Source organism: Gymnogyps californianus, chromosome 6, assembly GCF_018139145.2.
Source record: "Gymnogyps californianus isolate 813 chromosome 6, ASM1813914v2, whole genome shotgun sequence".
Lineage (NCBI taxonomy): Eukaryota > Metazoa > Chordata > Aves > Accipitriformes > Cathartidae > Gymnogyps > Gymnogyps californianus.
In genome coordinates this window covers 22,137,838-22,208,864 of record NC_059476.1, presented here as the reverse complement: position 1 = coordinate 22,208,864, position 71,027 = coordinate 22,137,838, and the positions used below count along the sequence as shown (strand labels likewise).

The following is a 71,027-nucleotide window of genomic DNA, read 5'->3' as shown; positions in this document are numbered from 1 at the left end:
TTTAATAACTAAAGTAAAAATAAAATACACTACTAACTAAGAATAATCATAATTGTAATGAAAAGGAATGCAACAACAAAAGAAATAACACCCAAGAAAAGACAAGTGATGCACAATGCAATTGCTCACCACCTGCTGACCAATGCCAGAGCCACAATCCGCCCCTCCTGGCCAACTCCCCCCAGTTTATATACTGGGCATGACGTTCCATGGTATGGAGCCCCCCTTTGGCTAGTTCAGGTCAGCTATCCTGGCTGTGCTCCCTCCCAGCTTCTTGCACATCTGCTTGCTGGCAGAGCATGGGAAACTGAAAAATCCTTGGCTTAAGATAAGCGCTACTTAGCAATAACTAAAACATCAGTGTGTTATCAACATCATTCTCACACTAAATCCAAAACCCAGCACTGTACCAGCTACTAAGAAGAGAGTTAACTCTGTCCTAGCTGAAACCAGGACAGCATGTTTCATGAATCAGGTGAAAAAAAACATTTTTATCCTCATGAGACTGACAGAGGGAAAGGGGACTTGGGAATTTCTACCCCATTGGTGGAGGAGCTGGTATGTTCACCTTGTTGCATATAGGCCCAGACTGGAGACACTTCTCTGAGGGGAGGGAGTGGATGTCAGTGGGGTTTCACTTGAGTAGGTGTATTGCTTAATTACTTCATACAGGTTCCCTCACCCACTCCATCTGCACTGTAATTAATGTAACTCCTAAAGTGATGGGATTTAATCTTAAGGTTCTTGCTGGCTCCTCTCTGGCAAGTCTGGTGATACAGCCTTGGAGAACTCTCACTTGATACCCTATGGCTTTCTAAATGCCACTCTGCCAGACAGAGGGGGCATCTGCTTGGGTTGCTGGCAGCAGCGGTTTGGAAGCTTTAGAGGGCACTGGAGCTATGCCATCAGCTACCCTGCTTGCTGCTGCACAGGGAGAGGTAGAGGGAAAGGCATGTTGCTTTCTGAAGTAGGAAGGCTTCTGCTTGAAGCATGGGGATTTGACAATGTTTTGGGACTGGTAGAGAGGATTGGAAAGGATTCCCTTTAGCTTTACAGCTGCTGACATCCCACAGGTTTTCCTTGAAGTCTGAGGTAGAGGTGGAAGTGTCAAAGCTAAGCAAGGTTTTCAGGACTCTCAGCAGGATTGACATCACCTGTGTTTCACACAGATGAAAGAGATAAGAAGGAAGAAAGGAAAGCAAGCTCTGAGAACTTTGAGTGAGTAAAAATTCATGACTAATATCATTAAAGCAGAGCTGAGCCAGCTCACTTTTCCCCTGTTCTTCAATCACACCTGATTTGGTTTCTTTTACTTGGGCATTAAACAAATCCAATGGGTGTAGGCAACGCGTGGGTTCAGGAGGTCCCACAGGCTGGGGGACCTTCTTTTGCCCTCGGAGCGAGGTGCTGGGCACAAAAGCAAAGCGCTTCATTGTCTGCATGATTGGGCAGGTGACAGCGGGAAGTCAGCTGCTGATTGCAAATGTTTGCTGACCACAGCTCACTGGGGGTGCCAGCTCCAGCTGTCTGGACCCAGAAAGCTCTCAAAGCCAGGACCTCATCAGTGATGACAATGGCGAGGCGGGAAAAAAACACTGGAAAAACTCTGCTCCGTGTCTTAATAAATCATGATGTTGCTGATATCAGTGTACTGGGATTGAAGGAGTTACTGGAGACAACAGGAGATATGCTCACCAAGCAGAAAGTTTTGCTTGAATGGCGTTTCAGCTAGGCGTGTGTTAGCACCGTGCTCGTGCGCTCGCAGAGGTCAGGTGTGCATGTGAAATTTCAGTGATCAAGGCTGGAACACCGCCAGAAAATCTGGAAGGAAGTTTCACCTGTCAAAGCCTTTGTTTCTTTAGTTTAATCATTTCCATCATGTTTCAGACAGATGATTTTGAAAACATAACCCAGTGTCAAGAGACTGCATTTGATTCTCAGCTTTGCCATGAATGCTTTGGGCTGCCTCCTGCAAGGCAGCTCTGTGCCTACATCTGTGTATGGGGGTTTTGCCTCTTGGGTTATAAACTCTCTCTAGGGTAGGAGCTGCAAAACGGTGTGATCTGGCTCAAGCCTTTCAGCACTTACATGGAAGGAGTGCTTCACAGAGGATGAGGCTGTCGGTAGTTATTAAAAATAAAGGTCCAGATATAATCTGACTGTTCTTCTATAGGCCTCTAAGCATCTGCTGCTGGCTGTGGTTAGTCAGACGATACTTTTGGTCTGACTCAATAAAGCTAGTTTTGTTGCAATAGTTATTCAAACAACCTCACGTTCTTTTTATAGGTGGAGAAATCTGTCTGTTCCTTAAGTGGAGGTACAGACTTGACAGCCCTGGAGAGATGGGAATGCAGGCTGCCTGGAGGCAGGTGACAGGGGAGGCTTACAAGGTAAAATGTTGTGGGTCTCATTTTTCTGCGGCAGTGTGACTTGCAACACTTGTTGTTTTTCTGCATTAGAAGTGCTGCATCTGCATAGTTTCTCTGGACATCAGTGGCAGCCACAAGGCATCACCTATGGAGATGCTTTAGAAAAGTAGCAGGCTCAAGCGAGAACCCATGTCTGTAGAGTGACTAAGTGGCAGAGTTGGGTCTGCCAGTTCATGGTCCCCAGCCATGCATTGAAGCATGCAGAGAAGACAATGTGAGGGTGACGGAGCAGACAGCGGTTAGCTGGTTCTTACGTGGGACCTTCTCCCTCTGAACAGGTCTTGCCCTTACAAACGTGCACGTGGTTCCTGTCAAGTCCCTCCACAGGGCTGGATTTGACTGAATTTCCTATAGCACATTTCAGGAGGAGGAACATATTCCCCACAGCCACCAATTCCCTCTGGCAAGCAGTGGCAAGGATTTCACTGGGATTTCAACAAACCATTTCATGGCTAGTGGCTTGTTTGGTCAAAGAAGCTGTCCTGTGCTAACACTGTCTGTCCTAGCTGGGTCTGCAGGTCCCACCATGAAGAGGTATGAGTGCCACACTGTCTTTATCATGTTTCTCCCAAACAGGTGGTGTAAATTCCTTTTTCCTTGATACGGGACAGTGTTAGGGGAAACACAGATTACAATCACTATTTCTTAAAATATCTTTCATTCATTAGCTGCTGTTGTTAATAGAATCAAGGTGTTATTAGTAATAGCAGGTAACTGTTCACATAACACACCACTCATTCACATTCACTTATTAGCTGGAGCAACCGTTGGGAGGCCAGCCCCACGCTCAGAAGCAGAAGGTCATCCTGACGCACCACTGGCTTCCAGGTAGGTCTTTAGAAATTCCTTCAGAGGGCACTTTGTTTCACCAGCTGTATACATAACTCTGTATTCTTCATCTGCATATAGCAGCCAGTGCCCTCCTGGGTGTGACCCAAGTTACACAACCTGTTGTAGATGCTAATGCGTTCTGGCAGCCTTGTACAACATTAGACTCTGGTGATCTAAGTTTATCAGTTCTTGCAAATTCATCAGGATTACTTGTCTCCAAAGCTTATCAGTCCTTGGGGAACTTCACGTAATATCTTCTTAGCATATATCTTTCTCATCTTTGGCCTGTGATGTTTTCTGGTAACTATTTCTCCATCCGAGTCTATAGAAACATATAGAACTTAAACACACAAACCTGTACAAAGAAGGCTTTTATGACACCAGGAGGTAGCGCTTTACTGGGGTGGTGGAAGATATATGTCCTTGGCAGGGTAGGTGATATGGTGGCATGAGGTGGGCTCGAATTCATAGGGAATAAACTGGATGGATCAGTACTTGGGCACACTGACACCATCATCTTTACATGGATGGAGTCAACATTTATCTACTCCAACTGGTCTAAGAGCCTATATGTGACACAAAGAAAGGCTCCCTGCCACAGCTGTCCTTTGTGTTTTGCAGACTGTTTAGGGTCTCCCCTCCCGCCTCTTGCTGTTCCCTGGATCTCCATCCATGGAGATGTAATTCCCTTCCCATTTTAAAGCGTGTGCTTGGGCATGTGATCAACTGTGTGACCAACTCTATGACCAATCTTCCTGTCTCCCCTTTTGACCAGAACTATTCAGTTATACCCTTTAGAGATATATAAACATGGAACAAGTTCAGGTAGACCAATTCTGGTTCCTGATTTTTAATAGTATGCACAGACTTTTGTCCTGTCTCAGCATTTGTGTCTTCAGGACACTCCTTCTAACACTTTATGGAATTGAATCTGGACATGCATAGGTTTTTCCTGGTGGTCCAGCTGTCTCAGATGTGGAGCAATGACCTCCTCCGATAGCTGTGTTGTAATGCCCAGCCTGACTGCTGGTGAAGAACAGAGTTCCTTGCAGACTCTAGAAGGGTTAAGAGGAGCACTGTAACTGCGTGGCACCCAGCAGCTAGCACATTACGTCTCTGCTGTATATGGGAATATAGCAGAGCGGGATGGCCCAAGCTTTCAAACCAGGAGAGAGCTCTCTGGGATCTTAGCCATACGGCATGCTGCGCTGGTTACTCGTGAATAGGTTTGCTTGGGGCTTTCCTATACATGTGCTTAATGAGATAGTCTACTCCTTCAGCAGGTCTCAGTTAGTCTGGCTCCTTTGTGAGCAGCACTGGCTCAGTCTGGCAGCTTCGCCAATGGCCTTGGTTGGCTTTCCTTGGTTTCGCCCAGACGAGTCGTGGTCTCCTGCTGCTGAAAGAGGAAACACCTTTGCTGGCTGCACAGCAAGGGCCTCCAAAGAAGTCTGGGCTGTAGTTGGTGTGTAGCTGGCAAGCCTGAACTTAACGCCAGCCAGCAAGCCTGGAGAAAGGAGTGTTTATCATCTTGGGTGTCCACAGAGGAGGAAAGGGGTGAGTGCTCTGAAACTTTTCCTAATTCCAGCCCTGCCTTTTCCCCTCCATGGAGTCTAACCCTCCAAAGTGGCTCCTGCCCTGAGCAGCCAAAGTGGCTGCATATAAGGGTTGGGTAAAGGGACACTGTAATAGAGAAGTCTGTGGGCTTCTGATCACCATTACATGGGCCCTTCCCTACTGCAGGATCTCTCAGGTCTTGTTCCTCGTCTTACCAGGAGGGCTGGCTTTCAGTGCAACTGGAGCAGCCAGCAGGGAGAGAGCACCCAGTCGGTCTGATCTGCCAGCAGCCCAATGCTCTGACCCATGTCACGGTCAGCTGCAGGGGAACCAGGAGGCACAGGGGTAATCAGACTAGTTAACCAATAAAACAGGAGGAGTTGGCTTTTTAGAAGGAACGAGAATGGAGGAACACTCTGAATGAATAACTTCATTTTTGGTGGGGAAAATTGAGAGACTTGTGCTGCTGTGCTTGACAGCTAGCTGTGTAGCTATCACCTGTGATGGTGGAGGTGAGGTCAGCAGGTGTGTAGGTTAGCATATGTTGCATGTCTTTACATTGCTGGCATTTTCTGTTAGGTTTCAAAAGCATTCAGAAGTCCCACACAGAACTATAAATTTAAAACAGGTGGTGGTTTGTGGTTCATATGATAAAAAGTATAAACCAGCAGGAAAGCGCGAAAAGGCCATGCTGACATGTCAGTAACAAAGAGTCACTAGCTGTGGACTTAAGTGCTAAGTGAAGTGCTACAGGTTGTTTCACAAAGCCAAGTTTCTTACCCAGCTTATTACAGAGCTGTCATTTGGGAAATCAGAGGCATGTGCAGCCCTTATTGACAGACCGTGCTCTGCATGGACTTTGCTGGGAGTCTGCAGTGCCAAGTGCCTTCTCTTTTTTTTTATTTGTTTATGTCACTGTGACAGACACCCTGCCAGCCATGGCAACTGTGCCATTTGTTATCTGTCATGCCCTTAACTGGAATTAGCTCCCAGCCCCATTTCTCTGCTGGCTCAGTCAAACAGCTCTTCAGTAGCCAGGTTATTTCTCAGCCTCTGCTGCCTGTTTCTTGGAGATGGCACTCTCGTAATCGCTATCTTGCAGTAAGAACATTTTTGTATTGGTGTCCCCATCTCCCCCAACAGGAAGAGCTGCCTAACCCTGTCCTCAGCCATGGAAAAGCTATTTCCAAATACAGGAGGAAGGAGGCACTTTTTCAGTAGTTACAAATCTGAGCTTTTACTGGGAGGCGCTTTATCAATGCCAGCTAATCTAGAGTGTCTCAGTATTTTTCACTGAGGATGGGGGGAATTATCTTTAAGGGGATGGATTATCTTTAAGCTAACTCACTTTCTAAGTGAGCACTGCTCTCTTTTACCACTGCACTGGGGCCCCCTCATGACCAGGAACGGATCCTCTTCTCCCCAGTAGCCTTTTACAGAAGGGAAGTGAGTGCATTCAATAGGCTAATGTGCTTTGAAGTGGGGTTTGCATGAAAGATGCAATGCCTGATCCCAGCCTGACCTTATAAACATTTACTATTTGACATGTCTTGAGCAGTCCTATGCATTTAAGCATGGCAGTGAACAGTAAGCACGTTTATAAGTATGTGTATGGTACTACCCTTTGTGCTAGAGCTGATGCCGTGAGGCCAGGAAAACTATCTGCCCTACCTCTTGGAGACCAGAGAAGGTTGGAGGCCATTGGCACTGACACCATATACTATGCCTAGGCAAACATTTGGGTTAGAAATATCTGTAGGTGCTGGCCATACGGAAGGGAGGTATATCTTTATTGTGCAACTAAAGGGCAAAGAGACTGTCCTTAGCATGCGCTGAGCTTAGAGTTTGCCTGTCCCCCAGCTCAGCGACTGTGCTACTGGGCGGCAGAGCAGGGCTGGGCAGGAGATAGAGAAGAGTTTCTCCAGCCGAACGGAAATCTGTTACAGCACAACATAATACTGGGGCTGAATGAAAGTAACTCAGCGGGGCAATGAAAATTCAGCTGAGCTGGTTACTGACAAAGACGTGTCAGGGAATTAGTGATCCTTGCAGTATGTCCTGTACCTGCTCAGGTAGAAGAAGGAGCTGACAGTAAACATGCTGCTCAGGAATGAAATGTGTCGAGTTCCCATGGCAGAAGCATTTATTATCCGTCTGTGCTGTTCTGTTAGCTCGAGACATCCAGACAAGGATGCAGGCATAGAACAAACCAGATATTAGGAGAGCTGTACCTCAACCCATCAATCATTCAAAAGCATTAAGTATTTAAATATGCAGTTAGAACTGATTTGAGTCTCTTGAGAGAAAAAACTGTGCATGCACCTCCTGGGAGAGGGTGCTTTAGTTTCAGTGCTTCAGTGTCTCTCATTGCACAGGAGTTTGGTTCTGGCAAGGGTTTCTGCAGCAGCAAAGGACGGGATACTATTCTGCTCTGGTTTTCCTCAAAGGCTGAGGGATGGCCCGAGGACCTGCCTTGTGAACCTCACAGAAACAGGAACGGCTGAACTCTAAACAGAGCAGGTAAGACAGAAGGTTTCTACCACGGCCATTTGGGTTATAACATCCCTAACCACACTCTGGCTTCCCTGTGCTAGGTGTGGAACGTGAAGTCTCTCCTCCATAGAGCACAGCAGAAAATCTGGGAAGGAGCAGCATCTGCGCCAATTCCTGGAGGATTAGGAGACCTGCCTAGTATCATGTAAGAAGCCAATAGCAGAGTGGGAACCAAACAAATGCATTAGTAGTAACTCAGACTCCAGGCTGGCCCAGCCCAAGGGGTATAAAACTGCATCATCCTTCTGACCAGCTAAATTCCACTGAGGGGACCTCTTACCAGCAGAAAATGTGGTCATCATAATTGAAACACTGCCTGAAACCAGAAATATCATCTTAGAGGAGAAAAAATGTTCTGGCCATTTTGAAATATTCTGGTTTGGGTATTTTCAAAACGAAATGCTTCTAGTTTTTGCTTCGAAAAGCCTTTTCAGCTGTATTTGTGTGCAAAGGTGCTGATTATGTATATTATGATGGAATGAGTCGAATCAAAAAGAAAGGAAGGAAAACACTGTTGAGGCTGAAAGAGAGAACTGCCTCACGATCAACCAGACAAGATAGCTGGGAGATCACAGCTTTTTGTCTGTCTTCAGATAAATCCGAAAAGACTGGGAAGTTTTTCCTTCGATTTTTCACCTTTCTGAATCCAAATGAAAGCTAGTAGCGATATAGATAATTTCTGGGAAACAAAAATTTCCATTTTTGATGCTCCTCTAATACAACCCCTTATGCTCTGCCTGCACATGACTCAGCTTAATTGGAATTGGAGAGACTAGAGACAAAGACAAATCTCATAAGCACAGAAAATAAATCCCACACGGATATTAAAACAAAGCTAGTGCACTGTTAGTAGTGATTCTAAAGAGCCTTGATATTTCCTGAAAACTCCCATGTGTCTGCAATATCTTCCACAACATCAATCCCAGCATGTTATGTGGTCATTAGTCCAAAGAACATACTCATTCATTTATGAGTTTGAGATGGGCTCGTTAGTCAGGAGTGGCAAACTGAGTTATGAGCTTCATTCCCAAAGATTGAATATTTATTATGTGCCATCAGACATCTTGATAATTTGATGGCTGGACTTCTCAGAAGCTTGGAGTACTAAAAACAAAGCCTGGGGGAGGTGAACTGGAAGATCTGGAAGGAATGACATGGAGGAATAGGAGGGCTGCCTCCAAAGCCGGGTGGGATCCTGGGGCTGTGGTTCCAGCCCTCTGTGTCCCCATGCTGTGACAGGGGCCATCATGAGAGCAGAATTTAGAGCACGGCAACTACTGGCAACTATTCCTCATCCCACTGTACCTGCCTGACAATGGTGTGAAGCCTTCCAGAGGAAGGCTTCATACCGATGGTCCATCCTGCCCCATGTCACGTTCTCCATCAGTGGCAACCAGAGAGGCTGTTCAGGGAGAGCCTGCAAGCCTGGGGGCTGTTTGAGGTCTGCTCCGCTCAGACCTGTGTCCACAAACCTTTTGTGTTTGTGTGTGTTAGAGGGCACATCTCTGCTTTTACCACCTCGTTATGGACCTTGTTTCCTGCGAGTCTCTCTAAACCCTTTGTGAACCTGTTGATGCTGTCTGCCACCATGACATCCTATGGCAACAATTTCCAGAAGTTTATCACCTCCTGTGTAAAAAACCAAGAGTATTCTTATCTGTCAAGTGCATCTAAAATTTTCCAGTTTCAAGTTTCCAGTAATTCTTGGGGCATTTTGAACCTCCCTAGCTCCGAACAAGGAAGCTGAGTCACAGACCAGAGCCACCAAGATGCCTCAGATGACATGTTTCTCGCTCTGAGCACTCAGAGCCTGCGCTTTCGTGGGTCACTGCTGGAGAGCTGAGGGCTCTCCTCATTAAAATCCAGGTGTGGAACTCATTGCACCAAACTCATCATCTAAAAGACAGGCATCTGACAACTAATCCAGGTATCTGTATATGGAAGTTACAGATGCACCACCAGCAGATGATTCACCCTTTTCCAAAACAGGTATCTCAGATTGCTGCTGTGAGTCACTGCGGGAACCGCCTCCCTGTCTCTCTTGACTCTAGAGGATGCTTATTTAACCAGAGTGGATTTCATACGTAAGTTTAAAATTGCTGTAGTTAGTTGAAACCTGCCCCCACCATCTGTACCCTGTGGAAAGAGACACCTGAACTCTAAGTGGTCTTGGAAGGATTTTGGCTGAAGGGGGATAGTGGGCGGGGGAGTGCAGGGTAGCCTGATGCTCCGTCACCTGCTTGAGGTGGGAAAACCTCCTGACCTCAGTCACAGCCGTAGTCTTTCAGGGCTTTAAAATTAATTAGCTTGGTTTTCTAATGATGCATTTCCCAGTGGTCACCCAAGAACAATGTATCTAAGCATAGTTTCTTTGGGATTCAGGGTCAGGCCAAATCTATTTTAGGTGATAAAATGGCAGTTAAATGCATGCTATTTGGATCACCAGTATTTAATTAGGCAGCTCAAAAAGGCAAGGAAGAAGAGCAATATTATGATTGTGTAAATCTCCTCCTGTTTCTGACTGTTAAAAATCACATGGCAGGTGTCACCAGAATTGGGTGATTAGCTTAGAAACCATTAATTTTATATATTTGTGTAAATGTGACAGAATGTGAAACCTCTCTGTAGATGAAGGGACAAGTATTTACGATCATTTTATCAAAATGACAATTTCACTTAGTCAGCTTATGAAGTGACTGAAGGTCACAGGCATTTTCAAAAGGGATAGGCATTTCTTCTGTTTGAGTGCTAAAGACCAGGGTTTTGTAAAAAGCTATTTTAGGAGAACTGAAAAAAATGTAAAACAAGCAGATGTGTTTGTTAAAGCCAAATTGGCATGTAACAGCTGTCGTCACTACGGTCTCCATTATGAAATACTATCTGTTCTGCAAAGTTCTGTATCTTTCCATGCAGTTTAAAAAGAAATAAAAGACATAGTTTTACAGGTTGCTTTTTTAGTTAAGAATTCCAAGTAAGCGAGGATTTGATTGTTTTCATGTAATGCCAACTTTCAATATGCAGTCACAAAATGACCAGATTATAGCACAACCAACATTTATGTGTATGAAAATCGTTTTTTTTAGGCCTCTCTCCCAAATCTAAGTATCCTGCTTTATGATTGATACTTGTGTGTTTATGCAAGTATACATATACATATTTGAGTGTGACTACGTGTGTCCGCATGCATACTGGATTATAATTTTTTGTCTCCTGGATTTTTTTCATACTGTCTTTTCAAAGCTAAAACCGGGGATCATTTTTAAGCGAAAGCTGAGGTGCTCCTATTTCCCGCGACTTCAGGATCCGATGCTTTATGAGACAGTCCTGACACGGGCAGCAGCTGGGGGCGATTGTGCCGAATTAGAGGGGGCGCTGCTCACGCGGGCAGGCAAAGGGCTGCTCCCTCGGCAAGGACGCTTGCCGCTTTCCTGGCATCCTGCGCCGCCTTTCCCTCTCGCAGCCCGTGCCAGGCAGGCGAAGCGGCCGCTGGCAGCGCTGCCCGCAGACACCGGTGGGTGCGTGGGTAAAACCCCTCCGGCCGCCGCGGGGCTCAGCGGGGCGGCACGGGGACGACTTCAGGCCGGATTTTCCCGGGTGGGGGAGGGGGGGAGCTGGCGTCACGCCGAGCCCCGGCGTGGCGTGGCGTGGGCCGGCGCCCTGCCGAGCGAGGCGGGGCGGGGCGGGCGCCCCGTGCCGGGGCCCAGCCGGCGGTGCGGCGCAGGCGCCGGGGCGCGGATTGGGCCGGGCGGGATCAGCCAAGCGCGGGGCGGCGGCGATTGGCCCCGCGCGGGTCAGGAGCTGTAGGCTGCTGTCAACACGCGGCCGGGGCGGCCCCGGCGGCCGCGGGGTGACCGGCAGTAACCCGCAGTAACATGCAGGGAAGCGCGGCCTGCTGCGGTTTTTTTCCCCCCCCCTGCTTTCCTTTTTGTGCACCGTCAGCCGGTTGCGGCTCTGCCGTGGCGGGCGGCCCAGCCAATGGCCGGGGGGGGGTGTGCGCGTGGCAGGTCGCCGCTCGCTCGCCCTAGGCAGCCGAGCAAGGGGCATCGCCAAACGCGGCCTCTCAGGGCCAAAGCCTCTTTCGAGCCCGAGCCGATGGGGCTCAGCTCCCTTATGTCAGGCAGCACTGCGGGAGGTGGGAGTTTGCGGCGGGCCGGGCATCGCTGGCGTGGGGTCCGGCTTGTGGGCACCTTGCTCTCTTGGGGTACGTGCGGGCACCCGCAGTGCTGCTGCTGGCCGCGGCAGCCATGCGCCGGAGCGCTGCCCACTGGGGCAGGGTGGCTGCCGGGCGCCCCGGGAGAAGAGGTCCCTCTGGGGCAGGGCTGAGGTTACTTGGCTGGTTATTAAGCAAATGCCACCCACTCCATCCATCTGGCGCACAGGGCTGCTGTGGTGCCGTCTCCTCCACGTGCTCTCCTGGGACTTTGTTCACTTCCCTGCCTCCCCCTGTTCCCCCAGAGGTCCCCGCAGCCTTCCTGGGGTCCTAGTCCCTCTCTTGGAGGGTCAGCAGCAGCTGCTGCTTTCTTGCTGTGGTGGGAGCCCACGGCTTGGTGGAGAGCTGGCACCCAGCCCTGCTGCTGGGCAGCTCCCGGTGTGACCGCTCCCCTCCCTGGGGCACCCTCCCTGGTCCTGCTCCCAGGGTCCCGGGCTGGGTACACGGGGCTCCTCGCTGCTGCGGTCACAGCATCCCAGCTCTGGGGAGGGGATTGCAGCTGGAACCTGGTCCCCCCTCCAAAGACCACACTGGCATCTCCTGCGTGTTGTGTCGAGAGCGAGAAGATGCAGCAAACCCTCCACCTGGCTGCCAGCAGCCCAGCCCGCAGCCCTCCCAGCACTCCCTCGGCTGGGTCTGAACAAGCAGGCACTTGTTTGCCTGTCCTCTCCTACCCAACAGAGCTGGCTGGCGTGTTAACCCTTCCCTTCCCGCCCCTCCCCTGGTGGGTGGGAGATCTTCAGAGAAGCGAAGTCGGGGTGCATTGGAATTGTAACCCAAATTCACGGGTTACGTAGGAAACCAGGAATAATAATCAAGCATGAAACACTTCAGGCAACGAGGTCAAAATGCTGAGCTGGCGCTGCTGAAGGGCTTGATAGTATAGGAAAACATATTTTGGGCAGGGGATTTAATAACAGCCTTTAACGAAGAGGGAGAGGCCAAGATGTGAGTTCCACTCTCATGAAATCCAGACAGAGGGATCATTAACTTTATTTTTAGGCTTGGCTGAATAATCAGGAGGTTTGAAGATTTGCCTTCTCTGTTTCACTTGTCTTAGGAGGGGCTGTGCTGGCATAGCTGGGATCAAAAGCGCACTGGATTATCAGAAGCAGCACCTCTCTGTCACTTCCAGGGACATACTTCTGTGACCAGCTGATGAGCCAGAGTGTTTCGTTTGTTTTTTTCCCCAGCTCAGGGCAGCCACACATCGCGTTGCCTGGGCTGGTCACACACCTCCAGGTGGGAGAATGCGGCTGCTGGAAGAGCCTAGACCTTCCTTCCAAATAACCCTCTTCTCCTTCCCTCGCTCCTACACTCTCCCCCATGCTCCAGTTTGCAGCGCGCTGGCTCTGGCCTTCCCACCCAAAGGGCTTTCCGGCAGCAGCAGCTGCAGCCGGAAACCAAAGCGTGGGCCAGTTTTGCCGAGGAATTCAGCCTGCCGGCTGCAAGGGGCCGGCGGCGCCAGCAAACACGGGCTGGATCGGGGGTCCCCGGGGGCTGCAGGTGGTAAAGTTGCTGCAAACAAGGCCATCCCCTCTGCCTCCTCCCGCGTGGAGCAAGCTGGTGCCATGCAGAGATGGCCTTATTCACCGCTACGATTGGATGTTCAAAAGGTCGTTGGGTGGGGGAGCAGGGAAGCTAACATCAATTAAAAGTGAGATTTGGTCCGGGGATTTCCCCCTTCTCCTTTCACTTCCCTCCAGCTGCGAGAAGGGTGGGGAGAGCAGGGACGCTCGCTCATGCAGGAGGAAAATTCCCCCTCGCTGAGGTTAATGAACCCGCCTGACGCGGTGGCGGCCGTGCCTGGCCGGGGAGACGGGCTGCCGGTATTACGTGTTATGCTGCATGTATATCCGTCAGCCGCAAGGCTCTGGCAAGAGGCCCCGGCTGGAATTAACCTGCAGTAACCCTGTGGCGCAGGGGCAGCCTTGGCGGGGCGTGCCTGCCCGGGCTGCGCTGGAGTATGAAAGCTATTATAATCCGCTCATTCACGGCGCTTAAAGAGCCAGAGGTTTTTTCCCTGGTTCTCCTGGAAGGGAGGAGGGTTGGGGAACGGTAACGCATAGCGTTCTCCATCCCGATGGGGCGTCGTGTGCTTTACCGAGCCCAGCCCGCCATGTCATCAGTCCAACAAGTTTTAAAGTAACATTTTTATTATGAACAAATAAAATTTCAGATCAGCACAACCAGATGTCTGTTTCCAGATTAGTAGAAATTATTTCAAAAAGGCTTTTTTTTTTTTTTATTTTCCAGTACACAAAACAGAGATACTACTATGCAGAAATCCCTAAGCTGTGAAAAATCGTATCCTACTCACATTTCAACAGTGACAGAGCTTAGACAATGTGCAGATTCAACTTTCCAATCCTTCCCTGAACACCCAACACTTGGACATCTGCTCTTCACAAGACCAGCAGGGCTGGGAACGATTTTGGAAAACAAACCAGTCCATGCTTCTGCCAGCAGCGGTGTGCATGTGGTACGTATGCCTCCCTCCTCCACGCTCGGCAGCGAGCCCCACCACACCCCTGGGAGGCAGGGCGTAAGCCCCTGTTACAGATAGGGAAACTGAGGCACGGAGAGTTTTTAAGTGACGCTTTGTCCCAAATCACACAGTGAGCGAGTAGCTAAGCCAGGAACAGGTCCCAGGAGATCGGCTGCTCTAGCCACGAGGTCCCACTGCTGCCTTCTCTGCTTCCACCTCTCACAGACTCATTTAAGCTAAACATACAGACGACGCATCCAGGATACAAACATGCCACCAAATATATATTTATAGGTGTGTATATATATCTCAAACAAAGTTCTACTTGAAGTGTTGTATCTGTTTCTTAATCTAACAAAAATTCTAACTCAAATACATTCAAAATCACCTGCACCCACAGTTCAATGTAGACAATTAAATAAGAAACCCCTCAACTGTTCATAATTCAGCAAAAACAAAAAAAAAAAAGAAAAAATTATGGCAAATAGCTGTCTAATACTTCTATGTATATTAAAGAAAGATTTAAGGCACCCAGAGATATTTGCCAATCTACATTTAAAGTGACTGGGCAAACACCAGGACTGTTTGGTTACTGCTCCTCAGCTTCCACCCTAATTCCAGATTCTGGACCCAAATCAGCACTTGAAATTTGAAAGGAACCCTTGATGTCAAACCCTGCTTCTCTGCTGAGAGGATGTGAAATATTGCGGCATGTCACGGCACGCTTCTCTACCATAGGGCATGTCACACAACACCTTAAGGGCACCAGGAGCAAGGAAATCATTCTCCTCACCTTCTCCCCTCACCACACCCCTTTCAAATTACTGGCTGGAGCAAATTCATCCTCTCTGGAGACTTCTATGAGTTCAGAGGGCTTTAGACTAGAGCGAAGTCAGCTCGCTCTAGTTTCTCTTTTTTTGGAGGTTTTTTTTTTTTTTTTTAAATGGTAGGATACAATTCTAGCCCCAACCCTCTTTGCCCCAGCCAGCCCCCAGGCAGTCATGAGCCTCAGAGCAGTAAGGATGCCGTCTCCTGACACCAGGAGCTGAAGGGCTCCCTGCTCCGTTCCTCCCTGTTGTACCTCTCGGCTGGAGACCACATTGCTCCTGATGGCTCAAAACCTTGAAGGGTCCAATTGCTGAGCAGTAACAAGGCCATGGTGGTGGCAGGCAGGGGAAAGGACAGGAGAAGGACTTCTTTTCTGAGTAACAAGCATGCTCTTGTTAAGGAGAACATCACAGAGCTGTCCTGGCTCCTGGCGAGTTTCACAGCAGCAGGAGAAAGCAAAGCTGCAGAGACTCGCTCCCGTGAAGCTTGCCTGGCTGCTACGTGGCAGAGCTGAGGCGAGGAAGTTGGCATCCACTCCATCTCTGCGCTCCCTGGCCTGCCTAAGGGAGACGCTGCAAACCCCACTCCAACATCACCTCATTCCGGCCACCTGTTGTGCTTTCCTCCAGCTCCATTTGATGCATTTAAGCAACAAAACCAATACTATTTCTACAACTAATAATAATAATAAAAATTAATAATAACGAGGAGAGTTAAGGGGGAAAAAAGCACATTCAGCCCAGTGAGGGGCTCGAGGCCATGACACCCAGAACCTAACCCACCACCTGAACTCAAGCTGCGGTCTCTGCGACTTGCAGGAACGACACCCACGAGGACTTTTTTCCCCAGCACATCCTCCAGCTGCATGCCCACATCGGCTCGGTGATATAACTGACCTTTCCGCAGGCTCAGCTGCCCTCGCTGCGTGCCTCGCTGGCGAAGGAGCGAGGTGGTGAGATGGCTCATCAAGGGGGCTGGGAGGCAAGCTAAGGGACTAACAAGGAGCTGCTTTTGCCTCCCCTTCCCACTCCTTCAGAGGAGCGGGGAATGGCAAACCACCCCAGTGGACCCTGGGCAGGAAAGCCTGGAGGTGGCCCACACTGGCAGCAGTGTCTCGCCTTGGAGGTCTCGACTCCTTCGAGCCCCCCATGCCACCTGGCCCTGCGTTGGTGTTTCTCAGGCACTTGTTAATCGACTGAGTGGAGCCCCCAAGGATGGAGAGACCTGCTCCCGTGGACACCCTCACCCCTCCCTACGCCTTGCCCCGTCCCTGCACTCAGCACAGGATGCGGATCTGCAGGGCAGGCATGGACACCAGGACATCTGCCTGCCACCCAGTGGGGACCCTGTTCCTCCAGCGCGTAAAGCAGCTTAACTCAGCGGTAGAGCTTTGGTTTACATCCTTCTCCCCCTCTCCATTTTGGCAAAGTCCCGTTTGCCAGCAAAAATCTCAGTGGCGGTGGCGAACAAAACCACCCTGGGCTGGTGCCACCCCACGGCAGCCAGTGGCACACCCCTCCATCTGTCCCCCTCCTCGCTGTGGCTCTCTAAAGGGGCTCGGAGCCCGGAGCCAGGCTCTGCCTTTGGTCCCTGGTGGCATGGGGCACAGTGGGCAGGGAGGGAGGCTGTGACACCAGAGGGAGGAGGTAATAAGGCCACCAAGGCTCCCCCTCCAGTGCCCGCTGCCGCCACCAGACTCCCCTGGCCACCGGTGGACCTGGCTGGAGCTCTGAGAGAGTCTGGGGGCTCTCCTCGCCCCAGCCAGAGAGGCTGTGTGGTGGGGAGTGGGGGGGAGTACACTTCCCAAGAGACATCTTGGAAAGAGACAACTCTCTTTCTGACGGCAAGGGAAGGGGACAGGGCTGCTTTTCCCGCGGAGAGCAGTTTAGCATGCCACATCTGTCAGCAGCCCTTGAGAAAGGAGGAGGGACAGTGGAAAGACTTTTGGGGGGAAGGTGGTGGGGAGAGGGTCACTGACTTTGGCTCAACTCTTCAGCTGGCTGGTACAGGCTTCCCTTAACTCCATGGTATGTAGCCGGCTGTGATGGGCCTCCCCGGGCTGCTTCCTACCAGCTCCTCTGCCAGGGAGAAACCGAGACGACGTAAAGCGGGAGATGGGGTAGAGGGGCTGGAGAGAAAGAACGGAAAGGAAAAGGAGAGGAGGGAAAGGGGTGGCCTTGCGTTATAAAGGCAGAGTCCTAGATCTTAAATACATCACGTAAAATACAGCGTGGGAGGGGGGTTAAAACTCATTATCATTATCTTAAGCAAACTGGTAGCATTATTCAGTAGTTAGTAAACAGAACATTAAACCTTTGTCCAGCGTGTTCGGAGGGGTCAGGAAGGGAGAAAGGGAGAAAAAAGGAGGAAGGGGAGGTGCGGATGTGTGTGAAGGGGAGCAGGAACTCAGCCACTCTTGTGACTCCCATCTCCAGTCCGCATTTTCCGAGCCAGGATGACCTCCTTGGAGACCTTCTTGCGATCGCTGGCCAGCCCCAGGAGGCACATGAGGTCGATGAAGGCTGTGGTTAAGTTGAAGCGCCAGCCAAACTCACTGGTGGAGTAGTCGTAGGGGAAGGTGTGGTGGTAGTTGTGGAAGCCTTCTCCTGCAAAACACAACCAGGGAGAGGATATTGCAGAGCTCTAGGTGATGGCCCCTTTATCTTGGCCCAAAGCACCACATTCCTGAAACAGGCTCTGGATTGAGTCCAGGCTCCTCTCTCCTCTCAGCCCAATTTCACCTCTCTACAATCTACCCCATCTCATTCGGGCATGGTCCAGCATGCCTGGGCTGGCCCAAACGAGGCAATGACAGTCGTAGAGGACCTATGGTGCTTTAGAGGAAAACGAGCGTATGGCGAGGAACTGAGAAAGGCCCTGGGTCACCGACTGCACCAAAACACCAGGGGAATTCTAACGGCTTTTCCTCTGCCACCACAAGAAACCTTCTAGTATTGGTTGAGCCACCAGCTAGACCTGCAGCAAGTCGCCAACAAGCCAGACCAATCAATACTGCTGCAACACTGGCAGTCCTAATGCCAAATCCAAAGGGCATTTCCAGATGGGAGTAATGCAGAGAGACTTCTACTAAGCGATCTACCCCAATCAGCCACCCTCTGCTCTGGACGCTGTCAACGCTGGCTTCAGTGCTCACCCCTTCAATGACATCTCCTGGACTCCTTCTCCTACCCCTCTGAGTCTCTGCAGTTCAAATCCCTCCCTACTAAAAATCCAGGAGCAGATCCTTTGGTGGCAGAAATCAGTGCAGCCCCAGTGACATACAGGGATGCAAACCAGCTGAGAATTTGGGCTTGGGAGAACAGATCAGGGCAAATGCTGACCCTGGGATGTACTTTCCTAGGTCCCCAAAATTTCAGGAAAACACATGAGATTATCTGGCTTGTCTCATCCTCAAGTACTCCCAAAATCACCAGCTGCCCTGAGAACATGTCCAAATGTGCATCTGCTGGTTTTCAAGTTGACAGATCTAAGAGATAAGCAGAGACTGCAGCACACATTTTTCAGTCCGGTGAATGGGGCAGAGACCTTTGAGCAGGGTAAATAAAATATTGCCATTGAGATAAGGAGGTGCTAAGTGTAGCAGAGTCCTTTCCAGCCTGGAGAGAGGCTAGTGGGAGCTGATAACCCCACTGCCCTTATGTACTCACTGGCCAGCCTGGGAAACACCCCCAGATGCAAAGGCTGGAGGGGAAGGGTGCAGGGGGAAATGGGGACACCTGGATTCATGGAAATTGCTAGAAGCAGCTGCAGCCCCAAAGGGCAGTCCCCGCTCTACAGTCTACCCGCAGCAAAAGACACAGATGCTGAACATACCTAGGGCCCCCAGGCTGACCAGGGGGTTCTCCCGTGGGTTGATGTGCTGATCATACGGCCGGTTGCCAAACATGTGAGCAGCACTGTTCACTAGCCAAGTGGCATTGAGCCCTATGGTGTAGCGCAGGATGACTGGAATGAAGAAGCTGATGATGATGGATTCATCCCAGAAGTACCAGGGCACTACAGTGGGCAGCGTGAAGCACAGCAACACCACCGAGGGCTTGTAGTATCTGGAAAGGAAGGGACCAGGAAGAAAGCGCTCAGTGGCAGAGGCAGGACAGGAAGGGCTGGTTCAGTCCTCCCTTTGGAGGATTCACACTCAGCTATACAGGGAAAACCAAGTGCAGAAATACCTCACCCCTGAGCCCTGCATCTTTTGCCCTGGATGCACAGAAGCCATGCCTGGAGACTCCCAATTCTTATCACCGGGCAGGAGACTCAAACTTAAGTCCTGCTCTCCCTGTCTCAATCTCACATGTGCATAAAGCGATGTCCCCATCGCCATGAGTCCAGACACCAGCTGCTGCTTTTGGCCTCATCTGCCATTTGCTTCTCAGCTATGTTGGTCCCCATAACGGCAACCCCATGGTCCCTTCTTTGGCTCTGGCCCAGTGCTGCAACTCCTCCTTGCAGACTTGGCCCTGCCTACCAACACACCCCACCAACAAGTGCAAGCAAGGGACACTTGTGCCATCAAACAGATGAGCATGTGGGGTCTCTCACACTGGAGGGGTGGGAGTAGAGGAAGCTGAACCACTTTGATGACCCCCAAGAAAGATCCCAGGCACAGAAAGGAGGGAAGCCATAAACCTTGCTTGGTTCATCTGGGACTGAACTAGGGACATCCCGAGTGAGGGTGGTTACTATATGGGTTCGGTCCCCCATCCCTGCAGCCCTGGTGACAGGCTCGCCTCCTCTGGGGATCAGTCCCAGTATAGCCCCAGACAGCTGAGAGATACCCAGTCCAAGAGGCACCAGTGAATCAAGACTGTCCTTCCCAGTTACTGCCTCTCTCATGTCCCCATTTTCAACTCCTCTTTCACCACACTGTTTCCGGGAGGCTGATGGGAGAGGGGCAGAGGCATGGCCTGGAAGGTGTACCACAACATCTCCAAGGATGGCCTGGAGGCACCCGTGGGTTGGCTCTGGGCCAGCCAAAGCAGCAGCTGGGCTGTGGGCAGGCAGGCCTGGAGGTGCTTAGCAGTGGGAAGCTCAGCCTGCTGCTGGCAAGATGCTACAGGGCAGGTGGGCAAGAAAGGGGTGTGGGAGGGCTGGAGGTAGCATGAGCTCCTAAATACTTCCTATAGGAGAGGCACAGCTCATTTCTCACAGTGCATCCCACAGCAAAACCTCGGGCAGACCGAAGACTCACATTTCTCACATGATGCCCTCAATCCCTTCATGCTCCATCAAAGGTGCTTGGGGTCCCCAGCCCATTTGCGGAGTCCCTGCTCCATCTCACATGGCTCTGCGCTGGGGCTGAGCCCACCACTCACCTCCGCTGGAACATCACCACTTTGTCAGCCTTCATGTCACTCAGGTCCAGCTTCTGGCCCTTCTCTATGACGTCCGGGTGCTTGCGCACCAGCAGCCAGCCGATGTGGGAGAAGAAGAAGCCCCGCCTGGCATTGTGTGGGTCCGCGTCCGTCTCGGAGAACTTGTGATGGACGCGGTGGTCCCGGACCCATTCATAGATGTCATTCTGCAAGGCAACAGGAGTGGAGACTTAGGGCCAGGGCTGGAGATGTTCCCTTCAAATTAACAAAAGGGCCTAAAACCTTTAGACACCTGAATCCCATTGACCTGAACTCATATCAGTCACTTTATCTTTCATTAGGGTTTGGGGTTTTTGGCTCTTAAAACAAAGGTTGGGTCTTCTTTGCTCAACCACTTCAATTTTCTTTGAAATCTGTTTCTTTGGTGGGCTGCCTTTTCTCTTTTTTTTTTAATTGGCTAACTTTAGGCTTTGGTTTGCACATCCTCTACAGCATCGCAGGCTCTGATTGCTCAGCCTGTTCCCTCACCCCTGCAATAGCCAGCCCTCATCGGCCAGTCAGTGCCTCCTCCCTCACACGCTCAGTTCTTGTTGGTCACTTGTCCCCATCCCTACACAGTGCCAGCTGGGATTGATCAGCCTGCCCTTTCCCTTCGCCCTGACATTTTCCATGGGTCAACCTGCCTTGCTTTTCCTGGGATTGCCAAACCAGATCTGTTTAACTTGGGGACGAGGTTTTTTTAACTTTTTTTTTTTAATTGGAAATCAAAGTCTTAAAATTAAGGCCCCTCTTTAGAAATAGAATAAACACACCATTTCAATGACAGTTATCAAAAATACCCCCCTTCAGCCCCATAACTGCTCTGTTTAAGCTGCAAAATCAATAGAGTTTGGAAAATGTCAAAGCTTTCATCATTTGTATTAAGAAATTATTGTTTTGGCCAGTTTTAAGAATAGATTTTAATGAGCCTGTGCTCATTCCTTTATACCAAGATTTTGATGTGCTTAAAGCCATGTATTACACCATCCTAGAAAACATGAAACAGAGATCCAAGCATGCCTCTATTGCCCGTATTATACAAGGGGCTCCTTCATCTCTTAAGTACATAGGACTTTTCCTCAAAACACTTTGAAGGTAGGGAAGCAGCATAGTCATCCCTATTTCTTCCCTGGAAAGACCAAGTGACTTATCCACACAGGGAGCCTGTAGCAGAGACACAAGTCCTCAAGTCCCTCTCAAGTGCTGTAACCACTCCTCCTTCAACTGAGATAAAATGATTTACCTGCCGGCCATGCAATAATGCAATGATAGACATGGGCCAGGATTCAACTCTCACTTGTTTCCAAATACTGGGAACTGCTGCCTTCCTTCCAGCCAAATCCTGAGCAGCTCCAAGTATCACCAGCCCTCGCTGGTGTTAGCCAGAGCTTGGTCACTCAGCATTCCCCCAGAAGAGGGTGGCCCAGCAGCCTTCCCTATCTAGTAAGGAGAGAAACACAACCAGTACCCATGCTGGAAATGTTTCACCTGTGACCCAAAGTCTCTTTCACATTCCAGACCCTACACAGCATCATGTAACATGAGAAAGCCCAGCCTGAAAGCTGACAGACAGCTTGGGTTTGCACATCTGGGGAGGCTTTCCCTGTCTCCTGGAAATCCTTCTGCTGGAGGCGGGAGGCACAAATTTGGAAAGAGACCATGTACTGCAGCTGGAGTGTGGTACCACCTCATCCACCACACCCTGTGCACAAACACAAATCAAGGGTCTCAAAGCCAAAAAGTCAATATCTTGACCCAAACTTTAGCACATTGTCTTTTCTACAGATCTTATTTTGGGACCACCTCTAACTGCAACCCTGTCTGAAAATCATGGCTTTCTGAGACCAGCAAGCAAAGCCTTCTTCCTTGGGAGTTTCCAGCTACAGGCTATAACCAGGAGAGCTTCTGCTGTGCTGCAGCTGCCTGGTCTTGCAGGTGGGGGAGCCAACTAGGGGCAGAATTCCCAGATTCTCTGAAATCACAAGCCACAGGTCTCTGAGCAGCCAACAGGCATTTTCTGGAGGACCTCAGATAAGATAATCTATGGCCTTAGAAGTTACCGGTCTCGTCTTAGAGCTGCTGCCACTAACAGGAATGAGATAAATTGAAAATAAACCTTCTCTTGATCTCATTGAAAGTAACTATTAAAAAAAATAAATCCATGGGGAATGGTACTGAATTTTCAGTAAAACTTCGGATTAGTTCCTATTGAAGCTGAAATATCTGTCTGTCTCTCATCTTTGTCTATTCCTATCCCCTACAGCAATAGCTCAGCAAATTCTTTCCCCCTCTGCCCTATAACCCTGTGAAAGATGGTCTTTGTATGGGACTAGCCAATACACAGCAACCCATCCCATTCCCTTGTGGAGTGCTGGACCAGTAGCTGGAATCAGCAGCTTGGTCCTTCCTCTTCCTCATGAAAGACTCTGGTTTGGTACTAACAGAGAATAGGAAAGTCAATAGTGTTTTATAAAGTTTTTCAAGGCTAAAAAAACCCCATCCCCACCCTGTTCTGATTACATGTCAATGAATTGACATCCTCTACAGCCACACAGCAGGGAAAGGAAGATAATGTCTCTAAAATACCTGGTCCACTTGGGCTTTACCCTTCCCCCATACCTCAGCTGGAGAATTACTTAGGGGCACAGCACTGATACTTTTCCATTCACTTTCTTCTAGCAGAAAGCGCTGCACCCTGCCACCCTCCTGAGTACTTCCCACACACGAGCAAGCCTGTATGAAGTCCCTTCAAGTACAGTTGGAGGACGGAGTGCCATTAGAGCTGCCTCGCAGCAGCAAATGTGAGAGACCACTAGGATTTTTCTGTGCCATGCCAATCTGGGTTATCACTCTGACTTCTCCTAAAGGGCCATCTCCGCTACTTTCTACAGTCCCTAAGGACTTCCCGGTTTGTTTGCTTTGTGGACTGTGAAGTGCTCTCGTGGGTGGTTAGGCAATATCCTGAGGTGCTTATCGGCTGCCTGCAGTTACTTGTGCCACTCTGAATGGGCCCAACCCTTCTCTCCTTGAAACATCACTGACCTGGGACAACTCTCTGGAAGCCAGTGGTGTGACTTATAACAGGGTTATTCCTAAATATCACTCTTCTGAACCAGAGAAGCATCTGCCTAACTGCATAATCTCAACAAGTTCTTGGTCTTTCTGCAGCCGCAAATTCCACAGCCTGGCTCCCTGGGCTGTGCAGATGTCTCCCCCCTTATCAGCCACGCAGCAAGAGGAGGGTGAGGCAACACCAGGAGAGCACTTAGCACTCCCTCACCTCTTTCACAGGACCTGGAGGAAGCACAGGGAGACCACACCTCGAGGGAAGGGTACATTCCTGCTTTGGAGAGCTTTCCTACCCCTGTTCTCAGCCAACAGTCCTCTCCCCACCCAGTTCATCTCAGAGTCACCCTCTGATGGGACAAGGTGAAGACAATGAGACGGACTCTAGCACCGCAGCGTTAGATGGAAAGGGCAGGTTGTTCCCTAACGAGGTAGTAGGAGAGAGGAACCCCTCCATCAGCTTGTGCCCCTTATCTGAGACAGGGACTCAGGGGAGCACTTCCTTCTGAGGACCAGTGGCACATTGAGGAGGTGCTTACCTGGAAGGCCACGGAGTTTGCAATAGTCAAGAAGATCCGCAGGGGCAGCGTAGCTTTGTAGGACCGATGGCTCCAGAGGCGGTGAGATCCAGCTGTTATCCCCAGAGCACTCACCAGGAAACACAGAATGGCTGGAGAGGAAAAGAAAGTGTTGGAGCAGTTAGAGCAAGTCAGCCTGCAGCAAAGTTTCAGGCAGAGCAACAGAAAGGCAGGCCTTCCCCCAAAGCTGTATAAGCAAGAGAGGAACCCATGGAGAGCACAGATTGGGGCAATAAAAATCAATGTGAGAGTGCCCAAGCTACCACAGGCTTCCTAAGCAACATGGGGCAAATCACTTCAGCTCTTCACCTCTGACAAGGGAGGAGGCTCCCCCTTACAAGACTTGTCACAACGGATGGTTCTTCAGCATAGTGCCATCTGTCATGGTGCAGGATCATCAAAATTGTATAAAGCAACTGCTTCCATATAGCCCTGTGGTAACAGCTCTGCAGTCCACCAGGGAACAGCTTCCCCCTTTCCTCCCACCCCGAATAATTAAGAGTCTTGCTTTCGTATCTCACCACTCCTCACTAAATTTCTTTTGCATTCTTTTCACCTAGAGGTGGTAGATGATCTTACAGTTCTTCAGGAGGACAGCTCAAGCCCAGAGTTAGGCTTTTCTTATACTCCCTTTCTGAGCAGAAGCTGGCTAGAAAAAGATCTAACCTAGCATCCCACTGAAGCCTGGGCTTCACCTTCAGCTCCACCATCGACTTAAAATCTGCCCAGAGGCTCCCGTTCCCAGGGTCTTTTTGATCCCCCCCCGCCCCCTGCTCAGCTCCTGCACCATTTATGGAAGGAAACTCCAAGGCCAACAACTCATTGCAAGTCGTGCCCATGGCAGAGGCAGATGTTGCTGGGCCCAGTTGAGCTTCGAGGCTGCTTCACGCGTTTCCTCTCCACACAGGTCAGAAGGAATTCCTTGCCCCTCTGGCAGCTAGTAAAAAACCACATCCCTCTCCCTCTGGATCATATGTTTATGTCTGCCCTGGTCTGTGTGTTCCCGCATGTCCTCCTGGGACCTCTGGAATTTAACCTGGGTTCCAGCATCTGGTCCTAGAACTATAATGGAGAAAAGACCCCAATAGGGTCATAGCAGCATTACACTAGGAAGCTGGGGATAAGAAGAAAATTGGATCTGAAAATTAACTCTTTCTCTAGGAAGGAAGAGTCAGGAAGTTTGGCAGAAAGACGGAGGGCATTCAACAGTTGGTTTGCCCTGCAAGCTCAGACACTGAGAGGGAAGGGTGCACATCTGTGCGCAGGTCAACTGATCCACCTTCAGTCCCCTGGGGGAACGGATGCCTTCTTACCAGTCCCCCAGGGGAAACTCTTTCCTCGGTATAAATTTGCAGATTTCAGCCAATTGGATCAATCATGAAAACAGCTCCTTATTCTTACATGTAAACCCATGGATAGGAATTGCTGGTATGCTTGACAATACCATTCAGTCCAGTCAAATGGCTCTAATCAAGCTTATCTTGAACCCAGAAAATATATACTCTGCCAGAAACTTGTCTGGAACCAGAGATCTGAGACATGTGCAAGGCACTGTTGCCCTGTTCTTTCATTCAAAATAATCCACGCTTTATTTCCTATCATCTCCTGCTCCCTCTTCCTTCTGTCACCTCCTTTTTGTTTTTCTACATTCAAAACCTAATCTCTTATCCACTAAGACCCAGTCTCGGCTGATTTAACATCCTCTTCTGGCCCCTTAAACTTGCATGAACCCTCCTCACTCCCATCTCACTGTATAACAGTGACCTTCCCTGTCTGCTGATGTGACCATGACTTCCCATCTTCATCTTCTCTGTTGGCTTCCCTGCCTGCTGCTGAATGCAGTGCAAGCCTTGGAACAGTACACCTCTGCCTTGTGTCTCCCAGCGCCTCTGCGGTCTCTTGGAGGAGCCAAGCAGTCACTGGTCATAGCTGATTTATAGGGCATGAAGAGGGATGAAAATGCATGCAAATGCAGCAGGATCTGGCCTTTGCAAGAGACAATGGAGCTGAGCAAGGCTCACAAAGCTGGCCAAGCCTGGAAGGGGAGAAGGGAGGGATGCTGGAGCAGGGTGTTTGGTTCAGGTCTCCCTTTAGCCTTACTGACAGGAAAGTACTTATGCTGGACACCCTGAAGGTCTCACCCACGCTCATGATGCTGACTTGAAAGTTATGAACCAGCTCATGACCAAACCCATTGGTTTTAGATTTTAAGACTCATTTTAAATCAGTCACTGTCCCCACAGATTCATACAGAAGAGCAAACCTTGAAAAAGCACCTAACATATGACTCTGATTTGCAGAACCTCTCTGGCCTCAGACACTGCAATAACAACGAAACCCGCTCCTCGATGTTTCAGACACTTCCTACTAGCGGCAGAAGTGTGACTCACCACCATTCTCTCTTGAACATAAGCAGCTATACCCTGCAAACTGTATTTCATAAAACCTCCAGGCAACTTTATACCTACGGTGCATACCTCAGTAGCTGAGGTAGATTTCCAAGAGTGACAAGCAGTATATGGCAGAGCTGAGAGCAGCATCCAGGAGTCTGGATTTAACCTCCAACCTATACAGACTCTATGAAAAACACCAGACAGGGAGTCCATGATAAACAACAACAGCTTGCAATGGATGTGTGGGGCAACTTGCTAGGGAAAGAGCCCAGCTCTCCACTGTGGGGCAAGTAGGCATGAGTTAATGGTGCACTGGGGACAGAAATGAACTATGCAATCTTTCATGATCTTCAATAGCACTAGAAAGTAAATGCCAGGTTAGGTGAGTATGGGCCCTATTTATAGCCCTGAGTTCAGGCTTCTCTCTCTGGTGAATCCTCACATGCTGACTGGGAATTTTTTGGTAAAAGAGGCCTCCAGGAAGATGACTCTGGCTGAGGACTGTGGTATTTAAGCTTTGCAAGTAGGAAGCTCATCTGTATCTCTTTTATACAGGCAATTCTCAGAATTTGCCTGTGGATATCCGCCTCGGGAAAAGATGACACCAGCAACAAGGAATCACAAAAGAGACGTGGTGGGGACACCAACAGACCCAGAAACCAGACAACCCACTACTTGCTTTTGGGTAGCCTTGCCTGAAAGCTTTTGTTAAAAATTTGGAAGAGTACCCACTGCTTTTGGGTGCCCTGGCATAGAACAGTCACGGTCTTCATCCAAAGCCCATGAACCTCAGCAGCTCATGTTGACTTCTCTTGAAGCTGCGTCCCAGGTCACTACAACAGCCACAACTCTCTAATTATACTCCTGTGCTGCCTTGCCTCTTGCCCATATACAGCAGCTGTAGTTTATCTAAGGAGCAGACACTTTCTGTAGGAAAGGAGCTGATTCTCAGTCTATGCATACATGGCATCCAGCCCCACAGAAACCCAAACCCTACTTGGGGACTATTAGCTCCATCAGCCATACCTAAGAGTTGTCATGACAGTGACAGGATGTAGACAATAAGATTGAAAAGCCTGGTGGAAAACAGAAGAATCCAGCACCCTAATGATTCAGAGGGTTCATCCCCGCAAACAGGTACAATGATGATCATTGCATAGCCAGGGAATCAGCATCTCACAGGGAAGAAAAGCTCCTCCAAGATCATCCACTAGGAATGAAATTGGAAAGAGAGTAGAGAAGGTGAAATAAAGTAGCGCAGATTTTCACAGCTGCCCTGTGATGCTGCCCCAAACTGAAGGACTTAGGGACTCCATCAGCTGAGGTTTCAAAGTCATCTTCCACACCATGCTTTGAAGTATCCAAGATCCAAAAGATTGTCAACTCACAGGTGATATTCCCAATGACCCATTCAACTGGAATACAAAGAATTATGACCACTGGCAGTAATATGCACTCAGTGCTCCAAAAATTAAACCCAAAACATTCCGGATTCAGTCATGTCTATATGGCTCACTAGCCTTGACCACTTTAGGGCCCAGATTCAGACCTCAAGTTATGATGGGAAGCCAGGAATGTGCTAAAGGCATTGTCACCTGCAGTCAACACCAAGGATGTTTACATGAAGAGGTGTCCCTGCTCCAGCAGGTGTCCTTGGGCTTCTGCTCAGTGCAAGGGAAAACTACAGCTTTAGACTGTTCCCTCCTTGCCTCCCAGTCCCCGCTAGCCAGGTGAGTCCTGCTACTCTCAGAAGATACCAAGAGGAAGGAAACATATGCAGGCTGCATAAGGGGAACAGTGTTTAGGAAGAGCAATAGGAGCTACTGTTGCTAAAACCTAACTTTCCCATCTGGCAAAATCAGAACTTCCCCTCCACGCTCGGAGGAGAAGCATGCCACCTGCTAGTTAAGCCTGGAGGGGACACTAAGCGGAGAGGTGTTGCCAGCAGTAGACTTGATGGGAAAGTAACAAAAAACTTCTGTAAACGTTTTGCTGGACACATCCCTGGGGGTAGTACTGGCTGAGATTTTCAAGCTGTCAGAATTGCCTAAATTATCAAGATGATGCAGCAGCAACAAAAAATGGTATCAACCCATGTTTCTGGCACTGCAGGGAACTGAGGTGTTGTCAGAGCACCATGTTGAGAGGAACCGTCCCTGTTTTATAGACATTGTTGGCCAGGCCAACAGGGGTTAACACAAATATCATCAGTCTGCTGCACCCGAGGGCCAGGAAGACAACCTGCAAATCATGTTTCCAGGGAGGCTCAGAGCAGTTAGAGAAGAAACTGTCAATCATCTTTGCATCCTGCCCTTCCAGACTCAGTCTCTGTGCCGTTGGCAAATGACGTGAAATCTGCCCGTGATCCCTGAAAAGACTGCGCAAGACTTTGTCAAGTGCAGTGGAGAAGACAGTAAATAAAAGCGGAGCTGGTTAGAAAGCCAGTGCTGGAAGGGCTCGGAGAGCTCTTGTTATGGTGAGCTCTCACCTGATCAACAACCCCAGCTCATTCTCGGAAGCTCTGTACCAGAAAGAGATCAGGGGATACAATGCACATAGCAATGCAGAACAGCAAACAATGATGAAGGCAGGGCTGGAGAGCTTGAGAGACAAAGAGGAATTAGCACACAGAGAAATGAAAACAAAAGAGGACACAGTCACCAATATAACTGGTTTCAGAGGGACAGGAACATCAAGGAGACAGTGGCCTGGATGAAGAGGGTATAAGCAGGGGATTGCTCCTTATAATAAAATATAGAAGGTACATCAGCTACCAGGCACCACAGCTGCCTGTAGCATCACAGCAGAGAACATCTGGGGCCATGTTAATTTTCTATGTACACAGCCTAAGGAAGGAATGATCTGAAAAACAAAGAAACAAGCAAAAACCCCAGCAGCTCCAGAACTACCACTGGGAGAGCTGCTCTGCCATGAGCCTACGGTGTATTGCCAGGAGCAACATAAGTCTCTGCAGCTCTATACTTGTGTGTAAAATGGGAACCGTAGTCCTCTCCTTGCTACTGGGGGGTGGTGGGAAAATAACAGCCAGTCACTGAGATCACAGACACAGATGCCTTCTATGTGCTAAAGAAAGGTATGAACTGAGAAAAGGGCAATGCAAGAAGGACCAAGAAGCCAGAAGGTCTGAGAAGCCAGACCTGTGGAGAATCAGAGTATCCCAGCTCCAGTCAGCACTGGAGGAGAATGGACTATAGGGGAAAGCTCTGACTTGGCTGCAGGGTGCAGGGAAGGGTGGTCCTTTCCTAGAACAAGTGCCAGGGATGCAGGATAGGGAGCTCTGTGGAGCTACTCCAGCTTTGGTAAGGCAGGATGGATCTTCAGCCAGTCCAGAACAGTGCAGTTCCCCCAAACTCCATGTCCTTCTCCCATTCCCAGAGCATCTGTCACTCCAGAAGCCACCAAGGAATCTCGCAGTGCCTCACAGTGGCAGGAGAGCAACTGGCACTTCACATCAGAGTTGACTGAGGGAGGAGAGCAGGAGGGACTGGCATCAGGTAAAAAGCAAGGCAGATTCCCACAAAATGCCATGGGATGCCATACAGACATGCCGAACAGGCACGCGGTTGCAAAGACACTGCCTCAGAGACCATTTTGGGGTAAGGTGGGGCTTAGGAGAATGCAAAGCAGCATTAACCTTCTGGATCAAGATGCTTGAGCCTACTTAAGTATCTCAGGGGAGATCAAAGGAGAAAGGTTGGATGGATTTGGAAATCACAGTGCAGCTCAGCAGCTTGAAATGAAACCAGTAAACCCGACTCACCTTTTCCCTCCTCCGTGCCCCAATGCCCTGGGGTTGGAGGACCCAGGCTGTCAGCTCAGTGAGTGAGAGAAGTCAGCAGCCCCTGCCTAGCCTCTAGCTGAGAGCCCGGGGATGGGACACACAGAGCAGGACCAAGAGCCCTGAAACGCTCCTCCAAGGTCGTGCTGAGGCTGCATGTTCTGCCCAGCCCTGCTACCCCAGGGAAAACTGCAGCCTGTCAGGTTTTCACAAGGGAAAGGCCCAGCAAAGTCTTCTTTCATAATGCCCCCCCGAAAGGCCATGATGGCTGCACAGCTTTTGCAGATGCTGTAGCCAGCCTCTGACCGAGTCCTGTGGCCTCCAGTGATGCTCATCCCCCAGGTCTCTGCCTGTGAGAGGCAGAGATGGTCCAGGAGGAAAAGAGTCAGTCTGGCCGTCCAGGGAGCCATCTCTTTCCCGGTCCAGCTGTGATGCTCGTTGCTCACAGCCATCGGGAGGACAGACTTTGAGAGTGTGACAGACCAGGTGGATCGCTCCAGGGCCTGTCCACAGCTGGGCTGGCCAGGATGCTGCTCCCGGCTGAGCACTTTGCAGGAGCACCACTGAAACCAAAAGCCATGCCAGCAGGTCTCAAACTAGGCTGTCGCTTTTCATTTCAGGATGCTCTGTTTCACAGGAAGGCAGGGGCTGGATGCAATCTCTTGACCTCCCCACTGGGAGCCATTTGGCTTCTTGACTCCTCCAGGGGTCCACACAAAGGCTCATGGAAAGCGAGGCTCCCCTGCAGCTTGGGCCTCAGGCCCAGCTGCCTTTCAGGCAGTCAAAGGAGAAGTTTGGTTCCTACCCAAGGCAAGGTCTCTGAGAAAGGGGAGCTTCGCCTAGTTACCTTCTGCTGGGTTGTGCTTTCCACTGGAATTTGCTGCCTGGAGAGCCGCTTATTTATTTTTTGAAAGTTGTCAGGCTTAGTTCCGGGATGATGGGGGCTAATCTGTGCTTTTGTAAGAATGATAAAAGACCTGAGCTTCAGACTTAACTCTTGACTTTTATCTTCAGCATAACTGTATTTTGTCTCTTTCCCTTCACACACACGTGGAGGCTCTGCGGGATCTACCTTCCCTTGGTAAGGACAGGAATGGTTCTTGTTTTAGGCAGCAGCCTCATGCCAAATAATGCCCTGTACCTCACCTCTCCAGCCACCCCTTAAAGCACTCTTGCTAGCATCTTTCTTCCCAACTTTCTGGGACTATCATAGTACTCCATCAAACATTTTCTGTGCTTCACCCCAGAAGTGGCTGCACATTCAGGTGTGGGCTACTTCCAAGCCTAATGCCTGTGAATCAAGTTTGCTCTTTAAGCAGCCCAGCACTCCCCTGCCAAATCCTTCCCTCTCATGCATGACCTTACAAGAGACACTAGCAAGCCCTCCCACAGCTTGCTACGAAGCTGGCTGAGTAGCTTCTTCTAACAGAAGACCTCCACTTCCTTCTTTCTCCTCCCCGAGTCTGTGGGCCTAAAGGAAAAAAAATACCACACAACAGATTTGAGGTTTGCAGGTGTCAAGAAACAAATGGAGGAATGTGCTTACCCCATGCCAATGTCTGGATCTTTGCAGAAGGTATCAGCACCAACCCAAGTATGGCCCCTAGATGCAGCAGGCTCATGAGGATGATATTCCTCCAGACATATTGCAGGGGGGCTTGGGGCCCTCTTTCTCCTGGTAGGTCTCATCAAAGATATCGTCTATAGTGCCCCGGTCTCCTGCCAAGTCCTCATGATTGAGTAAGTTCTTCTTCATGACGGCATCCCCATTTCTGGTCACCCGGGAGGTGACGGTGCTGACAGTGGTGGTGCTGGAAGCGGAGGAGAACTGCTTGGAGAGGCGGCAATGGACATATTCAAGAAAGGAAAAAGGGAAAACAAAACAAGAAGTTGGTGGTTACCAATGCAGGGAATAGAAACACGAGCAGCTAGGCTGGTAGTACCAAGACTTGCAGCCTGCAGTTTCCCTAGCAGGCTCCATTCTTTCAGCTGAGCCCTTGGCACCAAGAAGAGCCTGCTCTGGCCCCACAGAGTCACGGCCTGAGAGGGAGGGGGCCTGATCTGTCTGGGGAGAGGAGGGGAATGGTGGACCGGGTGCAGAAAGTAAAGAAAGACTTGAAAGCCCGTCTTTTTTCCACCAGTGGCTTTGGTGAGATCATTTGCAGGCTGCAAGGATTTTAGTTTTCCTTCAGCTTTATTAGTGGGCGTTTTTAGGTGGGCTTGTGGTCTGGGCTTGTGCATAAGCAGACAACAATAAAGGAAATCTTGTGAATGGACAAAGAGGTGGGAGAGAAATACGGTCTGAAATACGGTTTTATCATAAATCATTGGGTTGCTCCTGATATCCTGCCCCTTTGTGTCGCTCCACCAGGGATCACTGGGGGAACATCAGGAAGATCCACAGGGAGATTCCTCTGGGGTGCCTCCTTATCTCCCCCTGCCTCACCTTCCAGACTGGGACGTGGCAAGACTGACATGCTTGGAGATCAGTGGATGAAAGCAGTTGAGCAATATGCTTCCAGTTAGACCTACAGCTCCTATTCCATGCCTGCTGCTAAGCCTCTTATCCCTCTCCCGCTTTCCACTCACAGGCAAACTGAGGCACGGGAAGACAATCCTCTGAGCCAAGGCCACCAGCACACAGAGAGGAAGTTTTAAGCAGCAAGTTGGCTCAGCCTGGCTCCCGGCTCCCTCCTGTAACTGTGACACAACATTCCCTCTGCACACGCTTGTTTGCCCTGGCTGAGTGACAGCCTGCCCGATCAGGCATGCATGACGAAAGAAGCAGGCAGGACTGACCCTAATGAGACAGGTCACTGAACCCTGAATCACCGATTTCCATCTCCATCACGACAGCCACGTGCTTGCTGGTGCTCGCAGCCCTTTGTCAGGCCTGAGCCCAACCGCCCAATGGGGCTCGACCCCGGGGGTGCCAAGCACGTGGGATGCCAGTGGTGGGAAGGCGCGCCGCCGCCATCCCCTCGCCTCCTGGGAACCTGCCCGAAGGACACATCCCTCTGCCGCCCGCACCGCTGCCTCCGTGTGCGAAGGGGCACTAAAGGTCAGCCAGCAGGAACGGGAGAGCTGGGGCCACGGGAGGAAGCGTGGCCAAGCCGGGAAAGCTCCTTTCCCAATAGAAATCTCTCCTGAATTAACAGCAGATTCCCACCCAGGCACCCGGGATTCGTAAAAGACCACCGTCCTGCCATGGCCTAGTTTCCTGAGGGAGGCATTAAAAATCAGGCCAGGCAGCTTACGTGGCCACCCCAACTCCTCCCTTTCCCAAGGGAAGAAACTAGAGGGTTACAGACATACCTTCCTACGGGGAGGAGCTGGCAAAGCTGACAGATTCCCCACATTTGGGAAGTAAAACGATCTCTACAGAGGGAGCCCTCTAAGTTTTTCCTTCTGGAATCAAAGGTTAGAAAGGAAAAAACCTGGACATGAAGTATTCTGCTGCTTTCTCTGAACCCAGGCAACTGCTGAGCACGCAACCGGCTCCCTTTGCATCCCGGTTATAGGCTGTCTCTGCCTGCTTTCCTAATTAATGTTTTAAGGGTATGATAGTCTGAGCTGCTGGAGAATTTAGAGGCAATCCCCCTCAAAAAGAGCTGTGAGAAATGTTTTCTAATCCAGAGATTAGGCAAGGAAAAGTCCTGCCCATTTCAAAGTGTCAGATATTCTCATCTGGCATTTTGGCAGGAAGGCACAATTTTCTTCCTTGGCTAGAAGACAATCTACCAAAAAGACCTAAGACTTGTCTATGCAGGAAGAATTCCCAACAGAGATCTGGTGGTATAATTAGACGGATAACACTCCCCATATGGACATGCTGCTTCCAGAGTAAGAATGTGGGGTTGGAATTGCATTTTTCTCCTCTGTGATAGCTTATGTCACTGTCAAAGTTACACAGGGGCAGAGGAGGATGAGGGAGAGTGCAAAGAAAACAGCAGAGAGGAAAAAACCTCTTCTTCAGAGTTATAGTAGCCACATGAGGAATTTTACCAGCATACCTATGCTGCTGGAATTACACTGATAGAATCGAACTGGTCATTTCTCACATGTAAACTAACCTTAAATCGAAAGAGCTATAAAGCAGCTGTGAAACACAGCTCCACCATTACAGACTTGGAGGGGGGAACATGGGGGGAAGAGGGAGGGAGAGTGGGCTGCTACTTAGCTGGAGACCAGGGAAATGAGGAGGAAAGAAAGAGGATTTTTACCCCCTTATGGCCATAGTGGCTCCTGCAGCTCCTACCGAGGAAAATAGGATGGGGACTGATCTTGGGTCTAGAGGGGGAGGAGACCAGCTAAAACATTTTCATGAGCTCTCCCTCATTTCTGAATGACTTTGCAGCTCTCATCTGCACAACAGATGTGTTCCCCCATCTCCACCCCCCCACCCCCCAGCACTGAACACGCCATAGGTGATCCTGGCACCCAGCCAGCTTATACAACCAACTGCAGCTCAAAGGCTCCTGTGCTGGGTTCAGCCTAGGGGCCCCAGGGCACTGAATCTCTGGTCCAGTATATTTGAATATGCCCAACATGACCCAGGGACAGGATTCTTTCCAGCCTCCAGGATATGCCCCAAAATATATGCCAAGACCATGAAACACGGTCTGAGCACACTGCCCTTGGCATCTGTTTCGGGTGGGGAGAGGAGTAAAGTTCTTTACATCACAGCATCCCTGGTAAGTCACACCACCTGCACAAAAGGACCAGGGGAGACGCCGCGTGCTGGCGACAGGCAAGAGAGTGGGGCTGTGATTTACCTCTGCTCCTCACCATAGGCAAGAAGGGGGAAGGATGAGAAGGCAAGAGCAGGAATACCAGAATCAGCCCCTGCCTCCCCTTGGGCAAAGGGTGGCTGCCAGGAGGGGCAAAAATAAAAAATAAAATCTCTACAGATCCAACAGCTCTACGTATCTTCCTGGTGCCAGCTTGTTATTCAGACCTTCGTATGCCAAAAATGGGCAGTCTCCCCATTGTATGTTTGCTTGGCTCAGGCAATGCAGACACAGTCATTCATTTCATCTGGGCAGCTAGCCGCTTTCACCTTGCGTCTGTCCTAGAGACGCTCCCTGCTGCAACATTTGCTTTAAAAATGCTGTAAGTGAAAGCCCTTTCTTATTAAAAAAAAAAAAAAAAAAAAAAAAAAAAAAAAAAAATCGCAGTCTGAGCACTACCAAAAACCCCACAACCTCTTGGCACAAAAGACCTTCCTGAACAGCCCTTACCAGCACGCTTAGATAGATGTTTTTAAGATAAACCTGTATTTTATGCTCAGTCTATCCAAGGGCATAGACTCTGCAGGGAGATAATCCCAGCGGCGGAGATCCCCGCTTCATTCACGGTCTCCCCATGAGGCTTGGGCGATGTCTTAAGTCAGCACCGAATGACTTCGCCTCATGACTAGGGAAGCGGCACGGAGAGGACACACGCACACACGTATGTGTGCATACGTGTGGGTGTGCGTGCACAGACACGCGTGGATGCCCAGACCTTTTTTCCCCCCAAGACAGCAGCGGTGCAGCACTGCTGGAGCCGCGGAGATGAAAGAGGAAGGGGCGAGGGGAAGACAAAGCACCCGCACCCCCGGGCCCGCCGGCAGCCCCCCGCTTACCCCCTCCTGCAGCAAGTGCGCAGGCATGAGGCAGCCCTGTCTCTGCTCCTCGGCGGCGGTACGCGGGCGCGCAGGTCCCCGGCGCTGGCGGCGGCGGGAGGAGGCTAGCTCTTGTCGGCCCCTCGCCCGGCGAGCTGTGCAGCTCGGGGAGGCGGGTGCGGAGGTATTTAAGCGGGGCTGCTCGCTTGGCGGCTGGCGGGGCTGGGCTCTCCGCGCCCCGGCCTCCCGGTGACCCTCTGCCCACAGTTAGGATGCGCGGGGTCAGCGCGGCGGGCGGCGAGTCGTGGCGGGGGCCCGGCTCTCGGTGTGCCCGGGAGGGGAGGCGGGGCGAGGCGGGCCGGGGGGCGGGAGGAAGGATGCTGAGGAAGAGGAGGATGACGAGGGCCAGGCTCTCTCATGATGCCTGGCTGCTTTTTTTCCTTTCTTTTTTTTTCCCCTCTTTTTTTTTTTTTTTTTTTCCTCCCCCTCGCGAGCCGATTGGCTGCGGGAAATTTGGTGCCACCTCGGCTTGCCCTCGCCATTGGCTGTCCGCAATCTGCTGTTCGCTCCCCGCGGCGCGCACCCTGCGCGCCCGCTGCTGCCTGCGCGCCCGGCTCCGCGCACGCCGCGGGGAGCGCGGCCTGCGCGGGGGGTGCTGCCGGCCCTCCGCCGGGCGCTGGGCGCTGGGCGCTGGCACCCGGCCCTCCGCATCCCCACCCTCCTCCGCCGTGGGGGCTGCCCCTAATGAAATAAGAGGCACCCGAGGGGTGAGGGGTGTCGGGGAGCGGCGATGGAACCCCGCGCCCCTTCCACAGCTGGCTGCGGAGTGCGGCGGGGAAAGAAGGGGCTTCAGCGTAAAACATCTGCTCTGTATAGGGGGTCTGTACGGGGAGCATTATATATATATATATGTATCTATAAATCATACGTCTCTGCAAAGAAAAGCACACCCACAACTGTGCGTCCGGATAAGCATGTATATCTGTAGGTATTTATCTCGATAGGCAAAAAGTCTGGAAAATGTTGGCTGTAACGTTTTAAAAAGAATCCTGGCTGTTTTCCCCCAGAAAGCAGTCCCTTTTGGCGGAGGGCGGAAGGAAAAAGGAGCAGTTCGGTTTGCTATCGGCTATTTTCCATAACAACCTCCTCGCTAGCCAGTAATGCCAGCAATAGGAAAATTAAAGCTCTATCCGAAGGAGACCTTCACCATTAAAAGTGAAAAAGAGGGCGCTTACAAAGAAAACCTTGCTGGTGGCAGAGCCTGGTGGCAGCTCTCCTAACCCCACCATGTGGTCGCCGTGCCAGGCACCCTCAGCTGTTTAGCACCAAGGCTTGGGGTGCCCTAGTGCCATCACCCTGGCCAGGACTGTTTCAGCCCCTTCCCCCAATTCACGGTGTTTCCTGTGTTCAATCTCTGACCCCGCTGACACATGAGTCATTCTGGGAGTGGAACAGAGATGTCAAAAGCCATTTTGAAGTGTGCCCATATCCCCTCACATATATCCTGTCCGGGCAGCTATCCTGCAGCGATGGAGCTGACAACACAAGGTGCAGAGGGACAACCAAGATCTTGCAGAGTCCGTCCCTGGGTTGATCCTGCGCAGACATAGCGGGGCTGATTCAGTGGCAGCTGTCAAAAGTGAGCTGCATTGTAATCACTGGGGGGGAAAAGTGACAATGAAAAGTAACAGTAGCCCAGTTGTTCTCTGGATTTAGAGGTGTCCAGCAAAGGGGGGAAAATATGTCTCTCCTTTTTCATTTCACTGTGATGGATGAAGAGGTCTGAGAGGAGTCTGTGGTTTAGTTTTACATTAGGAACTCGAGTCTTGCCTACTGTCTGAGACACAGTATTAAAACAGAGAGCCCATGTCAGAAGAGATTCCTAGATGGTGAAAGCTGATGTGAGTCAGAGAGGGACTTTTAAACATCCCTTTTAAGACTCTCTGTTAAATGTTTAGTTAACAACACTGAGGGTTACTGAACACTGGGAAGAAATCATGTTTTAATCAAAGATTCTACCTACTTTCTATGTGAGTACTGTAAGAACTATAAACTGCTAAAAACTACCCTAAGGAAATCAGACTGCTGCTATTTCCAAAAGAAAAACAGAAAGGAAATAAAAAAAAAAAAAAGAAGGTAGTACTTGTTGATTTAAAAAAATAATCTGCAACTCATGCCACATGGGGAAAATAATCTAAATGCCACAAACCAGGGGGAGAACTGAAATGCTACCGGTGGGTGACAATGAGGCTTTTGGGATTCAAGGTTTGCCATTTTGCAGATACTCAGACCTACCAGAGCCCTTTCCTTTCCTACCGGTTTTTTTCCTCAGCCGTGGAGCACGGCTAAGAGGAACTTACAGGACAGCTAGACTTTGTCATCCTCTAAAATTAACACCGTGTCTGGCTGCTCCCACACAACAGGAGTAACTTTTCTGAACATTCCCCTGCCAAGTTATCCTGGGAGGTGAACATCACATTTTTTCTTGTACAGGGGGAGAGACGGATCTCTACCATCGTTGGGGCTGTGCTCACCTGGCAGGTTTCAAGTCTTACACGCTAAGGACAGCCCTGAGGAAAGCCCTTCACAGCATAGTCAGCTTCTCCAGCTGGCATTTTGACCACTTTTGAAACAGGTTAATGCTCCTGAATGTGGCCACGAGGTTCAGGCACTGACATCTTGGCGAGGTGCGCAGGCTAGTTTGCTTTCCCAGTGTTCAAATTGCAGCACCTCCAGCCTTGCCTGTCAAAAGATATTTTGGCTCTTTGCGGGCTGGAGGCTTGGCTGCGCCGTGCCAGCCAGACTCCGTCCCATGGAGAGCTGCTGGCCAGGGCAAAGGCCAGTACCCTGCGCACCCCTGGCCCCCACCACCGGGCCTTGCCCATCTGAGTCCCTGCTGCAGAGTCCTGTCTCAGCTCTGCTGCTCAAAGCTTGAGACAAAAAGGGGGGATCACTGGGCAGCCCAGGTGGGAAACCAGAAATGTCTAGTATGGACACAGCAATACAGCTTAAACTGGGCTTTTCCTGCTGTAGTTTGCATCTCTCCAGACAGGCTTTTCCCTCCTTCCAGGGAGAGCTGCCCAGCTGAGCCTTCAGCAGAAGTACATCGCTGGGGGAGCTCACCAACACTGCTTGGCTAAGATTTGGCTTCAGCCATTGTCCTCAGGAAACTGATTCAATTCTTCTGCATCTGGTGACTGCTGCCTGCGATCGTGGTCTTTCATAAATGAGCTGATGCAATCCCAGGGCCACGGCACAGGGCAGTGATGAGCAGAGCCACGCCATGGGCAGCACAGACCATGAACTTCAGCGCGGGCTTTCTTTAGAAATGCATGGTCTAACATAAGGCTGTTTCCACCTTCCTGACAAGTCCTCCCCATAGAGTCATGACCCAGCTGAGGCACTGTGCGAGTGAAAAGCTCTTGCAGAGTACTTTTTGTCAGAGGGTCTCACAGTGTTTTATCAAGGTTGGGGAAAAGAGAGGCACAAACCAGCAGTGGGGTTTATCAGAAGACACCATCTGTGAGCAGAGCCCATATGAGAAAGAAGGGTTGCATTCCTGTCCTGGGATGCACTAACCAGCCTGGTTTTGCTACCACAGTGCCAGGAGGCAGGAAAAAAGCATCAAGGCTAAGCTAAGGACATTTCACCAAAACATTTTCCTTCCTGCTCTCCCCTCAAAAAAAAAAAAAAAAAATCAAACATGTTGCTTTTCCATTTAGCAGTAAGTTTTGCAAGGAGATTTCATCTAGTGTCGACATCTTGGAAATTTTAGTGAATCTCCTCAGTTACCCCCTCCAAAAATGTTGAAAAAGCAACACACACAAAAAAGCTTGCTGCAAGGGCTTTGCAAGGTTTGTTTCATATTGTTTGTTTATCTTCTTTAACAGCATTCCCTGTCTCCCCCTTTTTATTTTTCTTCTATTTCACAACTGGAAGTTGAAAAAAAGAGGAGACTCAAATAAGGAGGGAATAAGCTGAAAACTGGGGAAAGAGCTGGCCCCTACCCCTTCCCCTCTGCTAAAAATAAAGGTTTGCAAAAATTCTCCTAGGATTATTTTCTGCATCTCTTGCATTGTTTTCCTGAAGAAGTATGAAGCAATTCCAGCTTTAGAGCTTTTTCTAGCAATAGGAGAATCATGCCATGGGCCTTTCATCCAAGGAGAAGTGCAGGGATGGTTTTCTGTCATTTCACCAATCCTCCTTTCTTTCTCCTCCTTCCCCTCATAAAGAATCTGCTCTTCAAAGGGATTGAGCCCTCTCTGCAGAGCAGATGAACAGCAGCGTGGTTCACCACTGCTGCCAGCAGTTTCAGAGGTTAATGGTCCCCCTGGTTTTGACAGGTTGACTTCTGGGCACAGTTATGTGTTGCAGAGAAATGAGGTGGGGGCCCGCGGCTACAGAATGAGTTGGGACAAGACCTGGATCAGACTACAGGAGTTCAGAGTTAATGCCTGCTTGAAAGGTGATGGCAGCTGCAGGTGTTTCAGGATTGTCAGACACAGGAGCTCAGATGCCAAGGGATCAGATGCCAGCTCATGGGGTTGCCACCCTCGTTTAATGTTGCTTTCTCCCCTGTGCTTTCTTTTGGAATCTGGTGATCCTGTGTTATATTTTCACACACTTTTCCTTGGCCAGGAGAGGTAGCAAATGGCCTTCCTTTTTGAAATGAAAAGCTAAGACTCTTGTGTAGTCACCTGGCTCCAGAAACTGCGACTTGAGGAGTCTGATATCATGGCATTTACCAAAAGTGAGATTTATGTTTACAAGAACTGGCATCACCTTGCTTGCTTGCTCGCTCGCTCTCTGTCATGTTTCTCCACCTCCTTAAAACATCATCTGTTGCTCCATAAATTCAGCGTATCCCACAAACTCCTGAAGATCCCCTGCTCCATCCTCACCCTTAAAGCATGGCTGAGTTCAGTATGGGTTACCTGGGCTCTTCAGTTAACAGCTGCTGTTGGGAGCTCCCAGCAGAGCAGCACCGGCCGAACTCACAGCTGAGTTCCCACAACTGCCTGGGGAAGGGCCAGGGCTGAAAGAAGAATCTGGTGCTCACTTTGCCACCTCACTGCTGGTGAGTGGGAAGTGTGGGTTTAGAGGGAGGCGATAAGGTAGCAGAAATCACTGGTGTCTCATTGCCAGGGTCAGAAGGGAAAGCAGATGTAACTGGGGTGACGGGCCATGCCTCCAGGCTGTGATCAGGATGACTAAATTCCCTGCCATTGGTGCAGTAATCTTATCAGCACCGAGAATTAGGCTGATAACACGCTGATGACTGGGATAGGGTGCTTATCTCTGTACTTTGCCCCATCCCTTGCTGCCTGCCTCAGTGCCAGACCCCCTGCCCATCCTCCTCCCCTCCTATTACCCCAAACAGGCTTTGCTCCCAGTCCTCGGGCTGCCAGCAGCAAGAACCCAGCCGGTATTGTCTAAACAGGGCCATACAATGGGCAGCATTGTTGACACTGGATTTTTGCCCTCATTAAAGATGACCTCACAGCCCACCCCTTGGCCACTTCAGCCAGCCCCTCGGGACTGTGAGGCTGTCTTTTGAACTCGGGTAAATAAATTGGGAGAGGAGGGGGAGAAAGGGATGGGGAGCAGAGGAACACAGAGGTCTTTGTGTTGCCACCCTCTCTTCAGCACTGGTGCTCTCTGGTGTCTTTCTACCCACATCAGACATGGCAGGCCAGGTGCCAAGGAGCCAGCATGCTGAGCGCCCTTCCCCACCCTCCCCGGCCTGCGTTCACTGGGCAGCGACACCCTCTGTGGTTCGATAGCCTCCCTTCTTCGGGTCACAGTTTGCTCCGGTCATCTTAGCTGTCCTTTCTCCTCCTCCAGGCCTTCTCTGCCTTCCTTCCCACACCTGCAGCCCACACCTCCTGCCCCTTCTCTTCAGGCTGAGACCATCCTCTCAGGCATCCCCTGCTGCCAGCACTGTGGACGTGCCAAGCAGGGACCTGGGGAAATGCCACCTCCTGGTGGCAGATCTTCTGACCCAGCTTAGGTGGCGTGGGCAGTGCCACACTGTCTCCTGCTCCACGGTGTCACCCAGGTTTAGATGCAGCTAACACATCTGAGATGCCAGCTGCATCTAAGGGTGCATCTCCATCTGTGTGGGGAGAGGGGTGATGCTGCGGGGCTGTAAGCGTGAGCCCTGAGGACGGATTACCACATAGTCAGCACAGGGGCAAATTGCAGCACCAGGAAAGGATGAGGGCACATCCAAGGTCAGTTTGCTGCTGCTCCTGTTGGGCAGAGCACGGTGTCCCATGCCACTGTGTATCCTCTTTGCGTGTGTGCACTGCGTCATTGCTTTCTACCCTGTCTCCTTGCTGCAATAGCAACCTGGGCATTTGGGGGCTGCCCAACACTTAAGAGAACAAAAATGATTTCCCAAAGTTAAAAATAAACTGGGGTCTAGACATCAGGGAGACATCTCCCTTCCAAGCTGCCGGCTGAATCCCAGATATTTCTTCCCCTTTTAGAGAGGTTTCTGATAGACTCCTGTTAGGGGAAGCAGGCATACCCTGGCAGGGAGAAACTGATGGGGTTGCCCTGAGAATGCATACATGCTGCTGATATGAGAAGCAGGAAGGACAAATGGGAAACTTGCTGGACCCTTGTCCCAACCTTCCCTACTCTAGGCTTAGCAGTGGCACACAAAGGAAAACCTCAAAGGTGGGGTGTGCCTCTCCCTGTCTGCCACCCCCAACTTTGCCTATATCCATACCTCAGTCTCCTTTAAAGTGAATGCTTTCTTTCCTCTTGGGCAACAGGACTAGAGCAGAGAGTTGTCTTTGTATTCCTCCAGAAGCCAGCCTTGCTTTTCCTCCTTTCCCTCTGTCCCGGTTTCGGCTGGGATAGAGTTAACTTTCTTCTTAGTAGCTGGTACAGTGCTGTGTTTTGGATTTAGTGTGAGAATGATGTTGATAACACTCTGATGTTTTAGTTGTTGCTAAGTAGCGCTTATCTTAAGTCAAGGACTTTTCAGTTTCCCATGCTCTGCCAGCAAGCAGGTGTGCAAGAAGCTGGGAGGGAGCAGAGCCGGGGCAGCTGACCTGAACTAGCCAAAGGGGTATTCCATACCATGGAACGTCATGCCCAGTATATAAACGGGGGGGTTGGCCGGGAGGGGCAGATCGCTGCTCAGGCATTGCTCAGTGAGTGGTGAGCAATTGCATTGTGCATCAGTGGGGTTGTTTTTTCTTTTTTTTTCCCCCTCTTTTTTTTTTTTGTTATATTCCTTTTCATTACTATTATTATTATTATTATATTTCATTATTATTATTGTTAGTATTATATTTTACTTTAGTTATTAAACCGTTCTTATCTCAACCCACGAGTTCTACCTTCTTTCCCGATTCTCCTCCCCATCCCACTGGGAGCGGGGTGGGGGGGGTGTGAGGGAGCGGCTGTATGATGCTTGGCTGCTGACTGGGGTTAAACCACAACACCTTCTTTGCTTATCCCATTGAAGAGCTATATCTTGTGAGCAGCATTTTTTTGTCTATAAAATGGTGGTGGTACTTGTGTCCTTTGTCCAAGTCCATTCACAACTGAAAATCCTTCAGGATTCCCACCTGAGCAGAGTGCCTCCCCACTGTGATGTGTGATGGGCTGTGGCAGTGTGCATGGCTGGCCAAGGAAAGGACATTTGGAGCCCTGAAGGAGAGAGGTGCTACAAGCTGTTATGTTTCTGGCCAGGAACATTTTTAGGCCTCCTTGCTGGGAATGAAGCCCTTACCTGCCTGCCTGGTTTTGCTGCCTTTCCAGGTCTTTAAAGAACCTGTCTACCCTGTCTCCTTCAAAGAATGGAGCTGGTAACACACTCTTCTCTTTCCACATCTACTTCCTCACTTAAAGAAAAGAGCTGCAGACCTCTGGGTTCATGATAGTTTTGGTGGGTAAAATGCCCAGTGTTAACCTAGTGTTTGTGTTTGGAGTGTTAATCGGGGGAGAGATCTGTTGCAAGTGTAAAAGAAATCCTGGGCAGGTAACACTGAAGGGACCCTGCAGCCCAATATCTACTCTTAGCTATTTCTGATTACATTTTAAAGTGTCCTCATTTTGTCTCTTAAGTCTTGTGACAGTGCAAACATAGAAGTCTCATTCAAGAAGTCAGTCTACAAAGGCCTCTTACAAAGTCTGGTCCTCATGGCACTGGAGAGCTGCAGCAGATGATCGACCACCACATGCATTCACACATCCATGCATTCACACATCCATGCATTCACACATCCATGCATTCGGTGTGTTCTGGAAGGTATGCATTTTGCTTCATCCGAGCTGTGTTTGAGGGGGCCATGTTTGCAGAGCATTCAGGTATAAACTTCAAGAACAACCCATGTTGGCACAGAAATGACTTCAACCTTCTCTAGCTGATAATGCCAGGCAATTTTATCCCTGAGTCTTTGAGAAAAGAAAGTAAGGTAAGGGCGAAGTAGCAGAATTGTATGGCTTTTGGTATAGAGATATATGACATCACAACTGTTCTTCCCCTTCTAATTTTACCTAGATGAGGACGGTTGTGGAGGTTTTGGGAAGCTGGGCTAAGAGCACCCACTTTCAGTCTGAGGGTGATAGAACGGCTCTGGGATCCATACTTGCAGTACAGCTACTCTGAATTTCCCTGCTGATATATGTGATGGAAGACAGATCAAGCCTCGTACTTCTGCAGACTGTACTAGACTAGGAAGAGTGGAAAATGTGTTGGAGGTCACCCTGCTTAGATTTCCAATAAGATCTTGGCAAATGGGATACACAGACTGAAATAAATAGGATGCAGTTCACTAGACAAGTACAAAGTTCTAGCTTGAGGGGAAGAGTCAACTGTCCAAACCTGCACTGGGAGAGTAACTTGGTGAGATAGCAGTTCTGCAGATAAGGGTCTGGGGGCAACAGTGGAGCATGTGCTCATAACGTCATGCTACTGTGAGCAGAGCAAACTGCAGATGTAGAAATAGTAGCATAGGAAAGACACATGGAGTAACCTTCTGGTTCTGCTTGGCACTGGGGACACCTTAGTTTTGCTTTGTTTGTCCATTGTGCCATTCTGCTTTTTAAATAGTCTGCTGGCTTTGTGTTGTGCCTTGGGAATAACAACCCTGCAAAAGGAATTATGTATAAAGATTAGCAACCCTAAAACTTGAAGAGCCTCCCTGAACAGAAAAAATAACACACAGGGAGAATCCAGGCAAACTTCCCCTGTCCTGCACCAGCAAAGCTTCGGTTGCACGTGTGACACCGGGCTGTGCAGCTCTGGGGGATGGATGCCTGTCACGATGGCACCTCTCAAACCACTACCAAGGGACTGCAATGTCATCCCCTTGAGGATGTCCCCACCTGATCACAGCTTCTGTAATATGCTGAGACCCCAGGATCCCAGCTAACATGCCTGAATACTGGGGTAGAATGAGTCTGGAAAGCTCTGGAACAGAGATAACAGCTAGCTGGTGTGCAAACACGTAACATCATTGCCAGTGACTGGTAGAGCCTCAACTCCTCCTTCACGTCCTCTTTCTTAATCAGTCAACTTTATCCTTAAAGAGCTGGCTCAACCAGGTGATTGGCTCATCCCTGAATATCAAGCACATGTGGCATCTAATCCCAAAACTGATGCCAGCCTCTGGCTTTTCAAATGGCCACCTGAGCCTCTCTCATCTTGTTTTCCTACCTATAAAATGAGACCTTCATAGATTATTTGGAATGACATGGTCAGAAATGAGTAGAGGAAAACAAGTACTCTGCAGCATAGGGACTGTGCAGGTTGAGTTGAGATAATTGCACTGCGGACAAATGATCTTCATCTAAACAATGGTTTGGTTAGAGAAAACCAGTGGACAAAGGTAGGAAGGTAGTGAATCATTTGCAGGTCCTGAGGAATCTGCCCCTCTGCTCTCTAGCCAGGACTTGGCCAGCACCAACCCCGCAAAAATCAGTGGCGTGAGCTCAGGACATGCTGGGGTAGGACTAGGGCAGCTCTTTGGTGCCCAGAGGGTCCCTGCCTTGGTCTCCAAAGATGTCAGGACTCCTCGTTCTGCATTTCCTCCATGGGACTCATGGCTGGATCTCAGGAGGTGCCAGACCCTCAAGTGCAGGGACCCAGCTCTTCCCCTGATGCTGCTGGATCTATCATGGTGTCATGGTTTAACCCCAGCCAGCAACTAAGCACCACGCAGCCGCTCGCTCACTCCCCCCACCCAGTGGAATGGGGGAGAGAATCGAAAAAAAACCCCCAACCTCATGGGTTGAGATAAAGACAGTTTAATAGGAGAGAAAGGAATGAAAAATAATGATAATAATAATAATAATATGACAATAATACTACTAAAAGAATTAGACTATACAAACCAAGTGAGGCACAATGCAATTGCTCACCACTCGCCGACCGATGCCCAGTTAGTTCCCGAGCAGCGATCCACCCCTTCCAGCCAGCTCCTCACAGTTTATATACTGGGTATGACATCATATGGTATGGAATATCCCTTTGGCCAGTTTGGGTCAGCTGTCCTGGCTGTGTCCCCTCTCAGCTTCTTGTGCCCCTCCAGCCTTCTTGCTGGCTGGGCACGAGAAGCTGAAAAATCCTTGAGTTAGTATAAACACTACTTAGCAACAACTAAAAACATCAGTGTGTTATCAACATTATTTTCCTACTAAATCCAAAACACAGCACTATACCAGCTACTAGGAAGAAAATTAACTCTATCCTAGCCGAAACCAGGACACATGGACATTTCTTTCACCCTTGGGGACAGGGTCTCTCCTCTTCAGCACATGGGTGCTAATGTGAGTCTCAGCCAGGGACTAAGGGAAAAAATAGCACCAAAATGTCAGCAGTTGACACCTGAGGGAGAAGGAGAGGAATACTCCTGCAGCAAGTGTCAGAGATGCTCAAGGTTTTGCTCTGGAGGTCCCTGATCTTATTATGTCTCATCTCTGAAGTTTGCTCCAGGCATGACAGGAACAGGCAGGGTGAGTTCCCCTGGCCAGGTATGAGTTACATGACAGTTAACCAGCGCTGAGGATGTAAGTTTGAACTGCTAATCCAGTTTTATCCCCCCAGCCCCACCCCTTGGACTTTCCCTAAATTATCTGCATGGGATATCTGCATTGTCTGTCCCTGCCAGAAGGCCCTGAGAGGTGGGAGTGTTCCCAAGGTCTCTCGCCCAGCCCCTCTCAACATGCAATGATTTAACTGCAAAGAGCCCAGCAACTTGCAGCAGGTGGCTGCTGGTGGGGACTGTGGTACTGCCCTCCATGGCATGTGTCTGCCCCTCATGCTGAAGCATGCGGATGATGTGCAGGGAGCAGCAACCTGCCAGAAAAAGCTTTCCCAGGTGGAATAAATTGCACTCCCTTCATCCCAAACACCTGCACCAGTCCTCAGGCAGGATTGATAGCTGAGTGCTCTGCCTAGCTCTTGAAGAAGACTGGCTGCCTCTCACTTAGTTGGCAGATGTCTCTGTAGCTCTGTCCTGGCAGTGACAGGATGGGTCTTGTTGGGGCTGTGCTGGCTCTGCCTGTGTTGTCCTTATTAACCAGAGTGACTGGGTAGGCAGTAATTGACTGAGTTTGGCAGAGGACAACACCAATCTGGTGTGGGAGGTAAGTGCTGGTGGGACTGGGATTCCCACTGCTCCTGGCTGCTGGGGGATGTGGTCCCAGGCAGCAGGAACCAACTGAGGAGATGGCCATGCGGGCAGGACCAGCTGCACAAAGGGGACAAGGCAGCAAGCGCCCAGGCAGCTGTCCTGCGGTGCCTGGCCCAGGAAGCCTTGTGGAGCCACAGCTGAACCCAAGTCAGCAGTGCCAGAGGGTTGCTAAATAAGCTAACAAAGCTCGGGCTGTGGCAGCAGGAGCAGCAGAGGTCACTATGTGAAGTCATCCCGACACCGGGAAGGCACCAGATGGAGAAATGTGCTCAGCAGTGGGCACCACACCCTCAGAGAGGGAGCAAATTTTGGGACAATTCAGAAGGGAGTGAGGAAAATAGGAAGGAATGCAAGGTGTGTGCTCAGCCTGGAGGAGCTGGTTGGTGGTGGCTACAGAAGAAATGAAGGGAGGCAAGGATGAGGCTGGAAGGAGACAATAATCTGCTTCCTCTCTGCACTGAACAAGAGGGAATGGGGTTATCTTGCAGTAAATGAGATTTATATCAGGCCTAACTCTGGCTCACAAATCGTGCTCAGCCTGCTGGGACGGTGGTCCAGCCTGTGCCTCCCCCCTGCTGTCCTCTGGCCTGACACGGGCAGGTGTCTGGGGAAGTCAGCGGATGAGATAACGGTGCTGTCACCCAGAAGTGCCATCTCCCCCTCCACCCACTCTGCCTGGAACCGGGGGGACCCTTGTGGAAAAGGCAGCAGCCCCAAAGCCACATTACTGGAGGGCCCCTGGGACAGCAGTAGAGGTTTGTCCTCAGACACCGGCTTTGCTGCATGTGCATCGGAGGTCAGGGCCACCTCCGCCTCTATGGAAGGACCACCCGAAGAGCTGGTTGTGGTGGGAAAACGGTGTTACCCGGCCGGGAAGAAGAGCACACGGTGGTCCCTTGACCCACGGTTCACAAGCGGATTCTACGTGTCAGCACTGCTCGCTAGCCAGGCCTCTCGGGGCTGGGGCTGGGGGGGCCCTGCCGCCCGCCATGGGCGGCGGCGGCGGGAGGATGGAGCGCTGCTGCCGCCCGGTGTCCGGGGCCGGGAGGCACCTCGGAGGTGCCGGGGCAGAGAGCCCGGGGAAGGTGGAAGCCCACCCGCCTTCAGAGCGGGGCCACCGGCTCCCCAGGCGGTCACAGGCAGGGGAGCGGGGATGGGAGAGGGGAGGGTCCCGCTGCCGTCTCGCGTGGGCTCTGCTGGTGGTCTGCCCTGGTCCTTCTCATCAAGCTGCCACTTTCCTGTTCAATGCGGTCCTGTGCTGCCACACAGCCCCCAGTTCACATGTTCCTAGAGAATTTTACAGTTTGGCTGTTTACAGGGGGAAGGGGAGAAACTGAGAGATGGATCTGGTCCATTGACTCCTGCAGGGTTGCCGAAGTCCAGCAAAAACTGGAAGTATAGGACTGCAGCCCTCGAAGCATCCCACAGATCTCAGCTGCTGAATTGCACCCCAGTCAGGGGGTGCAAATGTCTGAGGCAGGCTGGACACAGATTGCTAAGGGGTTTGAACACCGTCCTTGTGGGATGCGTCCAGAAAGTCAGAAAAGGTCAATGATGCTCCCAGTGATCTTTCCCAAACAGGGCAGCCCTATGCCAGTTTGTAGCCAAAAGCCACATGCTATAAAATTCCTGGGAGCTGCCCAGCAAACCTAAGAGGTCGCAATAGTGAGTTTAAGAGCTTTACTGAACTCATAAGCATGTAATTGGTGAGTAGATGAAAAGCACTGAAGTACGAATAATAGCTAATGAAACCACACAATATTTCTATGCAAGATTTACTGTGAATAAACTGAAAAAAGCATAGGCCTTACTGACGCTTCAGAGACTAAATACTTAAAAAAGTGCTGGTGCATCTAACGGTGGGAACACCAGCAGGAACGCAAGTTCAGGAGGAGGGGAACAATGTCACAACAGAGACCTTCTTTCACTAGTCTCCCATTATACGAATTATGGTATTCCATGAGGAAGCTGGATGTAGTGATGCTGTTTTCCATTGTGCTCGCTTCTGTTAACAAAGCTGATGGAAACTCCCATCTCATCTCTCACTTCTGATGCTTCCTGTTATTTTTTCCTGTGTTAGCCTACGCATTAGTGCAACGTTCACCCGTTTAGGCCTGTACTGTCTCATAAGCTTCTTCTCCTCTTCAACTAGCTCTTCCTACTTCTGTAAATTTAAACTGTTCCTTACACTACCTTATGATAGAAGCATACTGAGTGCTATTAGGGAAGGCTTCTTTGGGACTAAACAGACAAGACTGAATTCTTGGATGTGGACCTCTTCCTGTTCGGGTTGAGCTATAGAAAGGCAGGCTGCATCTGCCAGGAACCTGGTGGGACGGAAGTCTGGAGGTCTTCCTTGCTCAGCTCTGCCTGCCATAGAAGATCCAGCCAGTTTCTTCACCTCTGCGCCTGCTTTTATTTTCTTTCCTATTCATGTAACCTGGAAGTCCTCTAAGGGAATGGGCTGTGCAGAGGCTAAGGATTCCTGATTACTGGAAAGGCCTTTATGGTATAATGACTTTCTCTAGTTGTATGACACACCACTTACTGGCTGGTTCTTCACTTTGTGCACAGAGATACTGATGCAAAGCAGCAAGCAGTCTGTCTGAATAGTCACTGGCTAGGGTGAAGGGTTCAGAGGAACAGAAGACCTTCCAAACAGGGGTTTGAAAACCAGCCTATGCTCTTTCAGGAGCAAACCAAGGAAGAGTGGTTTCCCTTCCTCTCATCATACTTATTCGACACAAGCTTGCAACCTGCTGTGTTCTCAGGGGTATTATGCGGGGACTCACCTGCATCTGGCAGATAGCTGGGTTGGGGAAGAAATCTTTGGTCTGAGTCCTGCTTTGTCCTCGCAGGGACACTGGCAGGTGTTTGCTTGTGATATGCCATGAGACACAGGCTGTGTGTATCCCTCTCCTTGCTGGCTGTGCTAAATCTGGGTCAAAGGAGCAGCCTGTAACCAAACACCCTGCCACTGGCACTAGCAGCAGCACAGCCTGTGGGAAGCGGCTCTTTGAGCACCCTGAAGGAAGCTGTTTGACTCTCTGAGCGTGGGTCTCCCCTGGGAGTGAACTGCTGGTTGGTTGCCACCCCAGAGCCAGTTGCATTGCACAGGAGGAAGTACCTTTTGCTTTCAAGCCAGGCCCTTTAGGGCACTTGTGCTTCTTTAGGTGTGGTGCCCACCTGGGTGTTCATCCCTGCCCATGGTGTTTGGAAGACAGACTTTCCTCTTGGTAATGCCAGTACAAGGTTGGCCCAAACAGCTCCTAGGAGCACAGAGCATGCTTGCTGCAGAGGTGCAGCGTCAGAGCTGTTAGCTAGCTTCTGGTTGTTCTTTCACTGCTGTCATGTCACATCAGGGCTCACCAAGGCTGGACTGGCCCTACTGGAATTGGGGCTACAGGAGCTGTGCAGCTGCTGGAGAATCACTGGTGCAGGAGTGCTCAAGGCCCTGAGCAGCCAGTGGGAGCCACGGGGCATGGAGGGTCCCATCCGAGACCTCATTCGCTTCAGCAAACTGAGACTGCTATGCTGGACATCCTGAGTAAAACCAGGGGGAAAGATGCCCACAAGGCCTCAAGTTTAGAGAGGGCATGGTGATTGGAAGTGCAGGCTTTAATGCTTTTTATCTGATGTGGAACTCAACAGAAAATTCTGTAGTAGGTGTGTGTGGTAACATGCACACGCATGCATATGCACATCTGCATGTATTGCAATGGAGGTTTAAGAAAACAACACCCTGCAGAGCAATAGTAAAGGTTATTCATCATCAAAATCATACTAACAGATCAAGAATATTTAGTTACTATATTCTGAAAAGAGGAAAAATTACCATTATCTTGTAAAGGACCTTGTAACTTTCTCCTACACCCGCTTCTTTCTGCTCACCTAGAGTTGCACATGCCGTTCCTGTGAGTTTGCAGCAGCCAGTGAAATCCCCACTGAGGGCCGCTGCACAGGTACACAAAGGAAAGAGACCTTTCCATTGTGTTAGGAAATATGTGTTAGTAAATATATATTTATACATATACAAATGTTTATGGAAACTTATTGCTAAGTTGTACAACACAGTAACAAGTTTCTATAGCTCAATTTCAATCTGCATGTCTAAGATGCACTTCGCTCCCTCTCTATCTTCTCCTCCTCCTCAGATAGATTTATCTTGATGGATTGGAGACATGTGGGGGTGCTTACTGACGCAGTTCCTACGTCTTGGTCTGCAGATAGCAGCTTTCACTTTTCGCGTTGATTCCTCAACGAGTCTCTCATGAGATGGTTGGATACCTTAGCTTCTGCATGTTCTTAGAATAAGAATGGTATCAAATAATTCAAATGCAGAGAAAATCCACTTGTTTGATGCAAAAATTGAGATAGCCAGAGAAGACTTGGTTTAAATGAAACGCAATGAAGACACATTTATGTTAATACACTGTGCTGGGAAAATTTTGAAAACGCAGCATAAACAGCTTACTCAGCACCAAGGTACTCTGCTTGGAAGTCTAGTTTTTTCTTCTGATGTTTAACAGTTGATTAATTCTGCCACCACCACTTTCCCATCCTCTCGCCCTGATGCAATCCCCAGGGATAACCATCAGCTCTAGCTCAGCTCACGTTGCCTGGAAGTGGGAACCAAATGCTTGTGTACGAGTTGCATGGGAACCTGCTGAAAATGGATTATCGCCAAGAGAATGAACATAGCATCGTAAATAAGAAAACGGGAATTCGGGTGTAGAATTATTACCCATGGCTGTGTCTTTTTTTGTTTTAGTTGCAGCAAAGAGTGACTATAGTATACTGCGTAGTGCTATAACTTTGTTGTACAAGGTTTCTCAAGAACGAGACATCTGGGAAACCTTAAACCTCTGTGACGATTATTAAGCTCCTGGAAGAAAACTAAAAGGACTGTTCAAAATCCAGATAGAAGCTGGTTATGTCATAGAGCTCGACACTTGAGTCCTGGTTCTCCAGCAAGGGGTAGGGGTAGGGGCGGGGAAGTGAGGACCTTCAGAGCTGAGCTTCCAGTCCTGCTCAGCACAGAGGGTTAGTCTGTAACTGGTGTCCCAGCATCATCTCTAACTGATGAAAGTTCTCCTCAGGGGTGCTTCAACAGCGGCTGGTGAGCTCCTGGAGAGGCTGTCCTCTTGGGTCTGGCAAGCAGATTTACCTTCAGTGTCTCAACAAGTGTCTGCTCTTTATTAACTGATTGAACTTTTTTTCTAACCGTGAAATCTAAATGCTTTGTAGTTCTAATTCAGTGTTCGATACTGCTGTTTTGGGGAATTTATGAACTCTTTGGTGCTCTTTTCTCCTTACACTAAGGATTTAAGAGTGGGACATTGTCTAAAGGCACGTGTGCTTGGCGCAGCAACCAGTAAATGGGATTTTTTTCACCATTTGAGCTAAACCAGTAGAAAGGATGCAGGCGACACCGAGGGGAGATGCTGCGGTGCCTCGCCAGCCACGACACCGTGGCCCTGGGCGGGGGAGAGACGGGGGCGAGGCGAGAAACACGGGAGTGGCTTTGAGGGAAGGGAGCCGCGGGCTGACCGTTGAGCAGGGCTCAGATGCGGGCGGTGGGCCTGAGGGTGAAGCTCGTGATGGTGCCAGGCCAGAGGAAGGAAGGTGAGTGTGAGGGGACAGCGCCGGGTTGGGAAGGGAAACGCTGAAGCGGCACAGGGCGAGGGCAGCGCCGCTGTCGGGGCGTTAGCGCGCTGCAGTGGACAGCTAATGAGAAGTGGCTTTCGCAAGTGACCCTAAAACTCAAGATCCGGCTGGCAGCTATAGACGTTTTCCCGCTGCCTGGCTGGGCTGAGGAGCGCCGTGCATGGCTGCAGTGTTATCAGACCCCACGGGAGTGGCGCACGGCAAGCTTGAATCTCCGCATATTCCAGAGAAAGTGTACCAAGGTGGGGAAATCCAGTCTTGAGTGATAATGTGTCATACATGGATGATGAATTCTCCTCTCTCCAGGAAGATTGGGTTAAACGTACCACTTCGTCTATTTCCCAAATTACATTTTAGACTGTATTGCACATTGTCAAAATAAAGCTTTTTTTCCCCCCACTTAATTCTTATCACGTTATTGTAATTAGAATTAATAGAGATATTCAAGCTTGTCCTAGCTAAACTGGAAGACTGGCAACAAGCATGTGTACTTTTTAATGAAAATTAAATCAAATCTGCCGTCTCGTTATCTTCGAGCATTTTACTGTGATTAATTCCCTCCTGATGTACCGTGTATAATAAGGCCTGACATCCACCACTACAGTGGATGAATCTAATGTTGACATTTAAATAACAGGAACCATACTTGCTGCATAACTTGTTTGCTATCTAGGATATCTACTTGATTGGACTTTTTTTTTTTTTTTTAGGAAAAGAGCACATCATCAAACTGAAGAACCATCTAATTGTGTCATTTTACATATTCACTCCTCCGCTTTATACTATTTGTAGCTTTTTTTTAATCTGAATTCTTTGAAAAGGATTTTTATTTTGACTCTGCATAGGCAGCCTGATGTTCCTTTGCAAGGGCCTTCTACCTGAGTTCACCACACCTGTTTATCATGTGATCATTGCGCTACACATTGATGCCAAATTAGGTGTGCCTTATATTTCTTCTGTAAAACAGTAACAAATGTAACAATATAATGATCATGACAGGAGCTAACTTCATGGTGAATATTTGAAGGAACCTACTGCTAATATATTTTTTTAATTGTTATTTGGATTATTTAGATGCAACAAAAATCCATACTTTCTTTTATCCTTTGCTATAGAGAAGGTGGTTGAACTTTTTTATAGCAGATTCAATCACTTGTTGTAAAGCAAAATTGTCATCTCCTGTGAAGAAGCAGGGTAGATTTAGTCATACTGTATAAGCACCATAGATTAGCTAGAGGAACAGTTAAAAACAAACAAACAAACAAAGAAACAAACTAAAAACCAGATAAAACTGCACAAAAAACTGCAAGGCTCCTGCGTGCCCACCCTTTACGTGCTGTGATGTCACTGTTCCTGAGAGCCTTTGAGGAGATATCCCCATAATTACAAACACAAGTACGCCAAACTGTATGATGCCACTGAGAGAAAAACTCTATGTTACCCCAATCAGATTAGCTCACAGCCCTGTGACAAGCTGGTGAAAAAGGGCAGGTTTGGATCAGGTCAAGAGACTGATTACAGGCTCATGGTAATGCTATGTAAATTTGTGAATACTAAGTGTGCAATTGCTAAAACAGTCATGAGCACTGGACATATACCTGGCATGTATATTCCTTTTCCCCCCATCACATTCTGTCCTGTTTCTGGAGATCTTTGCACAGGATTAGTTGAGAACTATTTCTGAAGGATGCAAAGCTTCCAGAGTTGCAATGCCTGCCCAGCTGCTGCTGAGCTGTGGGTAACTGCGCGCTGTAGAATTTAACCTTGTTACAGTAGTAGAATTGTGTCCTGGTTTCAGCCGGGACAGAGTTAACTTTCTTTTTAGTAGCTGGTACAGTGCTGGGTTTTAGATTTAGTGTGAGAATGATGTTGATAACACACTGATGTTTTAGTTGTTGCTGAGTAGCGCTTATCTTAAGTCAAGGATTTTTCAGTTTCCCATGCTCTGCCAGCAAGCAGGTGTGCAAGAGGCTGGGAGGGAGCAGAGCCGGGGCAGCTGACCTGAACTAGCCAAAGGGGTATTCCATACCATGGAACGTCATGCCCAGTATATAAACAGGGGGGAGTTGGCCAGGAGGCGTGGATTGCGGCTCGGGAACTAACTGGGCATTGGTCAGCGGGTGGTGAGCAATTGCATTGTGCATCACTGGTTTTTTTCTCCCCCCCCCCCTCCTTTTTTTGTTATATTCCTTTTCATTACTATTATTATTATTATATTTCATTATTACTATTGTTAGTATTATATTTCACTTTCATTATTAAACTGTTCTTATCTCAACCCACGAGTTTTATTATTTTTTTCCCTTTCCTCCTCCTCACCCCACAGGGAGGAGGGAGGGGGAAACGGCTGCATGGTGCTTAGTTGCTGACTGGGGTTAAACCACGACAAATTGTTACAGCTGTTGATGAGCCAAGTTATTGCTATAAACAAGACAAGGGGCGTGGGGAAAGGCAATATATTTTATTAGGCCAGAAGACATCATTGGGAAAACATATTTTTAGAAATGCAAGCCTTTTATTTTTTTTTAGTGAGAAGATTTGCAGGAACCTGAAGGAGGGTTTATGCACTCAGAAGCAGGTCTGTTGTTTCCTAACTACGGCAGTATAACAAAGGATATTCCTTGTTCTTACAGACTGTCTTTTTTGTGATAGCAGTGTTACTTAGTAGACGGTATCTTTATATTTTGTTCTATTTAGTGCTGCAGTGGTGGTTCCAAGGCTTTTAGTTGCTGGGGATCTCGACAGAAAATTGTAGTGGGGGTGTTTGTGTGTGTGTACCTCAAGATAACTTGATTTTTATTTTTTTCCTATGTTAAGCATTTTGTTTCAATTAGCCATTTGAATCAGCAATTTAAATGAAGTCAGAGCACTGACACCATTATGCAAACAATATACGATGATTATTTGTTGGATTTTTGAAATGTAACTCTTCTTCCTTTCTCCTCTTCTCACGTGATTTCCAACAGATGAAATCTTTTATTTAATTTTAAAAACCCATTATTCCCTCCAGTGTGGAAGTATTGTTTCCTTCACGGGTGAATGCAAGCCAGCTGACAGGACGCTGTTCCAGCAGCGTGCTGCTGTAGCCTACTGCAAGACTTGAGATGCTCGGGATGAATAGCTCACAGGTTACCTAACGAAGCTGCTGGCCAGTTGACAGGGATTGGAGGCCTAATCCTAGCATCACATAATTCCGTGATGGAAAGGGCCTTTAGAGATCATCTAGCCTATCTCCCTCCTCTCCCTCCTTATCATCTCTAAGAGACCTTCACCTAACCTATTCATAACAACATTTTCCAACAGCAGGGAATGTATCCCCTCCCTAGGTGAACTCTTCCACGGCTTTCTTCCTCTCACCTGCTCAATGGCTTCCCTCAGCGTCTAAATTAAATCTCCATCCCTGCAGTCACAATGAACAAATTATCTCTTCTTCACAGTGGCTTTTTATACCGCAGGACACTTACTGTGTTGTTTCCTGGTCCTTGCTTCTGCCCCAGGACAAATTTCCAGGCTCCCCTTGGAGTATCAGAACTGACTCTTAGAAACAAGCCAGTGAAAAAAGGAGCGGCAAACCTGGAGTTCCTCTACCATAAATGCAGTGAATACATATGATTTTTTTTGTTCACCTGTAGCTGGGTGTGAGCAGTTCTGCCAACAGTCCTTCTGCTTGGGGAACCTCTCTGTGCAGTGAATGAGTGGTCAGTGCAGGAACTACTCTGACCCACATCGTATTTTACGGAATTTATTGACAGGAAAACTTCTGGGGCTGTGCTCCTTTGTCTTATCCTATCATGATGAATCCTACTGTGATACTTGTTTCTGGTTTTAGAAACAGTCCTCCCTGGGTACCTGTGAAAGGTTTCTTCTAGGCCTGCTGAAAAATGGACCTCAACAAAAAGGGGGAGGAAAAAGAATGGAGAAGAGAAATTCTGTTGGCTGGTTTTCACAAGAAAGAAAGTTTGGTGAATAAGGCCCAAGGCACTGGAAGGAATAAAGATGTGAGGTTAGTCTGAAAGGTGCTATCAGACATGTGTCGCTCCTTAGCCAGCAAATACTGGTGCTCCACGGGGTTTTACATCAAACGCCATAGAGGACAACACATAGCATGGTGGTTTATGAGGTCCTAAAGTCTGGGTCATATTCTCCCTGAGCTGACGTATCTCCCTGCGCCATCTAGCGTAAAACGAGGCAGCTTCCTATGCAAATGCGTATCCTGCCTCCTCGCAAGGAAGTGCTTGTACCATTTTGCAAGCCAGATAGACAACTCAAGCCCCACCCAGATTCCCCTCCAAAACTGAAGCGTGCACTAACAGTACAGTTCAAGTTTACTAGCTAAAAAGGACATTTACAGACCTGCATAAATGAATGAGTCAGCCCAGCTTGCCTGCAAAGCACTGCGTGTGTTTCCTTAATTATAGGGTGCTCTCTGTTCTGCCTTGTGTTAGGCTGTTCAAAATCAGGTGACACAGACATGACCTGTCCTCTGGGCTAGGTGGGTGACTCAGTCTTTCAACACAGAATGTCAGGGTCCCCCCTCTCACCACCTGCTCTGTGCCCTAGCCAGCGAGAAGGCACATCTGCAACGTACCTGGGACCTGAAGGATGCGATGTGATGTGATGTGATGTGCAGTGGCTGCCACAGGCAGCGAGAGATGCACTGTGAAAAAACCCGCATGCTCCCTCAAAGCAGCAGCTCTGCACCATATGTCATGCCGCTCGTGCATGGGCAGGGATATCTGCTGTATGGTCCCGGGGGTGCGACTGGATGCCCGGCCCTGACATGTGGCCTTTCACTGAGGTCTCATCCCTCGGTGTTCCAGCTGCTGGAGAGCTCTGCAAATGCTTTCCATCCATTTACTGCATTGACTCCATTCCACCACTCCCATTTTGCTAGGGAGTAATAAAACACAACAGGCCCTAATAATACCAAATTCAGACCAAGGATCCAGCCCAGACCTCCAGTGACCTTCCAACCAGCTGCCGTCCTCTTAGTGCCCTGTGACAAATTAGGTCTTGCCTCACTGTTGTTCAAGCAGCTGCTCAGTGCCATGACCAGGTAGGTGACATCTAGGGGTGTCTTGGGTTTGTGTGGCCGGGTTTTGGTAGCAGGGGAGGGGCTACAGGGGTGGCTCCTGTGGGAAGCTGCTAGAAGCTTCCCTGGCTCCAAGTTGGACCCACCTCTGGCCAAGGCTGAGCCCATCAGTGACGGTGGTAGCACCTCTGTGATAACATAAAGAAGGGGAAAAAGACTGCTGAAAAAAAACCTGTAGCAGAGAAAGGAGTGGGACGTGAGAGAAACAACCATGCTGACACCGAAGTCAGTGAAGGAGAGGGAGGAGGTGCGCTGGAACAGAGATTCCCCTGCAGCCCGTGGAGGACCCCACGCCGGAGCAGGTGGCTGGGCCCGGAAAAGGCCATGACTCCATGGGAAAGCCCACGCTGGAGCAGTTTGCAGAGGACTGCAGTGCATGGAAAGGACTTGAGTTGGAGAAACTCATGGAGGGCTGTCTCCCGTGGGAGGGACCCCGCGCTGGAGCAGGGGAAGAGTGTGAAGAGTCCTCCCCCAGAGAAGGAAGGAGCGGCAGAAACAGCGTGTGATGGACTGACCGCAGCCCCCATTCCCGCCCCCTGTGCTGCTGAGGGGAGGAGGTAGAGGAATCAGGAGCAAAGCTGAGCCTGGGAAGAAGGGAGGGGTGGGGGGAAGGTGTGTTTTTAAGATATGGTTCTATTTCTCATTATCCTACTCTGATTCAGTTGGTAACAAATTAAATGGATTTCTTTTTCCCCAAGTCGAGTCTGTTTTGCCTGTGACCATAATTGGTGAGTGATCCCTCCCTGTCCTTGTCCCGACCCATGAGCCTTTCGTTATATTTTCTCCTCCCCATCCCGCTGGGGGGAGGAGTGAGTGAGTGGCTGCGTGGTGCTTTGTTGCTGGCTGGGCCTGAACCACAACAAGGGAACATCTCTGCACATCTCAGCTTGCCTGGTAACATCACCTGTATGAACATTATAGCCCAGAGAAAACACCCTTGCTTGTATCTTTGAGCCCTGTGGTCCTACAGGTGCAAGAGTCATGTTGCTTCCCTGGGTAAGTCAGAAAAATAGCTACCATCAGTACCCACGGAGAAGCACCTCTTCCAAATTATGCATTCAGACCTGAGGAAGGCTCAGGCTATACATTCATTTATCATCTCATCACCAAGACAGAAGCCTCTCATCCCAGGATTAAGCCATCACCTGATCCTCCCCTCCAGGGGTACAGTCACAGGCCTCCAGCACCCGTGGGGCCTGGGACTACTTCTTGCTGCTGGCCAGTGGGTGAATGCTGGCAACCCCTAGCTATTAGTATTTCCAGTTTTGCCTGGTACAATCCTGTTTTCTCTCAGGCTTGCCTCAGGGCCAGCAGGCACTGCAGGGCTTATGGAAATTCTGCAGAAGCGGAAGAGTCCAGCCCCTGGTTTCCAAAATGAACACTAGAAGTTTCCTCCCGTTTTTTACTCCTGCTTTTAACAATGAGATAGCAAAGAGGATGCTGACCGGGATCACGTTTTAGGCCAAACCCCCAGCTTCTTCCCGAAGTGTCCGCAATGCTTGGCACGCGAATTGCAAAGCCTCTGAGCGGGGTGCAGGCAGCTGCCCGCGGCGAGCTGCCGGCGCCGCCCGGTGCTGCCGCCGCTCACGGGGAGCGCTTCTGCTTTTTGGCGCTTCGCTGAAAATTCGGGACTTCCCCGGCCCCCGGGGCAAAGGCTGCCCGTCCGGCCCCTCTCCCCAACGGCGCTTGCACAGGGTCCCACCACGGGTCCCAGCCCTCGCTGCGCCCCGCCGGAGCTTCACCTGGAAGCTGATCTGGGCTGCAGGCAGCCTGCGGGGTCCGATTAAATCCCAGCTGCCTCCTCCTCTCCACACCCCCCTCCACCTCCCCAAGTGAGGGGCTGTCTCCTAGCAGCCTCCTCTTCCCACGTAGGTCTGTTATCTCCGTTGGGAAGCAGAGAAGGTCTCCTGGACGTGTCGGCGTTCCCAGGACTGCTGGGATAAGAGGGCTGAAGGTGGTTGCTAACGACGGGTAGTGCCACCCCTCTGATAGGTGTCACCAGCTGAGCTGGTATAAAAGAGAGAGAGAGGATGTGTGCTCTCTGTGGGAAGCTGTTGGCGTGCCCTCTCCTGGTTGCTGAGGCGGATAAGCTCTTTGGCATTGACTGATTCTCTCTCTGCTAGCTTACAACTCCAGCCTGGGCAGGCACTCTTCACAATTCCAGTTAAAAAGTACTTCTGCTGGCAGTGACTAGCCATGAGCTTGTCTCACCTAAACAACAGAGCTGAGAGCCACTTTAGAGCCTCAGAGGAGCATGAACTGGAGGCAGTGGGGAAGAAAGCTTGGGACAATCCTGTTTACAATGGCTCCCCCTCTACCTCCTTGAAGATTCGAGCCATCTACAACCCCAAGTCCATCCTGGAGAATCCCTATGAGAACTTTGAAGAGGTGGAGGATCCACTGCCCTACCAGGAAGAGCAGAGCAAAGCTGTGGATGGGAAGACAAGTCCTTTCCTCAAGTGCTGCTTCTACATCTTCAGAGGCATCCGAGGTAAAGCTCTGACATCTCACTAGAAATGATTTACTAGCCCTCGGGAAGAGTGACGGTATTGGGGGGGGGCGGGGGGTGTGAGTGTGGGGATGCAGAAGGTAGAAACCCCACAGTGTCTATGTAGCCCAGGAACCTGCTCAACATGGACTAGCATTACTCTGGAGATCATCTTTGGCTGACCTGGAAGGAGCATCGTCATTCCATGTGCCTTGCTGTAGCTCCAGGGTCTGTCCTCTTACCTTTACTACAAGGTAGGAGGTACAGACAGACTTAGTGGTGTGCTCAGGGTCATGCAGTGAATCTGTTGGCAGAGCTTTGAACAGAACTTAGGTGTCCTGAATCCACAGGAGCCATCACTCTGGTGATGAGACTATTTTGTCTTTGTGTGCATTTTCTAGGTGGAGCGGTACTGGCCTCTGTGTTACAGTAACTGAAGAACTGATAAAAATACCCACCAGAGAAAATATAGCACTGTCAGGACTGAAATGCAGAGGATAACAGCAATGTATCAAATAAGGCTTTGCTTGAAGACAGCTGAAAGAAAGAGGTGCTAGTTTCCAGTTTAAAAGACAAAGGGGAATGAAATATTATGTAGGCTTATTCAGAGGCAATCAAAAACCTGGGAGCAAGTTAGGTCTCCTGTAAGGATACAGCCCTGGGCAAGAGCATTTGTTGAACAGTTTCTTACAGAGGGCATAAAGTCCTAGTACTGTAAAAACAGGGAAGACAAAGCAGGAAACTGTATTTCTTGTGGAAATTATTATTTTCTTGCCAATGTATCTTTTCTTCCTGACTTGGAAGGCAAGAACCTTTCTCAGAGCTGTACCCTCTAACAGTACATGTGAGTGAATAACGGTATAGCCTGGTCCTGAATTGCACAGCCCCTCTATGATCAATTCTTTCTTACTTGTCATTGCAGTTACAGTCTAACAATATTAATTCACATGGAAGCCAGAGCTGAGGCTTCAGATGTTTCTCCTGGCCAACGAGCAGTGCTGGGTGGGCTTGGTGGGTAATTACAGATTGCTCAGAGGCAGTGTATCCTTTACCTGTTTTATTCTGATATCCCTTCTTCTATGCATTGTTTGAGCCTTAAAAAGGAAAAACAAATCCATACTTTAACATCAAAATTCCATTTGTGAGATGCCAGGGAGCATACAAATGAAAATACCTGTCAGGACACTGCAGAATTTCCTTCTTCTATGACTGTTGCAGCAGTGTGTCCTGTCAGCAAGGGTGGCAAATAGGGTTGTAGGACAGACCAGAGCTGGGAAGATGAGATCCAAAGGCCAGTGCAGCCAGAAGAAAAGCCTCTAACAGCCTCACAGAGGTGGGGACTTTTTCCTTGAAAAATTTGCATCGTTCCTTTGCTTCTTTACTAGGTGCTTATTATTTTTCATTGCCTTTCCAAATATTGCTGGTTGTCCCCCTCCCCTTCCATTTAATCACCTTAGTGTCTCACATGGAAAATGGACGTAGTAAAGATAAATCGCTTAGCCAAGGACAGTTTGTGTTTTTTTCTTTCTTAAAAACCATTCCTTGGGACTACGTGTCCATAGCTCTTCAGGGGTACTGGTCATAGTTGGCTTATTGAGTTCTTTTCTTGTCCTCACCAGCTAGTGGACTGGACTACCGGTGAGTAGCTGCTGCTCCTAGTGCCACTGCTTAGGACTGTTTCTCTCTAAACCGTGTCCAAGCAACTCTGTGTCCTTTGGTTTCTGCCTGCCTCCTGCCACCTCAGCTGTTTCATGGCCAGCCTACAGACAGACTTTGCTGGGTATCTGGGTGGCACGGGGGCCGATGAGGGGCACCCAGCTTCTCACAGCCTTCGGAAGAGAATCTCTGGCTGTACCCGAGACCATGAGCTAGTCACTCACCTGGGTCAAAAGTCTGGTTTAAAAAGCAGCCTTGGAAGATAATGTAGATGTTGCCATTAATTCTTACCAGTAACTTGTTACTAGCAGGAAGGCAAGAATTAAAAACAAATTGCATTGATTGCCTGTTTTCTAGATTCTGGGTTTTTTTCTTTCCTCTGCCTTGTGAGAGTGCTGGATGGTCATGCAAGATACCATAAGGAAGCCTGGATGTCTTCTAGTCTTGAGTATCCTTCTACTCCAAACGTCATGTGCAAAACAGCTGCATCCCCAAGGGGGTAGGTGGTGCTAAAGGAGACACAGATGGGGATATGCTTCACGTATGAGGTGGTATATTTCCATGGCATGTTTCCTGAAGAAACAGCTGAAACCAAACCTCAACTGATACAGTTTCACAATTACTGGATGCACTCTAAAAGGGTACTGGACTAGCCTCATGGTCCTCCAGGTATAATTTTGGGCAAGTCTCTGAACCAAGTTTTCAAGGACATTTGAGTGTCCCTGAATTTAGGTGTTCCCGAGTACACTTCTACTCCCCAAGCAAAGAAAGCCTGTGTCTCTGTTCCCAACATGTGGATAGTAGGGGTTCCCTGCCTCATGGAAAAACAAATAAACGTGTTAAAAGATTGTGAGGTAGTCATATCTAGAGATGAAGGGGGTCATTTAAAAGTGACCTGAACAGATGGGTGGGTTGTTTCTCCTTGCTTTTCTCCATTGTAGAGATTCCTGTAGAATGTATGCTACTCTCCTGCACATGAGTTAATCCAGATCTTCTCCAGACTCTCATTTCTGTTGCTGGTCTGCCATGTCCAGAACAGGCTACTGGTTTGTCTGTCCAGGAGTGAGGGTGGATGCTGCAACAGTCACTATGGTAGCTGATGGTGCAAAAAGCTCTCTAATCTGTTGAGATGCCAAAGAGCTATCAAAAGGACAAGAGTAAATGTGCACAGACCACTGTATTGCTTTTGCTCGCTCCAAAGAAAAAAGCGCTTTGTCCTCTGCCAGAGATGACTTCAAATCTGTGGCCTTTGATCAGCTTTGATCCTGGCTTGCAGGAAGATGATTGTTGCATACTACTGGGGATGGGCATCAGGGCTGAGCTCTCTAGGAGCTGCAGAAAGCAGCAAGACTATGGGTATTATTGACATAGCCTCCATCACTGGGCTTTCAAGTGGAAGTTCTTATGCCTTTCAACTTCAGGAGCATTTCAGAAATCACAACAGAAAGCCATTACAAAAAGAACAAACAAATACACTAATGGTATCAGGCTGTTCATCAAACTCAAAATATCAAGGCTCCTTTTAAAGGAAGTGTTTCTCTCTTTTTGATCAAGCCTGGTGACCTTTAATGAGTTGCTTTCACTGTGTGAAGAAATTGGATCACTAGCTGGTGCAATTGGCATAACTGTATTGAAGTCAGCAGAGCTCCATTGATAGACATCCTAAAGATAATTTGGCTCTAAATTTTATGCTGAAAATATTGAGTTGGGTTATTTGATTGAGTCTTATGACCTACAAGAAACCTGCAAGAGTTTTTAGGTAAGCAAGGGAGAAATATTTGGGGCCTGATGGTTCAATATGCACTAAAATGACTAACAGTTGTAAAGCTAACATCAGATGCAGTTCCGCTGTGGAAGTCCTATCAGAAGGTCAGCTGTTGGCACGTGGATGACCGAGAAGAAATTTTATGGTTTCAAGAGTACTTGTGACAAAGACTGAATTGCTGCAAAGAGTAAGCTGAAAAACAGGCAGGAAAAGATCAGTCCATAATGAACTCAAACAGAAAACTGGAGAGTGATTTAGCAAAATCAGAAAGCCAATATATTTCAGTTTCAGTCAGCCCCAAATCTTTTGTTCATGCTGGAATGGCTCTTTTTAGAGGTTATTTAACACATTTTTACAGCTCTTAGTCAAGTTTTGAAATGAAAAGTGGTTTTGCCTTGAAAAGTGACAAAAATCCAACTCCCAACAGTGTTTGGGAACAGGTCTTCAGCTCCTCACATGGCCTTTGAGAATGGCCATCAAAACTCTCCAATTTCTTCTTTACACCCAACAGGTCTGTGGGGCACTACGCTGACTGAGAACACAGCTGAAAACAGAGAGCTTTATGTGAAGACCACACTGCGAGAGCTGCTAGTCTATATTGTGTTCTTGGTGGACATCTGTCTACGTAAGTAGCTGTCATATCTCATAGGTGTCTTTTCTGTGTGCAGCGTGAGGGGAACAATATGAATTTTTATTATTAGACTTCCTCACGCTGTTGTAGGTGTTAAATTTATTGTGCGTGCACTCCCTTCAGCAAGCAGGTATGTCAATAACCTACAGAATAGCTGCTGCACACAGAAGTAAAATAACTGACTATTGCTCTAGACCTAATTGATATTGGTTAGGTTTAAGCAGTATTTTCTGATCCATATTATCAGTTCTAGCCATTGACTCCACAGTCTTGGGAGAATCTGCCCCAGGGTCTTAGTTTCATAGCAAATGTTCAAGACCCAGAGAGCAATTCTAGAAACTTCCTGGGATCAGAGATGCAGGGTTCAGGGAGATTTTCCCCTCTGAGACTGGAGGGGTGGCTGAGGTGATAAAGCAGATGGCAGCTCACATTGTTGTTCTTGGGTGGATTTAATGCATCCCGTACTGAATGCTAATGGACTTTGTGTGGGTAGAACAATGGCTGTTTGTTTTTTGGGAAGGTTCATTCATTATCACAAATGAGCACCTGTGGCATGGGACAGTGAAGAGGATTATATTTCATGGACCCTATGGCAGGAGACATAGACAGGCAATACCAACCTGAGTTACTATCACACTGGCCCAGGGAGACAGTGCTTCAGTCACTCTTCCTAAAGAACCAAGACACACACACAGATGTACGTGTGGTCACACACTGACTCATCCAGAAGTGGGGGGGTGGGGGGTGTCTTGAATGTCAGCTGCTTTATTTTCGTGGTGCCCTTTCAAGAGTAGGACACGTTCTTAGTGATCACCATGATGGATGTTTTTCTGCAGGAAGGAGCACTGGAGAGTTGAAACAACATGTTCGTGGAAGTTAGAACCTGCTTCTGTTTGAGGTTTCTTGGTAGATGAGAACTTACCTGGAGCCTTCCACTTGGGAAAATGGGGTGGTCTCTATACCTTCATGGCTTCACATCAGAACTTCAAAATACAGATCATGGACTTTTGTTTCTGATAAAGAAAATTTCCCTCAGAAATTTTGTCTGAGGACAAAAATTGTTACCCAGGATGTTCAGTTGCATCACCCAATGGTCTTCTCTGGCTTCTAAACTCTTATAATCTGTCAGTCTGACAGTTTAATTTCTGGAACATGCAACAGATAAGTTTGTAAATCCCTAAGAAAGCAGAAAGTAATATGATTAGAGTTCCCAAGATTTCTTCTGTTGTGCCTTGCTCAACTTACCTGTGATAGTATAAGCTACACAGAAAGGGAATATATATTTATATCAGGCTCCAATATTCAGGTATAAGGGAGGACCCTCCTCTTGTCTGTTCTCTTAGTGACATATGGAATGACAAGCTCCAATGCCTATTACTACACCAAAGTGATGTCTGAGCTCTTCCTGCAGACCTCTTCAGATGGCCGTGTCTCCTTCCAGTCCATCGGCAGCATGGCTGACTTCTGGGTGGTGAGTACAAATTTGGTCCAGCATGGGGAGCCCTGGAAATCTCAGCTAGGCGGGGATATTCAGTTACCTCTGAATGTGCTACCTAGTGATTTCAGCAAGGCATTTTGCTGCCACAAGCTTTTGCCAGCTACTAGCAATAGTTACAATATCATTTGCATGCAAAATACCCACTGATTTAGAATGTAATTTATCCCCCTGAGCACTGTGGCCAGAATACTGGCTAGGCTAAGTGTTGTGTGTGCCCAGAAGAGTCCATTCCCCAGTAACTTACCAGCTAAACAAGCAGGACATAACAAAAAGAAATTGCTGTGATATGACGCTCATTGCACAGATAGGGAGTACCATCCTGGAGAGGCCAAGTGATTTAGTCCAGATTTCCTTGTGGTAGAAATGGCTTTGAATCCTACAGTCCAATGCCTTCATGCTGGTGTCTTAGTAATAGGCCTATGTCCATTTTCATGCACAATTGTGGGAACAGCATACTTAACCTGCCTGTAATTCATGCCTGGGCTGGTCTGATCTATAGATTCTTTATGAAGAAGCTGGATTAAAATTTGCACTGGCTTTTATCAAAGAGAATAAAGAGGGGAAAGGATGTCTGGGGTCTAATACATTTCTATCAAAGAACTGGTGAAGGAATAATATGAGCCACAGTGAATGCTGTTGAGATATTGCAACCACTTATCTCTGACAGTCACCCCGAAATTGTTTGTCAGTTAGCTTTGTCTTTTTCTGTCGTATTAAAAAAGTACAGCTAACTATGGCACTGTTGTTTTTCCCTCACTGTTTCCAGGGCACTGGCACACGCCATTTTCATGATTCACACCTCGTGCTAAGCCAATTCCTTGAGACTTGTGCTCACTGAAGTGGAAGGGACAAAGAGACTTGTAGGGCTCTTGTCTCTTCATTAGCCCAACAAGGTGCAGCAACCATATTACAGGCCTGTGAGGAGCCAACAACGACCCCGCTGCCCAGCATTTGTCTTCTACCACCAGCCCTGGTCTTTCCCCTCCTTAGCATACATCCAACACAAGCTTCTACTACTTTCCATCTTGGGGACTAGAGAGGGGTGGGTCAGGTCTTACTATCTCAAGCCCAGACTAAGAAAATTCCTCTGATGTGTGGGCTATGAAGAAGTTCTCCTCTCCCTCTCTTGCAGTATGCACAAGGCCCCCTTCTGGATAACCTTTACTGGACAAAGTGGTACAACAACGAGTCCCTAGCAGCACACAGCACCCAGTCGTACATCTATTACGAGAACCTGCTGCTGGGTGTCCCACGCATGCGACAACTGAAGGTGAAGAACAATTCCTGTGTGGTCCATGATGACTTCAAGGAGGAAGTCTCAGGCTGCTATGATGTGTACTCAGAAGACAAGGAGGAGAGGGTCTCCTTTGGGCTCATCAATGGAACAGCGTAAGTACATCTTCTGCTGTTCAGGATTAGAAAATCCAAATTAGTCTCTTGTAGTTAAAATAAGATCTGCTGAGCTGCAGGATGCCGGGGGTGAGTTTCTCACATAAGGCTGGAATTCCCCTTGCAGTCAGAGGCAGCAAGTCTTTTTTCTCTATCAATAAGGCCAAGTGTCTGTTTGAGGAAAAGCACAACAGAATGAGTGGCAGAGTGGGACCTTTTGGGAAAGCCATGAAAAATCCAGTGGAGAATTAGGTAGAAATTGTTGCCTGTTTTTAACAGGGTGAGGATGAAGAGAGACCTTTGGGATCAGATCTATTGAATAGATGATGCTATCTGCTTCTCTCCTGGATTTCAGCAGCCAGAGAGAAGGGAGTGCATCTCTTTCATCTTGAAAACCTATTTCTCTACAATAATTTGAGGTAGCTGTGGTTTAATAACTCTTTGCTTGCTGCATGAGTCTTGGTCTGAGAACGAGAAGCTGTTGTTCATAAGGAAATACGAGTGCAAGCGTGTTCTAAGCAGAGGGTTGAGTGCAACGTGGTAGAAGGCGATACAGCAGATCCTGGGAGTAACCTCCATGCAAACAAGACTGTGGCATAGCCAATGAACCAGAAGAATTTTCCATCCATAGTATCACAAGTCATGTTGTGTCATTGCTGGGAAGCACTAGATCAGAAATCTAACAATAATGAAGAACTGATGTAGGCTCAGATCTTGAATAGGAATTAAGTGTCAACTCTTTAATTAAAAACTGCTCGGTCCCTTGAAGATATAGTCTAATTTCTCCTGGCTACAAGGTCATATCCAGGCCTGGAGTGGTGATGCCTTTGCTTCTGGCTTGTCTGTTGCAGGTGGAGGTACCATTCTGAGGAGGAGCTGGGTGGCTCATCTCACTGGGGAAGACTAACCAGTTACAGTGGGGGAGGATACTATATAGACCTCAAGTTGACCAGAGAAGAGAGTGCTGAAGCCCTGCAAGTCTTGAAGGAGAAGTTGTGGCTGGATCGGGGGACACGAGTTGTCTTCATTGATTTTTCTGTGTATAATGCAAATATCAATCTGTTCTGCGTTCTGAGGTAAGCCAAATCTCACGCTTCTTCCTCAATGCCACAGTTTCTTAAAATGCAAATATTTTAATATGGTCCGCCGAGGGGTAGGACTGAGTGGTGTCAGTAGATATTGTATGGATTAGTAAGAAGACTTGGTCTTCCTGACATAACCAGTCACGCTTCTCTTCACCTTTCACCCTTTCCTATCATGGGCAGCGAAGCAGCAGAGATAAGGCTGCGTAAACACATGCACAACTCTTCCACTCATGGTTTGGTGGGTAGCTCATGCTCAGGTTTGATGCCTCTCAAAATTGTCTAAGAGCCTCTATCCCCCTGTTTGTAATTATCAGAGTTTTCTTGTCCCCTTCAAGGTTAGTGGTTGAGTTTCCAGCCACTGGTGGTGCCATTCCCTCCTGGCAAATCCGGACAGTCAAGCTTATACGATATGTCAGCGCATGGGACTTCTTCATTGTTGCCTGTGAAATTGTCTTCTGTGTCTTCATCTTCTACTACGTGGTGGAGGAGATTTTGGAGCTGCGTATCCACAAGCTTCAGTACTTCACCAGCATCTGGAACATCCTGGATGTGGTTGTCATTCTGGTAAGGATCCTTGCCCACTTTTGGGGGGGGAGCAATAGCAGAGAGGTATAAGAGCCAAAATAAATGAAGGAATGGGGAAACTGGTCTTGATAAGACAAGAGGTGGCACATGTTTTGCTTTTATAGCAATATGAACTAGTAGAGTAAATGGACACGTGCTCTTCTATCAGCTGTTAGGAGAAAATTATTTCCTTAGAGATGCCTGAGAGGCTGTGAAGTCAGGGCATCCTTAGCGCATTAAGACCTTATTTCCACCCCCCACTGGTAGACTGCAGTTGTGAAGTGTGATAGCAAGGAATTCTGTGACACTTTAATTTCTGTGGAAAGCATAGGTACAGTGGTCACTACAGACTCTTCCTCTTTGCAGCTCTCCATCGTCGCTATTGGATTTCACATCTTTCGCACCATTGAGGTGAACAGACTGTTGGGAGAGTTGCTGAAACACCCCGACACCTACGCGGACTTTGAGTTCCTGGCATTCTGGCAGACACAGTACAACAATATGAACGCAGTCAACTTATTCTTTGCCTGGATCAAGGTATTGTAGGGGATCTGGGAGGTGCCACGCCTCCAGTCTCAGACCTCTTCCTCTAGATAGCTTGGGGGTTGACTCCTCCATCCCTCTGAGTGAATGAGGGTAACAGCTACATAACAGAGGATTTTCCTCAAAGTCATATGCTCTGTTTTGCAGTAAATCCAGACAACTTTTCACCCTGCATTCTGAGGCCAGTTATTTGGAGATAGTGGACAGGGAGATGAGCTCAGATGTTGTGGTGTAAAAGTGGTTTTAGAAAATGCTGAGTACAATGTAAATTGTATCCTGTATCTATTTTAGTATTTTGGAGGATAATCTGGCAAACCATGTTTTCCTTTCATGACAGCCACCCAACAACTGTAAATGACTCGTCTGTTGGCATGGACTTTGCATTTCAACCAAAGCATCTTGGCATGGTGGAAAGCCACACTGTACTTGGGGCTCTTCATTAGCCTCAAGACATTTGTCCTTATAGCAGTCCCTCTTTATATTTTCCTTTGACACAGGGACAAAGTCATATGTTTATGATCCCACAGGAAGATGGTGGCACACCTGGGACAAATATCCTGAACATCAAGCCACCACTCCCCTAGCCTGGCTGCCTTCTCGGTGCTTTGGTACTATAGTGAACCTCTTGTCTTAGTAAGCATGCGCATATATGAGAGAGACTGACCTAGCTGATGGTTTGACCTAACTTTGTCCCTGTTCTTTCTTCTTGAAGATATTCAAGTATATTAGCTTTAATAAAACAATGACCCAGCTCTCCTCCACACTGGCACGTTGCGCCAAGGACATCCTGGGCTTTGCCATTATGTTCTTCATTGTCTTCTTTGCCTATGCCCAGCTGGGTTACCTTCTTTTTGGGACACAAGTGGAAAACTTCAGTACCTTTGTTAAATGCATGTAAGTGTATAAGTCAGAACCATACTTCCATCATTTCATCAAAAGAATTTTAACTGCTTTCCAACCTCTCCCCAATTGCAAATCTGAATGTCAATCAGACATTTGTTGTATCTCATTGTAATAAAGCCACAATGGTTAATAAGTCACTCACAGTCCTCCAGCTGTGACATCTTCATGGACAAAAGAACACAGTGAGAAAATCAAGGGTTACAGACAGATTTCTGGTTGTCTGGTGTTTATCAGTAGGGACATGAGCAGCTGATCCTACCAGATTTTGAGACTCCTTGCAGCCTTACAGTTTAATGGAAATCCCAGCCTTTTCATGGGAGCTTTTAGTGAGAAGTTTCAGTTTGCTGAAGCCTAGGCAGCTTTCCCTTGATGTGGAGTTGTTA

General features: G+C 48.9%; 2 protein-coding genes across 2 annotated transcripts in view; one reads left to right on the top strand and one right to left on the bottom strand.

Moving 5' to 3' along the window:
* Positions 1–14,328: 14,328 nt before the first annotated feature.
* SCD (stearoyl-CoA desaturase) lies at positions 14,329–36,014 on the bottom strand. Its single transcript, XM_050899241.1, is given in 7 exon segments — positions 14,329–17,499; positions 18,728–18,960; positions 20,227–20,432; positions 23,871–24,001; positions 31,648–31,755; positions 31,758–31,932; positions 35,728–36,014. Coding segments are annotated over 7 exon segments (1,080 nt in total). The 5' UTR covers positions 35,755–36,014; the 3' UTR covers positions 14,329–17,299.
* Positions 36,015–60,317: 24,303 nt separating this feature from the next.
* The window catches only part of PKD2L1 (polycystin 2 like 1, transient receptor potential cation channel), an 18,009-nt gene continuing 7,299 nt past the window's right edge, over positions 60,318–71,027 (top strand). Inside the window, exons 1-8 of the mRNA XM_050899039.1 lie at positions 60,318–60,613; positions 64,543–64,656; positions 66,006–66,133; positions 67,293–67,549; positions 68,401–68,625; positions 68,970–69,198; positions 69,565–69,735; positions 70,454–70,635. Coding sequence (XP_050754996.1) covers positions 60,319–60,613; positions 64,543–64,656; positions 66,006–66,133; positions 67,293–67,549; positions 68,401–68,625; positions 68,970–69,198; positions 69,565–69,735; positions 70,454–70,635 — 1,601 coding nt within the window. The 5' untranslated portion in view covers position 60,318. The remainder of the gene's footprint in view (positions 60,614–64,542; positions 64,657–66,005; positions 66,134–67,292; positions 67,550–68,400; positions 68,626–68,969; positions 69,199–69,564; positions 69,736–70,453; positions 70,636–71,027) is intronic.